Source organism: Diceros bicornis, chromosome 31 (genome assembly GCF_020826845.1).
Source record: "Diceros bicornis minor isolate mBicDic1 chromosome 31, mDicBic1.mat.cur, whole genome shotgun sequence".
Taxonomy (NCBI): Eukaryota; Metazoa; Chordata; class Mammalia; order Perissodactyla; family Rhinocerotidae; genus Diceros; species Diceros bicornis.
In genome coordinates, this window is record NC_080770.1 from 20,227,317 (window position 1) to 20,299,405 (window position 72,089).

At 40.9% G+C, this 72,089-nt stretch overlaps 2 protein-coding genes across 2 annotated transcripts; both read right to left on the minus strand.

The window, feature by feature from the left end:
- Positions 1–427: 427 nt before the first annotated feature.
- LOC131395418 (ral guanine nucleotide dissociation stimulator-like) lies at positions 428–4,892 on the minus strand. Its single transcript, XM_058527301.1, has 8 exons — positions 4,864–4,892; positions 4,304–4,373; positions 2,706–2,774; positions 2,208–2,282; positions 1,578–1,610; positions 1,113–1,234; positions 811–911; positions 428–504 (listed from the first exon to the last, which is right to left on the minus strand). The coding sequence occupies exons 2-8, from the start codon at positions 4,307–4,309 to the stop codon at positions 428–430; spliced, it is 483 nt and encodes a 160-aa protein (XP_058383284.1). The 5' UTR covers positions 4,310–4,373; positions 4,864–4,892.
- A 14,152-nt stretch (positions 4,893–19,044) lies between these two features.
- Positions 19,045–53,261, minus strand: LOC131395101 (5'-3' exoribonuclease 2-like). Its single transcript, XM_058526900.1, has 8 exons — positions 53,173–53,261; positions 52,992–53,081; positions 52,242–52,314; positions 47,602–47,685; positions 46,298–46,395; positions 45,578–45,681; positions 44,146–44,202; positions 19,045–20,512 (listed from the first exon to the last, which is right to left on the minus strand). The coding sequence occupies exons 1-8, from the start codon at positions 53,203–53,205 to the stop codon at positions 20,500–20,502; spliced, it is 552 nt and encodes a 183-aa protein (XP_058382883.1). The 5' UTR covers positions 53,206–53,261; the 3' UTR covers positions 19,045–20,499.
- Between the last annotated feature and the right edge of the window lie 18,828 nt (positions 53,262–72,089).

Here is a 72,089-nt window from a genome sequence, read left to right on the forward strand (position 1 = left end):
GAAATCCACCTGTCCTCTGAGGAAGGGGGACTTGAGAGTGTCATTCAGTAGCCAGGGAGGGGACTGGCCGTCCTCCCTTCTCCCACATACCATAAGCTCTGACCATACATGAGTTCTTAATTCAAGGCGGAATGTGAGATTCTGTGTCTCATTTACATGAGCATAAGAAGTGAAAGAACAACACCACAACACCCAGGCTGTGACAGAGACAGAACTTACTGAAACATTCAAATCTGATATTTACTCTTAAACATATACTAATGCTCCTCCTTAATGGATAAACAGTCCCTGGGGTGGAGATGTCAGGGACTTGGAGGGGGGTCGTGCCCTCTGTCTGGGGCTTTAGGGGAAACCAGGGAAAGTCTTCAGATGTCCTCTTTCACTTGGGGTGGGGGGGGAAGAGCTGACCCGGTGCACCCTGAGGGTCTCAGTGGCCCTGCTGCTCAGGAGGAGCTGAACTTGTGGTCTCCAGAGGGTTATGGCTCCTTGCCAAGGGCACGGTGGCTGAAGAGAAGAAACAGACTATTTTGGGGTGCCTCCCTGAGATTCACGGCACACCTCCCTGCCCCCCTTCACTCTTATCCAAACCCTGTGCCGAGTGCTCAGTCCATCAACAGCACCCCGTTTGTCCCTTATGGGGGAGGCATCATTTAGCATCACCCATTTAAGAGGAGGCAACCGAGTCCCAGAGAGGAGAGGGGAGCGGCCTGTCCCAGGCCTGGTCAGCACTGGAGCTGGGATCCAGGCCCATGCTTAGCCCGAAGCTGTACTGAGCGCCTGGATTCAGTCGCTGCTGCTCCTGACACTCACTCGGCCCTGAACTGGAGGATGTCCGGTTCCTCTTTCTCCTGAAGAGCCGCACTTTGCTCGCCTTCTGGTGTGCAGGCTCCAGCCGGCAGGAGAGGCAGTAGCTACAAGACAGAGTGGCCTGTGAGCTACCAGGAGCCGCATCTGAGGTGGCCCTCCCAGAGCCTGCCAGCAGCTGAGTCCCGGTGCCCTATGGGTCACCACCCAATGAGGTCTGGGGCTGATCAGGGAGCCAGGCTGCACGCTCTGCAGCCGGCCGGTCGAGAGAGTCTGGCCTGCCCTCACCCAACTCCTGTGCCCCTCACCTCTCATCAACACTGAGGGGCTCCATGGCCTGGAACCAGGCCCCAAATCGCTCCTCGGGATTCAGGTCATATTCACTTGCAGCCTGCTGGAGCAGCTGGATCTTCCTAATGACTTTGTATTTCTGGGAGGAAGGACAGGATGCAGACAGGCCCCGGGTGGGGAACCCTGCCAGGGAATGGTGGGGAGTGAGGATCTGGTCTGGGGTCTGTGCTCACATGGGAACCCTCCTTCCTTCCTACTCCATTCAGGACTTGCCTGTCCTCACAGTTGCCTTGAATTAGTTCCTCATCCAGGAAGGTGTCCTTGATGCCAGCCCCTCCCACACCCGCCAACGTGATGGGATCCCCAGCTTTGTGGCATCTAACTGTCCCAACAAATGTAAGACCCGAGGGATGAGGACACGTAACCTCTTGCCACAGGAGGTCTGTGATTTCCACTTCCCCACCCTCCCCACAGCTGCTCACCTCACGCCATTTCTGGAAGTTCACCAGATTTCCCTGGAAGGGAGACAGCCAATGTCCATCAGTAACCGCCCCCTAAGCCCATAACCAGCCCCACCCCATCCCTTCTCAGGCTGCAGGACTGTCAGTGCCCAGCAGAGGGCAGACCTTCCACAAATAGAACTTGACACTGGGCCAGGTTCTGGGCTCAAGAGCAGGAGGGACAGGGGAGCTGAGGCCAGAGACCTTGTAGCCCACCCATTTCTGATGACAGACGGGAAGACTGAGGCCTCAGGCAAGAAGGGACAGCTGGACCACAGATGTGCTTCCTGACTTGCAGGGGCTGATGGCTCTCCCCCAGGGGCAGGGCCCAAGGGGGAGGCTGAGTCCAGCTCAGACACAGCCTCCTACAGCTCTGCAGGCAGGCAGCTCTGAGCTTCCCCAGTCCTGAGAAGCTGGTGGGGGGCTTACGCGGAGCCTCCATTCACGCATCGCTAAGACGGGCCTGACTCTGACTCCCTAGCTCCCAGGGGTGGCCGTGAGGCTCTCATGAGAGGAGGTTTGCCAGGTACAGAGAGCTCAGGGCCCAGTGCAATGCTCTCGCCTCCCAAACCACCGGATCCTCTCCCTGGCCCCACCTCCAGGCTCACTCACTTGTAGATCATCCTCCATCCCAATGTCCAGCAGTTTCAGGTGATTGAGGAACGTGCCCAGGAAGGGGATGACACCCTGTGAAATCAGGGTGGGAGTGGTGATGAGTCCCAGCTCTCAGGTGCCCCCATGGATCCTCCCCCAAATCCCTTCACCCCAGCCTCCTGCCCACCACAGACTCCCACAGAGAGCAGCCTAGGACCCTCAGCAGCCTCCCCCCTGTTGCACCCTCCAGGACCACCCAACGTCCCCCGTCAGCTACCAGGGGCGGCTTTTGGCAAATCCCAGGGTGTCCGGTCCCTGCCACTCCCCCCGCAAATCCATCTTGCGCCCAGCCATTCCAGGCCTCCTCCTGGTCACTTCCAGTGCAGGCATTTCAGGCTCTGGGGCTCCAGGAGCTGGGCTGGAGGAGGAGGGACCCCTCTCTTGGGGAGCCCTCCAGCCGTGAGGGGGGAGACCCCCGCCTCTGACACCTGGACCGTTCCCCTCAGGCCCCCTCACCTGCTGCTGCTGCCTCTCCTGGGCTCCCTGGGGGTCCATCTGCAGGGTGGCCCACACAGAGTTCACCTCCTGCAGGGTCAAGGACAGGCTCAGCTCAGGGAGGCCATGCTACCTTCCCCGTGTCTCCCAGGCCCCTGATCCTGGACTCTGGACATCTGATGTCTATGGCGGCTCCCATTCCAGAGTGATCTGATTCTAGATCACTCCCAGCTCCAACACTCCCTCCTCTGTGCCCTCAGGCCTGCCCAGGCCCCTAAGCCTCTCTCCTCATCAAGAAAGTGTGAGGAGGACTCCCATGCCTCCCAGGGTCCCCTGAGGACTCAGTGTCATCTGACTGTCACCAGTGCTGTCCCCTCCCCCCTCGAGGAGGAGGAGCACAAAGCTCCTGCATATTCCTCTCCCCCTAGTACCTCATCACCTCTGTGAGGCCTGCACCACAGATCATCTCGCTCCATATCCCAGATGAGGAGACCGAGGCCCACAGAGGGGTGGTGACTTGCTGAGGGGCCCACAGAGGAGAGACCGCTCGCACTCCCAGCCAGAGGCCCTGGCCCCTGGCCTTCACTCCTCCTCCAGACACACCTCGGACCAATGTCCTGTCCTCTGGACTCTCGGGGTGTGTTGAGGCCCTCAGTCAGCCTGAGCCATGGATCGGGAGGCACAAGGTCTCTCAGGGGGCATATCCAACTGGCTTCTGCCTGTCCCGACCCCTGGGGTTTTCTGACTCCGGCTGGACCTGAGGCCATGCCAAAGGCCTCAGCTCCCTAGGATCCCCTCAGGATGGTCCCTGCACAGAACTACTCCTTCATTCACTCAGGAAGGGGACCCCCTTGTGCCACATCTGAGTGACAGTGTAGGGGGTGACCAGGGCGCTGGGTGATGGTGACATTTGCATCCTTTTTTACTTGGAACCTTCTAATGTCCTGCCAGGAAAGTCCATTAAGAATCTGTAGGTTCCCCGATAATTCTCATTGCCATCTGGGGTGTATCCTTGTCAACAAGGCACCTGGGGAGACTCTCACTGAGTTTTCAGCAGTAACCACTATCGGGATAGAGTGCAGAGTCCCAGAGAGCACACAGTGCTGTGCCAGATCCACCATTCGTTCCAAGGCTGGGCAGCCCCTGTGTCCACCTGGCCTGTGTGACCACACAGTGCCCGTCCCTGGGGCAGGCAGGGTGCCCTTCCCTGCGAGGTGCAGTACAGATAGAAGGAGCAGCAGGGACCTGGCTTCCTGAGGACAGACCGGGCTGCTTTAGGAGGAAAGGAACCCCCACCCACTCCATCCACCCGCCAGACTGGAGGAAGATGAGAGCCAGCTGATGGGCCCGCATGGAAGCTAGACACCTGCTCATTCTGCCGGTTCCTCACCTCCTGGAACAGTCCAACCAACACCACTCTATCCCATGACCAAGGCCTCCTGCCCCAAACAGTCCCCACCTGCCCCTGCAGCTCACACCACCTGCTTCCTGTCAATATGGACAAGACAGACCGTTATGTCTCAGAGAAACTTTCAGGGAAAAACTAACCAAAGCACACTCTGCCTGGTCCCTCCTCCCCCCTCACCTCCCCTCCTTCCAGATCTCAAGCCTCCACGCACCTCCATGAGCAGCTTCCTGCTCTCCCGCTGGTCCGTTTTGCACAAGGTTTTAAATTTTTGGCAGTTCCTCCTGAGGAGGGAAAAAAGGAAAGAAACACTGTGGGGTGGTTTAAGGGTAAATCCCTTTTGTTTGAAAACCCAGAATTATCCAGACAGCCTGGATGAGCATTTTCAATGTGTCCTCTGAGCCCTGAGGTCTCTGGGACCGGGGAGGGAGCTCTCCTGTTGTCACCTGGGGCCTTCGTTCTCTTATCTACTGAACAAATCTGTTTTAAACAGTCTTGATTTCAGGAGGACAGAGAGTTCTGTTGCTGCAAAGCAAACCCTTGAAAACGTTCAATTTAGTTCGAGCCAGGTTCTGGCACTTAGGGAAACTGATTCCTAAAGCAGAACCACTAGCCTAAGTTTACAGAAAGACTCCATGCCTCCCAACCAGGTCAGACCCTGTCCCCAGGGTTCACTGTCTCCCAGGAGGTCCCAGCTTACTGAAGGGCAGGGGCAGCCCTGTGGGGGGTGTCTGGTTCACCCAGGTGGTGACGCATGGAGAGAGGCCTACGCACCTGGACACCCGTCTCCACGTCTCCTTTAAACGCTGGATGGAGGGGCTCTGCAGAGCCCAGAGGATGGCACGAAGTGATGAAAGGTTCCTCAGGCCTTTGCACTCCTGGGGAGGGGAAAGCAATGAGCTGTGAGGGGAGCTTGAGCCCTGCTTCCTCTGGCTTCTGTCACCTCATGGACGTCCCCTGTCCTGGATGACACAGAAGCTCTGGAAACCTGGGAAGAGCACAGCTAGACCCTGATGAGGAACACTCCCAGGGAGGAGGATTTTAGCTCAAGCCAAGGAAGGAGCCCAGGAAGGGGTGAGCCTCCCACCATTGGGACCAGGAGTCCGGTCATTGAGACATTGGCAAGAGGGGCCTAAGGATTGTGCAAAGGCTCAGACCACAATCTTCAATCCTGAGAGCTGGAAAAGGAGAAGGGGCAGTTCCCACGACTCCAGAGAGGGGCTCCCAGGGCCTCCCACATCTTACCTTGGCCACCTGGATCCAGAGCTCCACCAACCTGGCCCTGTCCTGGGCTGTCATGGTCGGGTCCCCGAGGCAGGTGGTGATGACACATTTGACCACTCTGACAAAGTGGGTCATGGTGGCATGTATGGTGGGTGCCAGGAACTCATTGGCCCTGTTGTCCCACTGGGACCAGATGGAGTCCAGGAAGTGGCGGGGCATCACTTTCTTGAACAGATGCTGGGGAGGACAGGGAGTGTTACCCAGCCCTGCCACAGCCCAGCTCAGTGTCCACAGCCCCCAGTCCCAGGCTGGGTCAGTGGTGATAGCTGGAGCTCAGGAAGCTGAGAATGTGGCCTGAGGCTTGTGGGAGTCCCTGGGTGTTGCCTGTGTCCCCTGAGGGCACCCAGCTCAGGATGACCCAGGACCCGATACTATGGCGCGGGATAGTGACATTTGCTCCCAGCCCAGTCTCACTTCTTCCAAACACCAGAACTCGGCTCCTGCTTGACCATCTCAAGGGGCATCTTCCAACCATTCTGATTATCCTGGGGTCTGACTCCTCTTTCAGATGCACATTCCCCCAAGGCAGCAACAACCACGGGCTTTGTTTGTCGGCCACGTAGTCATGGACATATGAGGTGCCCAATAAGTGTTGAGGCTCTTGACGCCTCTCGGGCAAATGAGTATTCTACCCGAGGACCTGATAGCACTTCAGTGAGCTCCCCACCCCCACCAAAGAGCAGACCCTGCCCAACTTCCTCTCTGCTCCACCTCATCCATCTGCACAGCCACTCTGCATGGCAGATGCTCTCAGTGTCCATCTCTCCCGTCCACATGAGGACAGCAAAGGCTCGAGAGTTAAGAGGACTGCTCAGGTCACATGAGGGTAAGTCGGGAAGCAAGAGGTTGGACCGAGATCATGGGATCCTGGATCAGGAAATGGCAGGTCTGGGGCAGCTGATGGCACAGGGAAGGCCAGCCCCACCTGCCCTGAGAGCCCCGCTGCTCACCACATCCATCAGTGTCAACTGCTCTGCCACCAGCCGGGGAGGGAACTCCAAGAAGTCAGGCTTCTCCTCCCTCAGCAGCTTCTTGGTGGTCACGTCCCAGGGGCAGGCGGGCTCCGGGGCTGGATCTGGCTCTGCTGTTATCTCTCCAGGTGGAGCGAGGATTCTCCCTGGAGCCAATGGTCCAGCTGGCTCCAGCTCAGGAGCTGGCACTGGGGCTGGAGCTGAGGTTGGTGGTGGCTCTGGCCCTGGAGGGACTGATGGAGGTGACACTGGCTCCAGCTCTAGCACAGGTGGTGGAACTAGAGCTGGAGCTGGATCTAGCCGTGGAGCCGGCCCTTGTTCTGGCGCTGGAGCTGGAGGGAGCTCTGGAGATGGTACTGCAGCAGGAGAAAGAAACAGTGTCACTCAAGTAGCTGACTTCCCCTGTGCCTGTGAAAGCCAGGAAAGACCCCACTGCCTTGAAGTGAACCAAGCCTCTGAACACTCTGCAAATTGTCTTCCCAGACTGCAGTTGCCTCACCTTCCAGCTCTGCCTCAATGGGCCGTGGATGCTCCAGCTGGACCTGGAGAAGGTAGGCGTGGCCCTGCAGCCCCGAGCCAGGCAAGCTGAGATGCAGAGAGGCCAGCTTCATGCTGAAGCAGGGATAGTGCAGGAGCTCCCAGAAATCCTGCCCTGGGTCCAGGCAGGTTCCCACCAGAGAAGAGATGGCACTGGGGGAGGCAATCGGGCGACAGAGTCAGAGGCCTGGCCTTTCCCTCCACACTTCTCACCCAGGGCACCCTGGCTTGGGACTGGGCCCTATGCCTGCCCCTCTCCATCCAGGTGAGAGCCACATGGCAGCCCTGACCCCTGTGAGGCTGTCATGGCGGTGGCAGGCCTGCTTATCCAGCAGGTTGACACAGAGTCTGTTGTGACTCTCTTCCCACTGACACTCTTCTCCTGAAGGTCTGGGACACAGCCCACCCCAGCCCTCCATGCACTTGTGCAACTGGATTGAGCACTGAGACAGATTTGTGACCAGGTTGCTCACACACCTCCTGTTCTGGGCCTGGAGACGGTGGTCAGAAGAGGTAGATGTGGAGAAGGGGAGGCAGATTAAAATGGGTCTGTGGTGGGAATGGGTTTCTAGGGGAGAACTCAGCCCAGCCACCCCTCTGGTTCCCAGGGGTCCTGGCACCCATCCATAGCTCTTTGACTCCTGTCCTCCTGGAGTGGAAGCCACCGGGCCTCTGCCTTCCCATGGGAACCAAAAGATGCGTGAGATGCGGCTTCTGACAGGCTCCCCTCAGCCACAGCCTCCATCTCTCCCCCCACAGCTTGTTCTTTAGAGACAGGAGGCCGTCCTTCTGGACCCAAAGACCACTCACTTTTTTAGGTGGTCCTGCGCTCTGCCCTCCTGGCTGGAATAAGGGGAGATGCCTCCAGATGTAAAGGAGGCTATGAGGGCATCCCTTGGGATGGACGGTGGATGACAAGACCTGCGAATGATGTCTAATGTAAATGTCTGACTCTCAGACGGAAATTGAGGCCACGCATTGTGTCTCCTTCTTTCACTGAGTTGACTATCTCCAAATGTCCTGCATGCAGTAGGTGCTTAATCTACATGGTTGAATGAATGTAGTCCACCCAGAACCATCCCAGACACCTGAGTGGGCCTAGGGCCTCTCTGCTGCCCCAGAGATCCTTGATTGGCTACCCCAAGGAAAAGGACCAGGACCAGCTGGATGGAATCTCCAACTCCTTGACAGGGTGGTTTCCATGTGCTTTTCCAAACTCAGAAAGGCCGCATCTCAGAGATGGGTGAGGCAGACTACTTTTCACGGGGAAGAGAGAAATAAACACCATGAACAACCACAGCACGTCCACAGCCCTCTCTGCAGAGCCAGGCACCAGGTAAGCACCCGCCATGGCTGATCCCATTAGTTCCTGCAAGATCCCCTTGACATTTATCCTCTCCCACCCTACTTTTCAGAGGAGCAAACTGAGGCTCAGAGAGATTTGGTGACACTCCCAGGACACACAGCTGGCAGGGGACAGAGTCACCACTGTGCTGAGGAGGGAGTGGCCACTCACCTAGTAAACAGCTGGTCCAGGACCTGGTAGGATGTGTCTAAGGCCGAGTAGTTGACCATGAAGGTGGTGAAGCTAGAGATGTTCCTCCTCAGGAAAGCTGGTGCAATGGACTCTGTCAGCTTCTCCATCATGCCTGTCTGGAGGGCCCGCATCCTGCAGGCCTCATTTAAATTCACGGTGGACTCATCCACACACTGAGGGAGAGGAGGAGGTACATACACTCAATGACATCATGGTGAACCACCGAGAGGATTGAGGTGACTTTCTACCCTCCTGTGTAGCTGGTGGGAAGGAGTGGAGGTCCAGATTCATTTGGGAGTGGGACTGTGGAGCACTCTAATGAGAAAACCCTGGGGGGTTCCAGGGGATACTCAGATTTGAGTCTGCATTCTAGTAGTGCCTTGGTCATCTCAGAGTCCTGGGTATGAAGACCCCTCTGCACCCACACTCACCTCAGACCAGCCCTCTTCATTGATGGACTGGTGCACCTGTGTCCTCTCCAGGGAGATGGCGAACTGGAAACCATCTACCAGCTCCTCAGCCATCACTTGGGTGCAGCTCTGCAGTGACAGTGCCCAGAAGTCAGGCCAGGAGGCATCAGGGGCCTGCCTGGACTTTGCCACAGAGGGAAACCCCACCACAGTTCAGGCACAGAGGGGCATCTGCATAGTCTCCATCAGGGAAGGAATGTGATGACACCTCGACGGCCTGGGATTCACATGTGGGTAGAAGAGCTTGCTCTCCAGCACTCACCATCCTCTCCTGCAGCCAAGATCTTCAGTATGAACATGACACACCACCAGATCTCCACCATTTAGCTACCTGCTCCTGCTCAGGGTGGTTCCTCCTCATACTACCTTCTCTAACTCCACCTCCCACATACACACACACACACACACACACACACACAATGAGGGTCAAGGGGTGTGGGGCTGTCCGTTTGGGATCACAGTTGTGGCCTGACCTAGAGTGGCCTGCCCTGGGCTACGCTGTTACCTGATGGTTCCTCCTGCCAAAAGGCCACAGACATTCGAGGTGAGGGCTGAGCCAATGTCTAAAGCGACTTAACATGCTCTCATTCTTGGCTTTCCGGGAGCCAGAGCCTCGGAAAGTCACGGGACAACACGAGAACATCCTGCTGTGTCGAGTGTCTCCACTCAAATGAACTGGACAGGAGGCTGTGGTTACAATGTGGGTGCCTGGTAACCAGAGTTCTAAGTTCTGTTGGGGGCTGTCACCAAGGAAGTGAGGTCACTTCTTCAAGGTTCTATTACTTGGCCCCTTCCTTCAATCAGACCCACCCAAAGCCCCCGCTAGGCTGTTGGCTGCTCTCCCTCCTTGCTCATGTCATCTCCATCACTGTACACAAATATCCATCACCACCCTCCCTACAGCTCCTTGGGAGTGGAACCAGTGGCCAGCTTTGAGGAGACAGAGCTGAAGTCACAGTTCTTTTATCCTACCAGTTCTGTGTCGTGGAAAAGCCACTGTGCCTCTCAAGATCTCCCCAGTCTCCCAACCTGCACAATGGGGATGGTGCTAAAAACAGCTTTCTAGGAACATCGTCAGGTGTATATGAGATAATACCTACAACACCTGTGGGCTGGTGTCACATGTGTCTAATGCTGAACCTCCCATCTATGTCAGTTCCATCTGTGCAGCCTCCAAAAACCCCCACTCCATACTTCTTTTCACACATCATTGGCATGAATTTGGTCTGGTCACTCTTATCTGCAAGAGGGGTTAGGAATTTTATCTTTTAGTTTGTTGAATTGCCACCCAAAATAAAACTGATTCTCTGTTCTGAATATTAAGGGAGAAGGTGAACAGTGGAAAATACCCGTGCTCTCTCCCTACACTAACCTTCATGTCAAAGGGGAGGAGATGATCTTTTCAGATGAATCAAGCATGTATTTACCTACCACAGGCTTTCTTTTCTTGTTGTTTATTCATCCACAGAGAACAAGAAGTCTTGCTTCCAAACCAGAATGTATGAGACGTCCACTGCCCTCTGTTCCCAGCAGAATGACCAGAACCAATTTGTTGGCTTTTATTTGCCTGGTCCTTGTAAGGAGATCTGAGAACATTCTTTCTATGTCCTTCATAGAGTGGGTCTGGGAGGGTCTGAGGTTGTAGAGAATTGTAGGCAAATAGCAGGCTCCTGAAAAACTGAGTCAAATTTGAATCTCTGTAATTCAAAGAAGGAGAGTGATATCAGCATCATGGTGGAAGAAGACACCTCCTGTTTTTCTACTCCTGCACTAACAATGCTTTGGCATCCATCCATAGACAAAAGTGCCTTTGTGGGAGAAGTGTGATCCAGCACCATATGCCAAGGGACCCAGAGGGAGTCTCACCCAGCCATGCATCTGGTGATAGGCAGACAGACCTAGTCCCGGCTCTGGACCCTGCAGTGGCCCATGAACCAGCTCAAGCTCCTTTCAGCTGCTGCATGGAAACCCCTGAAAACACTGTCTTATATCATGACACACAGAGGAGAGGGCCTTTGTGGAAGTCCAGGTTTCACGAAGAGAAGTTCCAGCCCTCTGTTGGAGCACAAAAATATGAGTCTGGATGGGTTGAAGAGCTTGGAGGCATTGGCAGATAGGTACTCTTAGAGGGCTTTAAAGGATGTGGATCCTGTAACTGCACTGAGCACTCCATCAAGAAGTCTCCCATGACTTGTGGGGTATGCGTCACCCATGGATCTCCCCAGCTGGCCCTTAGGCACCCCCAGTGCTCTGCGTGCCTCACATACACACGCCTCCACCCTAGGGCTTCTTCCTTGTGTATGCTCCCAACAGTGGTGGTTAGAGTGAATTTTGGAGGACAGCTAGTGAGCACGTGCAGAAACTTGGTCCGAATCCGCAGGCCAGAGAGAGACCACAAACTTGAGGTTTCACACAACCTCTGGAATACAAAAGGGAGGCTGTCGGCACCCAGCCTATTACATCACAGCATCGAGAATGCATACAAGCTGGAGAATTCTGCCATTAATGAACAAATTAAAAATGCTGAGATTATACTGGTATAACACATTAAAATACAAATGTATTATTGAAACATATATTAAGTTTAAAAAAATGACATTTCAGATGTTGGAAAAATTAAGTTTGAGAAACCTTGTAGGTGGTCAGTAAACATCTGTCCCTCCCTCCCTCTCCAGAGCAGCCATATGTATATGTATAAATACACACACACACATATATATACCCCCCTTTAAGTTCTATATATAGAGAGACGCATATGTGCATGTGTGTCCACAAACACTCATACATATATATAATGCATGTACCTATGTATATCATATACATGTATGTATACATGATAGAATACTCACATGCACATGTGTATAGCTCTGCAATTTCACCTTCAATAAGGTAAATTTCCGGTTTGTATTGACTCTAAATAACTCTGCATTTTTACTTGTTAGGTCTCTTTCGGTTTGTTTTTCCCAAACTCTCTGGTTAGTCCTCTGGGTACTTCTCAATTGGATAACTTTTATGTTTTTCATTCATTGTTGTGCTTTCATTTTCTCTTTTTAATAGACATATTTGTTGAAATATGACATACAATCAGAATAGAGCAGAAATCCAAGTGTAAAGATTGATAAGTTATCAAAAAATGTACACATGTGTTAACACCACCCAGGTCAACAAACAGAACATGACCAGTTCTGTTTATAGTAGATTATACATGATGTATATAATAGATAATAACCGCAGTTACCCAGATTATTATTTCTCCTTTTTCAGGAAGTAGCACACTGAATTGCAATGCATAAAGCAAATTTGGTCATGATGTGGCCTCCTTCAAAAATATAGCTGGATTTGGAAGGTTAATTTTTTTTAGGAATACATGAGTTTAGTTCCAGAAAAAAAAAAGAGGCTTGTAAATTTCCTTTCCTGTAATGACCTTGTAAGATTTTTGTAGCAAAGTTAAGCTATGCTCATAAAACGAATCAAAAAGTTTTTCCGGGGCCAGCCGGGTGGCGCAAGGGGTTAAGTGCGCGTGCTGCACTGCGGCGGCCCGGGGTTCACCGGTTCCGATCCCGCGTGCGCACCGACGCACTGCTTGGCAAGCCATGCTGTGGCGGCGTCCCATATAAAGTGGAGGAAGATGGGCACAGATGTTAGCCCAGGGCCAGTCTTCCTTAGCAACAACAACAAAAAAAGAGGAGGATTGGCAGATGTTAGCACAAGGCTGATCTCCTCATAAAAAAAAAAAAAAAAGTTTTTCCCATTTTTCCTGTTCTGTGGAAGAGCTAGAGTCAATGTGTATTATTTCTCTCCTGAATGTTTGGTGGAATTTGCCAGCAGAGGTGTTGGCCACGATGAAATGTGGGAATGTTTTAAACTATGGATTCAGTTTCTTCTTTAGATATGGGACTATTCAGATTTCTCATTTCTTCTTGAGACAGTTTTGGTAACTTTCATTTTCCTGGCAATTTGTGAATTTCATCTAAATGTTCAAATGTATTGACATGTTATTTATAATAACACGTGTGTTGTCAGGGAAGGTCTAGCCTGACTCTCCAGGGGGCAGAAGTCAAGCTCAGCTCATGTGTCCCCGCAGCTTCAGGCACCTGGATGGTGGAGGGAGAGCTTGTTCTCATTGCAGGACGAAAGGCTGAATGCTTTTCTTCTTGCCTTCTGCTCTCCATTCACACCAGCTCAGGAGACCTTGTTCCTGGCCAAGTTGGCGTGCAGGCAACCACCCATGTAAATTCTTCCAGGCCTGGTGGATATTTGGAATTTTTTTCTCAGATGTTCTCTTGAAACCACATGGCCACATTTGTATAATATTCTCTCTTTATTTTCTATTTGAGTCAGTTTTGGTAATCACATTTTCAGTTTTTAAACTGTACAAGGCTGTGTCCCTTAGACGCCTAAGTGTTTTCAGTTTTAACTCCTTCATACTTCTCCCAGATGTTCCTGCCTATGATGATGCCCCCTTCATGGGAGCTCTGAAGCTCTTCCTAGCTCCCTGGTTGTTGATGGTGGCAGATACACGAGTTTCATGGGGCCGAAGTTTAGGCAGTGTGATTGCCAGCCTTCTGCTGCACCATTCTCAACCCACAGACACCGTGCTTCTCTGCTTGTCCAAGAGCCTTCAGTTGTAATTACTCTTCCTCCCCAGGGCTACCTCCAATCTCATGTTGCTATTATTGCTGTTCTCTGAAGCATTTGATGGTGTGTTCAAATGAACAAGCATTTTGGATCCTGAACCAAAGAACCATTTACAAAACGCACTCTGAATGTGATCTGCTTTTCCATTCATTAAATTTTCCTCATAAACTTAATCACTTTTCTCCATATGTGTGGAATTCAGTAAGGACGTTCCAGAACCCAAGTGATGTTATTTGATTTAGCTCTAAATTCTAAGGCTTCAGGAGAGCTGTTGCCACAGATAGAATGAGTTGACTGAGCATTCATCCTTAGTTAAATGGTTGTGTTGGATTTGAAGATAATCGTGGTTTGAGTCTTTTCCCTAAGGATCTCTATTCCTCTCAACAGATTTCAGTTCAAGAACTCTCAGCATGCGGGGCCGGCCCTGTGGCTTAGCGATTAAGTGCGCACACTCCTCAGCTGGCGGCCTGGGTTCAGATCCCGGGCGTGCACCAAGGTACATGCTCGTCTGGCCAGTCTGAGGCGGCGTCCCACATACAGCAACTGGAAGGATGTGCAACTATGATATACAGCTATCTACTGGGGCTTTGGGGAGGAAAACGGTCGGGGGAGGAGGAGGATTGGCAATAGATGTAAGCTCAGGGTTGGTCTTCCTCAGCAAAAAGAGGAGGATTGGTGTGGATGTTAGCTCAGGGCTGATCTTCCTCAAAAAAAAAAAAACAAACTATCACTATGTTCTGGCTTTGGTTTTTGCCATTGGGGAAATCAACAGGAACCCCCATCTTTTGCCCAACATGTCTCTGGGAGTTGATCTCTATAAAGCCCTGCCCAGTGAACAGAGGACATTGGAGAGTTCCCTCATTTGGCTCTCATGGCTGGGCAAGGACATCCCTAATTACACCTTTAGGAGAGAGAGCAAGTCTCTAGTAGTTCTTACAGGAACCACATAGGCAATTTCTGCTCAGATTGGAACACTGCTTTAACTGTACAAATTTCCATAGGTAAGGCTGGGTGGGGTGGGGAGAGATGAAACTATGTCTCCTTTCATGCCATTCTCAGCTGCCTAAAAAGGAAGAATGGAGAAGACTGTGTTTATGCATCTCTCAAGGGATATAATTTCACGGGATGAGTGTATAGAGTCTTAGTGAGGTATGCACATTTCCTTTATTTGGCAGCCCCAAACACTGTGATTTCATCCATGTCCATTGATAACAAGGTTCCAGGGACCATCTGCTCTGGGCCAGATTGGGTCCCAAGCCTGAGTCAACAAGCCATTTGCATGAACAACATTTGCAATGATGCAAATGAACTGCATCAGAGGAGGCGATGTCAGGTATAATGTGAAAGTTTCAGAAAGGGCCCATGCCAGTTAGAGCTCAGGCAAGGACATTCCAGCATCACAACCTCCAAAGTGCAAGATAGGGAGGGACAGCCTCACACCCAGGGCCCAGGGAAGCCACAGGACATTCTGTGTGTGACCATGCAGGGCTGTACACCCGTCATGTGTGCAGAAACCCACAAGCTCACGAGTGCCTGCCTGGGAGCAATAGTCATGCTGAATTTATAACATTGTAAGTCACTAACACAAAAACAATGCAGAAATAAGGTTGCATTTTTGATTTTCTAAAAATTGAACTCCTTTCCTTTTCCTTAGTTCTTTTAACCATGTTAATCCCAGGGATCCATATGTTGTGATGATCCACTTCCACACCTTCAACATTGGTTTCCTCCATTATTAATGCTGTTGTGAGAACATGGGACTATGTGGGAAATTCCTCCCTTTCCTCACCCTAAAGCAGAGGATATTAGGTGGAAGGAACCCCGGTATTCCCCATCACCCCAAACATCTATGGCCATGACAAAGGTCACACTTACACAACTCTATGGCCCTGGAGCAAAGGTGATTTTAGGGCAGTGAAACCATTGTTCTATATGATTCTGTAATGGCAGATACATATTATTCTGCATTTGTCAGAATCCATAGAATATACGACACAAAGAGTGAACCCTAATGCAAACTATGGATTTCATTAATTATAATATCTATACTGGTTCATCAGTTATAACAAATGTACCACAGTGCAGTTAATAAGTTGTAGTTAATAATGTTACAGTAACAATGTTATATAAGTTATATAGATTACTAATGAGATGTTACTAATAGGGAAACTGTGTTGGGAGGGATGAAGGGATATATAGCCACTCTCTATACTTTCCACTTAATTTTTCTGTAAACCTAAAACTGTTATAAGAAATAAAATGTATTATTTTTTAAACCATATTTTCCAATCTGGTAGCCTCTAGCTACATGTCACCACTGAGCATTTAAAATGTGGCTAGTCCAAATTGAGATGCGCTGCAAGTGTAAAACGCACTATGGGTTTCAAAGCTTTTATATAAAAATATGAATGTATAACACCTCCATTATAATTGTATATTGATTACATGGTGAGATGATAATTCTTTGGAGATGATGGGTTAAATAAAATATATTAAGATAAAAAAATGAAAGGCTTACATGACTACTGACTCGGGAATTGCCAGATGCACAACTTCACACACACACACACACACACACACACAACGCACTGGCTGAGGTGGGGGGTTCTAGGTTTTGCAACCACCACATAAACTTATGGCCTCCCACACTCAAACCCACCTCTCCTGACTTGGAGCAAGGCTATTGTTATGGGTTGAACTGTGCTCCCCAAAAGATATGTTGATGTTCTAATCCCTGGAACCTATGAATGTGGCCTTATTTGGAAATAGGGTCTTTGCAGATGTGATCAAGTTAAGGTGAGGTCGTTAGTGTGGACTCTAATCCAATATGACCGGTTTGGAGAGGAAACAGCATTTGATGACAGAGGCAGAGACTGGACTGATGCAGATGCAGCCAGGGAACACCAAGGATTAGCGGCCACCACCGCAAGCTGGGGGAGTCAAGGAAGGGCCTGCTGATACTTTGATATCAGATTTCTAGGCTTCAGAACTGGGAGAGAATGAATTTCGTTTGTTTTAAGTCACCTAGTTTGTGGTATTTTGTTACAGCAACCCTAGGAAAGTCACCCAAGTGTAAATGACAGAGCTCATGTAACACAGGAAACAAACAGAAAACAGAGGCACACAAAAGGGGTTTTTCTCTTCCTTCCAGGTTGGAGTGGTTTCCAGAAAATCTGGTTGCTGTAGCAGAGGTCCCTGGCATCACTGTGGTTTTTCTGGGGCCACAGGAGCTGGTGAAGCCACTGGAGTGTTTGAGGAGATGGAGATAATGCTATGTGGAGCTCTATTATGCTGGAAATTATGGAGATATTTGTGATTCAAGAGTCCTTAACTGGGGGAAAAGGCCATCGCAAGGTGACTGGAATCAGGTCCGACTGGTGCTTCCCCACCCATCTTTGAGAAAATTGGGACCTTATCCAATTTGTGATGAATCTAAGAAGACCTTCCGTGTAACCTTATTTATAATATGGAAAATTTTCCAAAATCTTAAGTGTCTATTGATAGGATGCTAGTTAAAGCTATAATAGCAAACTCAAAGTAAAAACTTTAGTTTAAAATTCTAGACATTAAAAATCATATCGGAGTGTATTTTTGAGCAAAATCTAAGTTTAGCTATTATATGATACCAACGTTGTGAAATAATATATTTATGTTTATATACATAAGAGGAAAATTGGCTAGAAGAGGAAGCACCAAAATATTAATAGGGAATACCTTGGAAAGATGTACTTACAGTTGACTCAGTTTTCATTTTTGTCTCTCTTTGCTTACCTGATTTTCTAGTAAAATGATCATGTAATTTTGGTAATAAGGAAAATTGTGTATTGTTTTATATAAGTAGACCATAAACTCTGAAGTTTCTAATAAAACAGGAGGGGGAAATAAGGGACCAGGTGTGTCCGAGTTTTGTCAGGAAACAGCTCCCAAAACTCTGGCTACAAGAGGAGTCCTGCTTTTCTGGAGAAAGGGCTTAAACACTTATTCCCTCTCCAAACAGAAAATTATCTAACATGTAGTTCAAGCCTGCAGATAAACTGCTGAACCTAAAAGACAGTTGTCTTCATATCACTATTATAATCTCCATCTTCTTTTAGTCTCCTAAGCTGCAACATCGCTTTATCCATCCTATGTCATCCATGCACCCCTGTTGTTGATGGTGGTGGTGGTGGTTGTGTGTGTGTGTATGTGTGATGGTGTCGAGGGTAAAGGTGAGGAGAGGGAAAAGGTCAAGGAAATAATAATGGCAAAGATTGCATCATAAAATTAAAACTTCACAGGTACTAGCCACCAGTCTTAATCTGACGTGCAACTTAAAATCCTGTCATTAAAATGTCACATTGGTGACAATCCCAACTAAATAAGAATACAGCTCTAATTATTGACTCTTTTTCTCTCTTGAGTTTCTGTCCAACTTTCGTGTTTTGCTTTTTTTTTTTTTTTTTAGCAATCCTTTAGTTTCTAAAGGATGAAACTCCTAGGAAACAATCCTTTAATAAACATCAAATCTGATTCCCAAGGGCCAATTATCCACTCTTATAATGGTCTTTCCATCATCAAAATGTGAAAGGCCATTGGCTAGAGTGGAAATCTTGGAGTTATGCCAGTGGCACACTGCATTTGCCCAACTGAACTTCTGCACCTGGTTTGAGGAAAACTAAGAGACACTACTGAACTCTGCAAGGGGCAGGATGGCAAAAAATGCCAGCTCCAGGCCGACTCCAAGACCCAGAAGGCATTTATGGATGCTAACTATTAATCAAATGATCTTCTTTCTCTCTCAGGACTCTATTGCTTTCTTTCCTTCACTGAGATTCAAAAATCTTCAACCCAATGTTTGTTGCTGGTGAAGGAAGTGGTTAGGACCTCTTGCATTTCTACAGCACTGGGTTTTCAACACAGTCCCTGTGTGTGATCTTATATTATCCTACAGCCATTTGGATGTAAGAAAGACAAACATTGTCATCAACCTGTTTCAGATGGGGAAAGAGTGGCGTGGAGATGGTAAGTGAGCTTCTTAAGTAATGAAGAGAATATCATACAGAGAATGGAGGCCAATGATATTTTATCTACAGGTAGACAATCGTGAGTTTGAACCTCTGCTCCCATAGATACCAAGAGATGACCTTGGGAGAATATAGAACCTCTCTAGGTTGCTTCTTCCTCAACTTGAAATGGGAATGATAATATTTACATGATATGGCTATTTTGAGGAAATGCAATAAAATAAATAGAACATCTGAATAACATTTTGCGGGATGCCTTATGTGTGATAAATGCTTAGTAGTGATAGGCATTATTCTAATCAAAGCTACATTTAACTAGATTCTTAATGGCAAAATGAGGTAAGGCAGATTGCTTCACTCCTTTATTAATAAATAACTTTATTACAAAATAATGCAAAATAACATTTTGTCCATTGTTTCCATTATGTAAAAATCATGAACCTTCAAGTGCTTCTGATACTCATTCTATATAACCAGAAGAGAGGAATCTCATTGTCTCTTCACTTCCTGTGGCCATAGAGGGGCATCTAAAACAGGTAAAATTTTTGCAATATTTTGCAGAACGTATATGGCTCTTTTTTCTTCTTGAATATACTTCTTTTTTTTTCCCTAAAAATAACACCTTAATCAAACGAGCATGTACAGGTTTTCATTGGAATGTAAATCTATGATATTTGCATTTGAGTATTACATTATGCACTCAAATGGAAATTTTATAGGTGTGAAGCTGGTTTAGATTCAGAAAAGATATGGATTTCTAGCTGTTAAGGAAGATAAGAGGGTGCAAAATGTTTGTATAAAATTACATGGAGTATAAAGACCAGAATCTTCCATCAGAAGTTTCTCCTGGGGAAAACCTAAAATGAGACCCAGTTACACTTCCTGTTGTGTGTGCATGATGATGCACGTGCACATTGAAGCAGTGTGCTGTAATAGCCCCCATGTAGACTTTTCCCTAGTGTGCCAGACTCTATCGGTCCTACAATCTACTAGCTGGGAGACCATGGGCAAGTGACTTCACTTCTTTGAATCTCATTTTCCTGGTGGGTAAAATGGCCTTAAGTGTTACTGTATGAAGAGGCCTGCTTCAATGATTAAGTAAGATAACACCAGTAAACTGCCTATGTCAGTGTTTGCCAGAATAAGTGCACAATAACTGTTGTTTCTATTTCCCCCAACTCAAACACTGATCATAATGTTGGAAATCAGATGACTTCTCTATTGCACAGAAGGTGGAAACTCCTGCTTAAAATGGGATTACAACAGAAATGATGGGTAAATTCCATTGCCCACAAGTTCATTAAAAAAGTGAAGCATTTTAACCACATTCAAAGAGTGAAATACTTTTAGGTACTTCTAAGGAAATGTTTTCTGTCTCATTCCATCATATTTCAAGGACTTGGCATCAATTGGCCCTAGTCATGTATTTTTCCACCACTGGTTTCTATTATTAGGCATCTTTGTCTTCAGTGGAGTTCATCAAAATATCAACACTTGTGTGCAGAGAAAACAATGTAATGGATCAGTGAGGCAGGAGCTCAAAGCAAAAGTCTACTAAGAGAAAGACTGGTTCTACACCCCAGAAATGATGGACGTGGTATTAAATTATTTACCTGAAAACTCCTCCCAACGAAATCCCCTACCAACTCCTTCATTTCATAGGTACTGAATACGGCGGAGGAGAATTCATCCGCCCTCCAACTTCAAACTGTGTGAAAACCAACATCAGCTACTACTGTGAGTGCAAACAAGGACACATCAGCAGTGATAGAGATCACGTCTTCAGGAGTCTCCAGACGCCATGCACTAGTGAGCACAGAACCCAGGGCTCACACAGGGGCTCAGTGGATACAGATCCTTTCATCCTTTCCCCAGACAGTTGGTCAAAATGAAATGTCAGATATCACACAAAATGGTATTCAAATTGTTGTATCTTCTTCAGTTGAAGATGGTATGTCTTTTCTTTCTTTTCAAAAATACCATCTGGAAGAAAAAGTGAAAATGAGGTGAATTTTCTTGTCTTTCTCAATAATAGAGTCCAAGGACAAAATGTATAGTTGTGAAGAGGGGGATAAAAGGAAGAAGACCAAAGAAAAAAAAATGGAAATAAAAAAGAAGAGAAAAGAATTAAAATATATTATACGGAGTGACTTTATTAATTGAGTACATAATCTCCCAGGTGAACAATCTGCATGCATGTTTTGGCACACATTTTTAAAAATATTTATTTACTCTACTGTTAGAGGATAAATCTCTTTCTTTATAATTTCATCTCATTTGGCTTAAATACAAAAACTTTCAATATCAGAACTAATGAAATTAAAAGTGATTTATAAAAGAAATCTCATAGAAAAATCCTGCCCCCTCAATCTTAGTCATCTGCTTCCAGAGATGATGGAGAAAGGGTGTGAGATCGGACAATGGATAAGAAGATATAAAAAGGACTTGGATCTTGGGAAAAGGAGAGGAGATGGAGGGGATTGAGAGAGAAAGCTTTATGAGGAGAGAGAAAATGAGTAATAGGTTTGGTGAGGTGATAAAGAAGGAAAAACTAGAAATAGAACTGGTGCTGAAAACAATCTGAGGTTTAAGAAGTTCAATATGAACCTGGGAATTTTGGCTGATGGAAAACCATGGCTTAAAATAGTGACAGGGTGACTCCTGACACCTCACTGCCATAAAAGAATGAAATAAAGACCAAGAAACTCTAAATCGGGTCTTATTAAAAATTATTGCGTTGTTTATCAGAGAACTCTTTTATCCTAGAAGCAGCCGAGATGCAGAGGTTCTCAAGGCTGAGCGTCATCGTCATCCCCTGGGGAGCTTGTTCACACAGATTCCTAGCCCAGGACCCAGACTTAGATTCAGTAGGGCTGGGGTGGAGCCAGGAAATTTGCATTTTTAACAAGCACCCGGGTGATGCTGATGCTGCTGGTCCAGAGTCCACATCTTGAGTAGGGCTGTCCAAGAGGATTGCTCCAAGGTTTTCCAAAAGAGTTTTAATCACTGCTGAAAGAAAACTTTTTTTTGTCTAATAACATAAGCTGGCAACACCAATCATGTTCATTGATCATCCATTGAACAAATGTTTACAAAGTGCGTACCACTTGCCCTGTGTCAGACTCAGCACACAGAAGGATTCAAGTAACAAAGATTCCAGTTGACTTGATGCAGCCCAGGGTCTAAACTGAGTTCCTATCCTCTCCTTCACTCTAACAGTTGCTGTGACATGTGAAAATGTCTCCACTCCTTGTCCCCCAAATGCAACGTGCAATAACATTACAAAGGGTTATGGATCTACCACTGACACAGGATTTATACCATGTTCTGGAAGGCAGAATTTTACAAATGACACAGAAGATTGCAATGGTAAGTCCAAATAGAGTAACAGCCTTAGAAAATCAGAAGGGAGTTAGGTGCAGCAAAATTGAAACAGTCCCTTAGAACATGGCGTGAGATTCTAGAGAAAAGCTGCCGAAGTGAGCACAGATGCCAGGAAGACAACAAGTCATAGAACTGAAATGTGACGCCAGGACCACAATTGATTTTTCTCTTTTATTGGTTGCTTTTAAAAAATAACAGTGAATGTTGAAAGTAGTCCACACCTTAGAGTCTTAACTTATTCTGCAATAACTAACTAATAGACCAGAGTTTTCAACCAAAGCCCAAGGCCATCTCTAGTTGGAAATGTTACTAAGCAAATAGAGAAGGCTGTGCACATTATCAAAAGCAAAAACCAGGAAACAAATGAGAATCATAACAGCATAACAGATGACTTTTTCCCATTTTTCCAGTCTCTGTCCTAGATGTTGATATTGTATTAATAGCTTAGTCTTCTATTCCCATTTTGATTATCTCTGTGATCCTGGAGAATTATTACCTCTTTGCACAGAAGGCTGTTACTGCTAAGAATTCTCCAAAAGAACGTACACTCAGATAGTTTTTAAGATCTTAGTTTCTTAGGAAAATCTCTTATCTCTTCAGTCCAGCCGTCCATATCAATGGCTCCCAAACCTGTATGCTGAATGAAATCACCTAGCGTTTTTCTGAAAATATCAGATTCTAAATCCCACCTCCTCTGAAATTCATTTTTACTGGGTCTGAGACTGACTTTGGGATTTATATTTTCAACAATTATCTCTCAATATTTCTGATGCTGTCAGTCCACAGAAACGTCTTGTGCACCACCGCCAATGGATAGGTGGAGCGTATACATTCAGCTGGTTTGATTATGAACTGTTTGCTCCATTTCACAGATGAGGATGAATTCCACAATAGCACTGCCTGCCCACCCCCAAATTCTTAGACCTATCCAATTGGAAGCTACCTTCGTACCTGTCAACCTGGTTTGGCTCCAAGTAATGGAAAGTCAAACTTCACACATGAAGAGGAAGAACGCACGGGTAAGTATTGATAAAGCCCAGTATCTGTGGGCCACCAGGAATGCAGATGAAGTCCACAGTGTTAGGTTTATTAATGTACTGCAGCAAAGTGCACCTCCCATTGGGAAGCTTCAGTGTTTCACTAAGAAGATGATAGAAGGGGCTTATTGAAGTGTCTGGCCTTATGCCAGGTGGCTTTGAGGAGAGCTAATGAAGCAAGGATTTATTCTGTAAATGGTGCTGTCAGGAAATGAGGGCAATTTGATGAGTGGGTATTTTGACTTTCAGGTAGGAGATGAGACTAATGAAGTTGGGTAAGAGTTGTCCTTGGTCCAGAAGCAGATGCATCCGTGTCAGCCAGGAGATTGGAATGTTTGGGAATTTGTTAGGAATGTAAATTTTCAGGCCCCACCCCAGACCTACTGAATTGAAATCTGTGTGGATGGGACCCAGCAGCATGTTTGAACAAGCCCTCCAGGCAGTGCTGATGCACACCAGAGTTTGAGAACCACTGTCTTAGGCCAACCTACAGCAATACTCTAAAAATGGGGCAGGGTCCACATCATAATAATCATGTCAAGAATTCTTGCCCCCAATGCTGGTGATAGGTTACACTGTTTTATATAATAAAACAGGGGCCATGGCTAGTGTAGGGAATAGTCTATAGAGATGGTATAAGGAGTTTGAGAGAAATATTTAAGAACTTTTGAAGGTAAACATTCTTTATTAATGCTACTCTGTCTCCCTGCGTCTCAACTTTTTTTTTTTTTTTTTTTTAGAAAACTTGATCCTATCTCACTTTTAGATACTTGATGCTACAGGAATCTGAGAAGAAAAACGGGGAGAATTTTTTTCATCTTGTAAAGTCAAATAGTTCCTGACCTTGAAGAAGGAACTCTCTCCAACATTTGTTCTTCTTTTCATTCTTAGAAATGACCCCTAATTGTTCTCAACTTGGCAAAAATAAATTTTCCAGAGACTGTGAAGTCCAGGTGAGTTTCACACCATCATCAACTTGTGGACTGGGCATGAAAAGGGGAGACAGAATATACTTAAGACTCTTGCAACATTTTTGAATATGTTGTGTGGTAGATATTTTTTCCAAACACGAACCCAAATGTACCATCCCTATTTATTCATTAGATACCCGCTAATTTAAAATGCTACTTTTCAAAATGCAATATGATAAGTAAAACGTCGTGAGACATGTATAGGAATTCTGTGTACTCTTCTGCAATTGTTTTGTGAATCAGATAGAGAAGTGACCATTAGCCCTATTGTACCCCTGGAGCTGGGCATCCCACACACACACATGGATTTAGTTCTTACACTCTCTGCTCTCTTCATTTCACCTATTTGCTTATTTCCCTATCAGGAACAAAATTTTTAGTTCATGCAGCTTTATATGTTTTAATAACTCATAGGTCAAGTCATTAAAATTTCATTTTTTTCTGAATCTCAGTTGAACATGCCTTTCTTTAATACTAAGTATGTTGAATGTCACAAAATATCACTCAAGTAGTCAATTCAGATACTAAATCTCTTATGACTGATTTTTTTTTTTTTTACATATAGACTTGTCCTGAGAAGACCTATTGGAAAATTGTACTAACTCTCTATAAATGCATAATTAGCGTTAAGTCAATGTCATGGTCACATGAACTCTCAGCCACTCAAAGTCTTGTCTGCCCAAGTTAAATACACATATTTCTATGAAGCCCAGATCTCTGTGGTATAAAGAAAATGTCCAAATCACCTTTCTTATGTGTGTTTTTCTAGGTGAATTCCACAAATTATTGGAATAACAGTAGATGGGTTTGCTCTGACTTAGGAGGCTCTCACATAGGTGTGAAAATGGGAATGGAACACTGTCTTTAAAGGTTTGAAATCCTTTCTAATATTTTAATATCTTTTCATGCTTGGTGATTCTCAAACTTGACCAAACATTAGAAAGACTTAGAGGGCTGTAAAAAATGTACTTATACTGAGTCTTGGTTGAATCAGAATCTGTGAGGGTAGAGCTCTATTTTCTGTATTATCTAACTTGCCAGATGATTCTAATGCACAAGGTGGTTGAGAACTATTACAAATGGCTCCTGGGGTTTCCTCTCAATCCTCTGGATAGCAGGCCAGATCACTGGAATCCTAGTTCATTTTCGAAGAAAAGGGGAGCACATACAGAATAATTATCCAGATCACTAATAAGACATGAGGTTCAGAGAATTTTTCATAATTAAAACTGTTTCCAAAAGAGGTCTCTGAGTGTACTGAGGATGGTATGCTTCTCTCTCCCTCCACCCCCCATCCCTTGAAAGCTCCTCAACCTAGAATCCCACAGGCTTATATGTATTTTGCCTAATTCATTAGGTAAACAGGTGAAAACAGGTGTCCTTTTCTGCCCCAATACATGAAGTCACTGATATTTCACCAGACTCTTTTACCATATTGATTAACTCTATTCATTTTACTATATTTTTAATATAGTTGTTGTTTTACTCAATTGGTTAACAATGGATCTTTACAGTAAGAGAATAAAGGACAGAAGAAAGAGAACGGGAACAGGAAAAGCAACACATACAGGAAAAATAATGACAGAAAAGATAGAATGTGGGACAGGAAGGCAGAGCAGCATTCATCCCTAGTTTTTCAAGAAGTGATCTGACAACAGCAGAACAGAGTTACTTCCTACCAGGTTTAAAGAGTTGCATTGATTTCCCAAGCATTCAGTTGCAATGCACCTATCATCTTGATATGTAGGAAGACAAGCATCCCCAAGGAAGGTGTTTGTTTAGTTCCAAATGCTTTAGAGAAAGATCTGGGCACAGAATGAGCAGTTCCAGGCATCTCTTTCCATTTCCTTAGTGACATTATCTATATTTTATGGCAGGGAATAGGTAATTCTTTTGATCTCCTCACCAACATTACCGCCCATGGAACTACCTGAAACAAAGAAGAAATGGCTGTGGTGGTAACTCTGCATCTTCAGAGCGTTCAATCGGCAGCATACAGTGTGGCTCAGAAACAAACCACAGAGGGCAGACGGAGGGTAGAGACACAGTTTATGGGTAAGCCCACACCAGTCACGCTTCCTCGCAAGGCATCTGCTTGAATGTATGTATTTCAAAATGGGTTGTGTTTGCAAAAAAAAATTCATGGACCGCAATTAAAATAATAATCTTTCAGAACCTACACAGGCCAGGATTCCTGGATCATCCACAGAGTGTTACTTATGTCCTAGAATAATGAAATCATGGGTGGAAGGATTGTCACTGGTCACTCTCAGTCTAACCACATATCTAACATTCTTTCTGGGTATTTTCCCAGTTCATATTTCAATGTGCACCCTCAGCTGCTATCCTGGGGGGACTTATAACTTATCTAGTGCATGGTTTCTTGACTTTGGCGATATTGATATTTGGGGCTGAAGCATTCTTTGTTGTGGGGGCTGCATTATAAAACAATTAGCAGCAAAATGGTATCTAGATGCCAGAACCAACTTTCTCCCCACCCCGACATCATGACAAACCAAAATATCACCAGATGGTACCCAGTTTTCCCTGAGGGGCACAAATAACACCTGGTTCAGAAGCACCGATATGGAGAAATAAGATGTGAGTACATGAAACAGTACCCTTACATGGCAGACATTATAATCAGTGTAACAGGACTTTATTTCCCAGAGGATGGAAATCTTACTTTCAGGTAGGGTTGCCAAAGAAACCGTTCAATAAGATCAGAATCAAGGATGTGGTTAAGGAGGGAGAGGAGAAGGAAATACCATAAAAAATAAACTGACCCATCATGCAGTGATTGATGGATGGATATCTGCATAAATAAGTGACGAAAGCCATATAGAAAAATGTTAGCAATTGTAGAGTCTGGGTGGTGGGTATTTGGGTGTTCAGCGTGCAATCTGCCTGACCATTTGTGATAAAATGTCAGGAACATATTTTTTTAAATAAAGGAAAACACCAGTAAAACAAAGCCGATTGCAAATGTTACTGGGCTCAAGGAGTTTGTAATCTGATTACACATGAATGTAAGATAAGTACACAAATAACAACTCCTTGACCACAAGACAAAAGCATTTTAGAACTAGGAGTAGACCATTGTACCTTATTTCCAAGGTGAAGCACATGGTTCAAAAGCTTTCACCAACTCTATCCAATTTGGTCCTCATGACAGTCCTGTAGAGTGAGCAAGGAAGGCACTGCATTTTATAGGTGATGGAATGGATTCAAGGAGGTTGAGATTTAATCACTATGTGATACGCTACTAAAGAGGAAAACTGGGGACTCATTCTCAGATCCTCCTGCTCTGGATCCAATGCTGTTTCCACCCTCTTTGCCACAAACCAGTTGCCGTTATGACCTCTCCAGCGCAAAGAAAAGGCTGTCATCTCAGGTGGCTGCAGCTGCTGTCACCTAGAATTGGGCCTCCAGATATTTCTGATGCCCAGAGACTGGCTGCTTCTCTCATGGAGCATCTTTGGCACTGATCTTGCAAGAGACCTGCAGGCAACCCATGATGCCCCAAGGCCACTCCCCCAGTTGGCATCTTAGAACCCTCCCCTCAGCCTCTGAGCTACTGGAACAGGATCCTCTCATCCTGGGAGGAGCTCTCTGGAATGGGGTTCCTTTCAACATGGGCTCCAGACTAGCTCCCATTTGCAGATCCGAATTTCCTTCCCTAGTACTCTGCACGTTTGCATCATGATTCCACTGCAGTACTCTTTATTCTGCTATTAGGCAATGGCATCTTCTGTCTCATCCAGGAAACACTTTACACTTCTCTAAGTTATTGTGAATAATGCCTCAATGACCCTGGGAGTACACATATCTCTTGAGATCCTGATTTTGTTTCCTTTGGATGTATACCCAGGAGAAGTATTGCTGGATCACATGGTAGTTCTACTTTTCATTTTTTAGGGAACCTACATACTGTTGTCTTAATGCCATATCAATTTATATTCCCCACCAACAGTGCACAACAGTTTCCTTTTCTCCACATCCTCACCAACAGTTCTTACCCTTAGGGTTCCATTTTCTTTTTTTAAATAATAGTCATCCTAAGAGGTGTGAAGTAATACCTCATTATGGTTTTAAATTGCATTTCCCTGATGATTAGCGATGTTGAGCACCTTTTCATGTACCTGTTTACTATTTGCATGTCTTCTTTTGCAAATTGTTTGTTCAGGTCCTTTGCCCATTTTATAATTCGGTTATTTGGGGTTTTTTTTGATATTGAGTTGTAGGAGTCTCTTATATATTTTGGATATTAACCCCTAGATAAATGGTTTGTAACTATTTTCTCCTATACAGCAGGTTGCCTTTTGTGGATGGTTTCCTTTGCCACACAGAACTTTTAGTTTGATATGGTCCCACTTGTTCATTTTTGCTTCTGCTGCCTGTGCTTAGGCGTTAAATCTAAAAAAATCATTGCTGAGACCAATGTCAAGGAGCTTCTCCCTATGTTTTTTTCTGGGAACTTTATGGCTTCTAGTCTTATGTTTAAGTCTTTAAACTATTTTGAATTGATTTTAGTGTATGGTTTAAGATGAGGGTCCAATTTCATTTTTTTGCATGTGGATTTCTAGTTTTCCCAGCACCATTTATTGAAGATACTATCCTTTCCCCATGTGTGTCCTTGGTGCCATTGTCAAAGATTAGTTGACCATATATCTGTGGGTTTATTTCTGGGCTCCCTATTCTGTTCCATTCGCCTATGTTTCTGTTTTTAGGCCAGTACCATACTGTTTTGGTTACTACAGCTTTGCAGTATACTTTGAAATCAAGAAGTGTGTTGCCTCCATCTTTGTTTTTCTTTCTCAAGATTACTTAGGCTATTTGTGGTCTTTTACAGTTCCATAAGAATTTTAGGGTTGTTTTTTCTGTTTCCATGAAAAATGCCATTAGAATTTTGATAGAGATTAAATTGAATCCGTAGATTGCTTTGGGTAGTACGTACGTTTTAACAATTTGATTCTTCTAAGCCATGAACCTGGGATATCTTTCCATTGATTTGTAATTCTTCACTTTTTCCAGCAATGTTTTATAGTTTTCATGTACAGGTCTTTCACCTCCTTGGGTCCCCAGAGGCTGGCCTGGCACTGGGGCAGGTCTGAAGCCTATGTTCACACGGCTAGCCTTGTGCTGGGGACCACTGGTGCAGGCCTGTAAACCAGGTCTGCAGGGGCCAGCCTGGCATTGGGGTTCACTGGGGCAGGCCTGGAGCCTAAATCAACAGAGAAGTTGGATGCTCATTTGACTCTCTTTTCCTCAAGAAGAGCTCTGGTGTGGAGGGGATCTCTCTCAGCTTTTTGGTGCAGGGGCTTGGGCAATGGGTGACCCAGGTAGAATGGAACTGTCCTTCCTACCTTCTTCAGTGCATCTTTTCCTGTTTCTGTGCTCCAGTCGGGTGCTGTAATCTCTCATCTGGAAACAAGAGCTCTGAGAAAGGTTTTTCATGCGTGGTTGGTTCCTTACATCAGTTTTCTGTGAGGGGACACTGGCTGGAACTACCTATCCCATCATCTTGTTGGTGTCCCTGCTTGATATTTCATACATTTTCGATCTGATGATCTAACTTTGTTTTTGTCCATCTGGATTCAGCCCCTGATTGCTAATAGTCTTATCTAATAAATTCTCTAATGACTGCATAATTCTGGCTCTGCTTTTTTTCTAAACTGGTCTCCTTAGAGACCTCATTAATCTGTCTGCTTCATTCCACACAGGAGCAGTGGCTTTTATTTCCTATTACTGCTTTGGATTCATCATGGATGACAGATTTATCTCTAAGGAACACCTAAATATTGGTGAGGAGCTGGGCAAACTCTATCTGAACTCCAAGGTAGTGAGTGGCACAATAGGATACATGAAGAATGGGTTCCTGGCGGCTCCTGCTAACTTCATTTTTCAACATATACAGGTGGGCACAAGACAGGAAACTTTTAGCTCTTGGAATTTTCTGGTATCCACTCCAACCAACCCTATGATGGGCCTGTTGGATGGCGATGAACATGAGTGTGGTGAGATTCTTGAAGACTATTAACTGAGTAAGCCATGCACCTGGTCTGATGCCACTTCCAAAAGATATTCTAACTACAAAAATAGAGCTACCTTCTGTTTTTTTGTTGTTGTTGTTGAGGAAGATCAGCCCTGAGCTAACATCTATACCAATCCTCCTCTTTTTGCTGAGGAAGACTGGCCCTGGGCTAATATCCGTGCCAATCTTCCTCCATTTTATGTGGGACACTGCAACAGCATGGCCTGTCAAGCGGTGCATCGGTGCACGCCCGGATCCGAACCCAGGCCGCCAGCACTGGAGCGCACGCACTTAACCAATATGCCACAGGGCTGGCCCCAGAGTTACCTTCTTAATAGGTAATAAATACGAAGAGAATTACAACCTGCAGCAATATTTGTAATTACAAATGAAAAAGGAAGTTGTTCAAATTAGTCTTTTATTGCCTATAAAAGATAGTTTTTCCATTTGAAGAATTTCCTGAAATTTTTAGAACCACTGACTCAATATTTTCTTCAAGTCTCTCATATCCTGGAATAAATTTTAAATATTGGCACTGGACTTCAGATTTTAAGAACATGTCTCTCTCTCTCTTTTTTTTTGAGGAAGATTGGCCCTAAGCTAACATCTGTTGCCAATCTTCCTCTTTTTGCTTGAGGAAGATTGTCCCTGAGCTAATGTCTGTGCCAGTCTTCCTCCACTTTGTATACGGGATGCCATCACAGCATGGCTTGAGGAGTGGTGTGTAGCTCTGCACCCGGCACCCAAACCTGCAAACCCTGGGCCACCGGAGTGGAGCACGCGAACTTAACCACGATCCACCAGGGCTGACCCAAGAACATGTTTTATGAAACAAATATAAGGGCATCTCACGTGTCAGTATATCCCACTAAGTATGGCTGCTACCTGTTTATTACTGCAAGAGCTGCTGCGTCCAGAGAGGGCATAATAGATATTTTATGCCAAAAAGAAAGAGTCCAGTGAAAACTGCTTTGATGAGAAACAGTAGGTCCATTTCTGACTCTTCCAGCAGCCTGACCTTGAGGCGAGGTGTTTTTTTTTTTTTGCTGAGGAAGATTTGCCCTGAGCTAACATCTGTTGCGAATCTTCCTCTCTGTTTTGGTTGAGGAAGATTAACCCTGAACTAACAACCGTGCCAATCTTTGGTCACTGCCACAGCATGGCTGACAAGTGGTGTAGGTCTGCACCCAGGAACCAAACCTGCAAACCTGGGCCGCCAAAGTGGAGCTGGCCAAACTTAACCAGTATGCCAGGGGGTTGGCCCCTAGGCAAGTTTTTGATGTTCTGAGATTTAGTTTCCTCATCAGGGTTGCTGTGGAAACTTAATGATATAACATAGTTGATGCACTCAGCAGTTTTTCAACAAACAATAGTTCTTCTCCCCACTGTGGATGCAAAGCTCTCCCGTTGGTCTAAAGCTGGTCAGTCACGGCTGCTGGGCTCAAACCAGGGTCAGCTAATTCTTCTAGTAAAGGACTAGACACTAATTATTTTCACCTCTGCTAACCGTATGGTCTCTGACAAAATGACTCAATGCTGCCACTGTAGTGCAACATCAGCTACATAACGAACAGGCGTGTTCCAGCAAGACTTCGCTTATGGACGCTGCAATTTGAATTTTGTTCAATTGTCAAGTGTCATGAAATATTGTTCTTTTATTTTTTCAACTATTTGAAACAGTAAAACGAATTCTTAGCTCAGAGGCACATGAAAACAGGCAGTGGTTCACATCTGCCACGGGTCATAATTTTCCATCCCTTGGGCTAGACCTGTTCAAGTTATTCATACAAAGATAAGATTGGGGCTCACAGGACACAATTATAGTCAAGGAGTAGAGATATGAGGGAGGGAGCAAATGTGGGAGGGATTATTCAATCAGCAATAGGGAGCAGCAATTATACCTGTGTTTTACCCTCAAATATACATAAATTTTTAACTCTAATAGATTTACATATATTGATAGATATATTTACATATACTGACTGAAGTGATTGTAAAATACAATATAACAAGGTTATTATTCTCTTTTCAGATGAAAAATGAAATTGAAAGGCCTCTATGCGTCTACTGGCACAAAATGGCCTAGTTCAATGAAGGCTGTCATGTCATCTTTTGTATGTGACACAAACGGTATGTTCCTGCAGTCGCCTCTCCAGTTTTGCAGTACTTATGGCATCCAGTGTGATGAAGGCATGGTCTTAAGTGTATTACTAAGCAATTAGAGTCTGATAATTACATTTTTTATAAAATAAATCTTATTCCAAATTTATATTCAGTGAAGGATTTAAATATATATTGATTTTATTTAATTAAGACAATGTATGCTTGCTGGTTTTAAAATGGGAAATATAGAAAATTACAAAGAACAAGAAAGATCTCTACAATCCAGAGACAACGAAAATTAATTTAAAAAATAAATCCTGTAATTTTATGCGTGTATTCTTTTTCAAATGTGTGACCATACTCCATATCAGTGGTTCTCAACTGGGAGCAACTTTGCCCTCTCGAGGACATTTGGCAATGGCAGGAAACATTTTTTGTTGTCACCACTTGGTGAGGGAGAGTGCTCCTGGCATCTAGTGGGTCAGAGGGTTTTGCTAAATATCCTACAATGCAGAGGACAGCCCTCCACGACAGAGAATCATCCAGCCCAGAACGTCAACAGCGCTGAGATTGAGAGACCCTGATCCATGTAGTATATATACAGCTTTGTAAATTTAACATTGTCAAGGACACTTTCTAATATCCATAAGTTGTCTGAAAACATAATTTTTTAAGTGCTGAATGGTACTCCAGATCAAGAATGTATAATAAATTAAGCAATTTTACCCTATTTACAATAATTGTAAATTTATTAAAGAATACGAAGGTCCAAAATGAGTTGATATCTCTTTTCTTTTGCTGGATTCAGTAAGCCCCTGTGCTGACTGTGATCACCTATGTGGGGCTGAGTGTCTCTCTGCTGCGTCTCCTCATGGCGGCCCTCATCTTTCTCCTATGCAGATCCATCCAGAACACCAGCACCTCCCTCCACCTGCAGCTCTCACTCTGCCTCTTCCTGGCCCACCTGCTCTTCCTCACAGGCACCAAACAAAGAAATCCCAAGGTAGAAAAACTAACCTTAGCTCATTCTTCTTTATGGAGAGCTTGCCATTGAGGAGAAAAGAGGTATATGGAGATGTGATGTGACAAGAAATACCCTGATGGCAAACTTCAAAAATGTTTCATTTGTTGCTGCCATTTGCAAAGCATTTTGTATAGGTCAAGTTGTGTGATTTACATAATTTAATTTAATTGGCTGCATTCATTGACTTTAACAAATATTTATTTAGAGCCAACTCTGGACCTAGAACTTTCCTAGGCACTAAGGATACACAGTTCCTGTCCTCATCCAATTAAAACCTAAAGAACTTGTTTTCACAGCAGGAGCAAACACACAGGGATTCAGGACCCCATAGGTGAGACTGTCAAAATTAGGAAAGACTCCCTGAAGGAACTTATGTCTAAGCTGTGTCCTTTAGTTAGTGGAAGAAGTTAGTGAGTAGAAGGAAAAAGTATTCCAGAGAGACCTGATGAAGGCCTGGATGTGAGCTGGGTCTCAACCTATATGGGTAACCTTAGGTAGCTCAGTTTACCTAGAGGAAGGATTCCCACACTTTCCCATGCATCAGACTCATCCAGAGGGCTTTTGAAAAAATGAGCCTTACACCTAGGTTTTATGATCCAGTAGGTCTGGCATAGAGTCTGAGAACCTATATTTACAACAAGCTCCCAGGTCATATTGATGCTGATGGTCCAGGGACCATACTCTGAGAGCCACTAACACGGAATATATGCTGGGATTGAGGAGGAGGCAATACCACCTTCCAGGTGTTCTGGGCATTGTGTGGTATCTTAGCCTTTAAACCTGAATAAACAGAATGTAGAGAAATGTTCAAGGCTGAAAACTGCTCTAAGGTGGTGGCAACTAAGAAGGAAATTGAATGGATTTGAGTGTGAGAGAAGATGCAGAATCTACAGCACTTACTCACTGCTGGGATGTGGAGGATGAGGTTGGGGAATTTATCAGGAGTGACACCCAGAATGCAGGTTTGGCCAATGGAATGGATGGATGATTGTCCTGTTCACAGAATACAGTGTAAGGAGCTCATTAGATCAGATCCCTTTGAGACATGTTGAGATATCCTTGGCAGATCCAAATTGAAGTGGTTAGAGGACAATTCCTCTCTATAGATCTAGTGCTCAGGCAAGAATACACCTGGAAATAATTAGCACACCAACTGGAGGTAATGGAAACCAGGGAGAGGATGAAAACTCTTGGGAATAATGACGCAGAATGAGAAGGGTATTGAGGATGAAATTCTGAAGGACAGGCAAAACAAAGCAAAAAAAAGATAGAGATAGCATAGCCAGGGAGAGAAGAGTTTTCAGTGTCAAATGTTGCAATGGCTCAAGACAATAAAGCGTGAAAAGTTTCTATGGTCAAACCCAAAAGTGGCCGTTGGTGGGTCTGGTGGAAGCTGCGGAAGAGCAGTAGTCAGGCAGAAGCCGGGCGGCGCTGGGGGAGGGCTGAGGACCGAATGGGCTGTGGAGGGAAGAGGGAAAGGAGAAGGCAGCACACTTGAAGAGGGAGGAGGAGACGGGGATGAACCTGGAGCAGAACTTGAGACCAGCGAGGTATTTGGTTTTAGTAAAATGAAAGAGACTTGATAATATCTAAATGCATTTAAGAAGGTGCCCAAGAGAAGAACCACGACTAAAAACAGACAGGGGGACCCAAGCAAGACTAAGAGGCAGGAGAGAGAACAAAAATGAGGTTTTCACTTTGGAGGGTACTGGGGAAATGGGACTACATCAAACTAAAAATCTTTTGCACTGCAAAGTGAACCACCAACAAAACAAAAAGACGACCTAACTATTGGGAGAAGATATTAGCAAACCAACCATCTGATAAGGGGTTAATCTCCAAAATATATAAAGAACTCATGCATCTCAACAATAAAAAAACTAAAAACCCATTTAAAAAATTGGCAAAAGACCTGAACAGACATTTCTCCAAAGAAGATATACAGTTGGCTAACAGGCACATGAAAAGATGTTCAGCATCATTAACTCTCAGGGAAATGCAAATCAAAACTACAATGAGATATCACCTCACGCCTGTCAGAATGGCTATAATCAACAAGACAGGAAACAACAAGTGTTGGAGAAGATGTAGCGAGAAGGGAAGTGTCATACACTGCTGGTGGGAGTGCAAACTGGTGCACCCACTATGGAAAACAGTATGGAGATTCCTCAAAATATTAAGGATAGAACTACCATATGATCCAGCTATTCCACTGCTGGGTTTATCCAAAGAACGTGAAAACACCAATGCGTAAAGATACATGCACCCCTGTGTTCATTGCAACGTTATTCACAATAGCTAAGACTTGGAAGCAACCTAAGTGCCCATCAAGGGACGAATGGATAAAGAAGATGTGGTATATATACACACTGGAATACTACTCAGCCATAAGAAATGGAGAAATCCAGCCATTTATGACAGCATGGATGGACATTGAGTGTATTATGCAAAGTGAAATAAGTCAGAGGCAGAAGGTCAAATACCGTATGATCTCATACATTAAGTAGTAGACAATAACAACAACAAACACACACATAGAGACAGGGATTGGATTGGTGGTTACCAGAGGGGAAAGGCGCAGGGAGGAGGGCGAAAGGGATAATTAGGCACATGTCTGTGGTGATGGATTGTAATTAGTATTTGGGTGGTGAACATGCGAACATGATGGAATCCATGCAGAAATAGAAGTATAATGAGGTACACCTGCAATTTATACAATGTTACCACAATAAACAAACAAAAAACAGAAAAGAAGAAGGAAATGTAGAAGAATTTCTACACAGCGTTAACACATTTTAGTCAGAGACCATAAAAAACTATACATTATTTTAGTTCTTAGGCAGTATCTTAATCGGAATAAAGGAGGCAGACAGTTAGGCTTATCTGGTAATAGAGTTTTACCAATTGAGTTTCATAAAAGAATTAAAAAGCAAGGGAGTTGCAATGAACACAGGGGTGTATGTACCTTTACAAATTGGTGTTTTCAAGTTCTTTGGATAAATACCCAACAGTGGAATAGCTGGATCATATGGTAGTTCTATCCTTGATTTTTTGAGGAATCTCCATACTGTTTTCCATAGTGGCTGCACCAGTTTGCACTCCCACCAGCAGTGTATGAGAGTTCCCTTCTCTCCACATCCTCTCCAACACATGTTGTTTCCTGTCTTGTTTATTATAGCCATTCTGACGGGCGTGAGGTGATATCTCATTGTAGTGCCCATCAAGGGACAAATGGATAAAGAAGATGTGGTATATATACACAATGGAATACTACTCGGCCATAAGAAATGATGAAATCCAGCCATTTGTGACAACGTGGATGGACATTGAGGGTATAATGCAAAGTGAAATAAGTCAGAGGGAGAAGGTCAAATACCATATGATTTCCTTCATTAGGTAGTAGATAATAACAACAGTAAACAAACACATAGGGACAGAGTTTGGATTGGTGGTTACCAGAGGGGAAGGGGGGAGGGAGGAGGGTGAAAGGGATAATTCGGTACCTGTGTGTGGTGATGGATTGTAATTAGTATTTTGGTGGCGAACATGATGTAATCTATGCAGAAATAGAAGTACAATGATGTACACCTGAAATTTTTACAATGTTATAAACCAATGTTACTGCAATAAACAAAAAATTAAAAAAAAAAAAAAGCAAGGGAGTTGAATATAATTGCAAAGACTGGCTGAAGCAGTATAAGTTGAGGTCTAGGATAGACAGGGAAGGAGATGAACAAAAGAAGGAATAGACTAGTGTGGAGAAAGCACAAGGATCAAGCCCGATGTCTTGGCAAAGTTTAAGAACAAGGATGTTTGGTGTCACTGCACGTTTAAAAACCTGGAAGGACAAGTTTAGAAAGAAGAAGGTCTGAACCTTAATGGCAAGGAGTATGGTGTGGCTGTGGAATTAGGCGTTCAAAGCGAAATGTAGATCATTGTAGGTAAGAGGTCAAGAAATTTAGAAGCCAAGGCATTGGATACTGAATTTATCCAGGACAATGGCAGAAACTGGGCAGGCACTCAAACTGTAAAAGCATAACAGGAGTCACTCAGTAATTAGGAAGTGCCAAGGATAAGAAAGGGTGAAGGATGACACAGCTGGAGCTGGATGGCAGGATTTTCTGTGCAGGAATAATAGACAGGAAATTGTGTTAATGAGTAAAAAGAGAACTGACCCACTTTTAGACCCTAAGGCGCATAGTCTACATGGAAGAGATATCTACTTAAGACAGATGCAGGGGAAGTAGCATCTCCAAAGGAGAATCAGATTTGAGGAAAATCAAGGAGCTGGAGGAGAGTTCAGTAAAGATGTGGCAGGAAATTCACAGGGCCAGGGGAACAGTTTTGAGGGAAGTGAGGCACAAAGTGGTTGGGTCTGGGCTGAGGAAACATGGAGTCATGTGGGAATGAGAGCATGGAAAATAATAAATGAAACATTTCAAACAATGATCAAGTGTGATAGGAATGAGACACACAGGGCGATTAGCTGGCCACAAGTTTTCCAGAAGAGTTGGTTTTTGTAAACCTTTGTAGTTGGGGCAGGAATCACGTCTTTCTAGAAGAAGACTTCAGACTCAATGCCAGCCCACCTAAGGAGGCAGACAACGGGGATTATTTTAGTTCTTAAACCTCTAACACACTGAATACTTTCCTTGCCCTGTGTCAATATTTTATAGTTACAAATATAAATTGTGAAACTTATTTGTAAATTTAATGTTTCTAAGTTTATATCTCTCTTCAGTAGTTCAAATGTGATGCTACAGTGGGAATAAAATTACATCCTAGATTTATTTGCCAACAAATCTAAACAAAAGAAGGACATTCAAAGAAGGCTAAGCAAACTTCTCCCACTAAATGTGTCCTGAGACAGCCCTGAGGAGTACAAGGTGGTGTGCTCTTTGTGCCCATCAAGCACTCCAGTGACTCTCCCCTCCCCTCCAGGTGCTGTGCTCCATCATCGCAAGGGTGTTGCACTAGCTCTACTTGGCCTCCTTTGCCTGGATGCTCCTTGAAGGACAGCAGCTCCTCCTCACCGTTAGGAACCTCAAAGTGGCCAAGTACACCAGCACAAAAAGACTCAAGAAGAGGCTTCTGTATCCTTTTGGCTATGGGACCCCAGCTGTGATTGTGGCTGTGTCTGCAGGGCTCAACCCCCATGGATATGGCACACCTACACAGTGAGTGGGGTGCTGAACTCCTGCTTATGGGGAAATGTGTGTACACCTCTCTCCATGGGAAATCAAGAGACAACAACAGAAAACTATTTAAGACAATCATCATTACAATTATTAATATTGACATCCATAATATGAATAGCAGTGGTGCCAGCAGTTCTCACTTGCCGTTTCGTATGTCCAGGCTCCCTGCTAAACACTTTGTATATAATATTCCATTTGACACTCAGTATCCGCATTTGAAATAGGGTTTATTCCTGTGTCCCCACTTAACAGGTGAGGAAACCGAGACTCAAAGTGGTTGTGATTAATTCTTAGTCAGTGAATTAGGTAAGTATCAGATTTGCCTACTTCTGGAAGCTGTTCTCATTCAACTAAATTTTGCTGCATCCCTAAATCATTGTATTCACAACACGAAGCAACTTACTCATCTTCTTGGGCTTTTCCTCCTATCATCAATATCAGACTGTCAGGGGCCGGCCCGTGGCTTAGCGGTTAAGTGCGCGTGCTCTGCTACAGGCGGCCGGGTTCAGATCTGGGCGCACCGACGCACCGCTTCTCAGGCCATGCTGAGGCCACATCCCACATACAGCAACTAGAGGGATGTGCAACTATGATGTATAACTATCTACTGGGGCTTTGGGGGAAAAAAAAAGGAGGAGGATTGGCCGTAGATGTTAGCTCAGAACCGGTTTTCCTCAGCAAAAAGAGGAGGATTAGCATGGATGTTAGCTCAGGGCTGATCTTCCTCACACATACAAAAATATATATATATCAGAGAGTCAGGAGGAAATGGTTTGGCATTTAAAGTGCAAGCAGGTGAGTTCCCTGAATTACCACTCAAATGTACACTATCATATAGATGGAATCATTAATTTCTGGGGTGTTATCGAGTAGTAGAGGTTATCTAAACTCTCATTCAGCCCCACCTCTCACACACATTTTATACATGAAAAAGCAGCACGAGTAGTGGTTGAAAATGTCATCCTATTGAAATTCAGAGAAAGAAAACTCCTGTCTCCATATAAACAGAAATTAAATAAATTTCTCTAGATTAGTTACAGTGTTAGGAGGCCAATTCACTGATGTCAAGAAAGGTGCCTCATCTTAAATCCTATCCACTCATGAGAATGGCATCAGCATTCTGAATACATAATGCTTTCTAAATGTTTTAAAACTTAAAATTATTTTTTCTGATAAATGAGAATTTTTGTGTTGTTTTTACTCTCATGTACACTGTTAAATATATAGTGTTATGTGATAGTCTTTAGAAGCACTTGAAGTCCTCATCATTACTCTAAACATTCTTCCCAGTCTGAGGTTCTCCTCTGAATTAGCAAAAATCTGTGGATTCCTACTTCTATCTAACTATGTTGGTATACATTCTATTCTATTCTATTCTATTCAGAGCCTTTAATTATATTTGGGATTGCTTGTCTCCATTCTTGTGCACTCTAGCTAATCTCCACCTTAGTTCTCGCTGCAATTCTAATATATTTTGCATTCAGAATTTTCTTAAAATTTCCCTGTGCTGTTCAAATTCAATAACCAACAAATGGTCTAAACCAAGTTTACATCAAGTCAAACTGCCTATGACAATCTATCCAGGTCCTTCATAACCCAGCCTCACTCCACTTATTCCCAGAATTTTTCATGATACCTTACTGAATCCTCAGGCGACTACCTACCAGACATCATCCAACCACATTCTTGTCCATCATGAACCTCGTGTGGCCACTGTAGTTAAACACTGAATGCATCTCTAATTATGAATTATTTTTATGGGAAACATACTGCATACGTTTTAGTATCCCTTAAGCATCTTACATTTATCCGAGGCAGTACTGAACAGTTCATATATATTTACTGATTCTTCTTTGATCAGTTGCTGGCTCAACCTAAAAGGAGTCTGTCTTCATAAATACACCCAGGACAAAATAAATAAAAATTTAAAACCTAAGCATGGTTGAAAATAAGGAAACTGAACAGTGCTTTTATTTGTATCACAAGTAGCACTTTAAACACTATTAGTAAGAAAATACTGTAGCAAGTCTCAATAGAAAAGGAATAGAATGTACGACACCTTTTTCTGATTCAATTCACTTTAAGAATTATCCTTAGAAATGCTATTTTAAGTACCATTATTGTTTGAGAGTACTAGCACACTTCACAAAGAAAGCAGAAAATTCCAAATATCAAGTTTCACTTTTACTCTACCTTTCCCAGATACATTCCACGATTAAAGCTACATCAGCAACACCAAGGCAAGCTGTTCCGGCAGGGAAAATTTCACAATTCATAGACTTGAAGTTTTAAAACACCTAAAGAGTTTTATAGGACTTAAGATGTATTTTTCGACATTTTATCAGAAGAGGTTAACTAGTTCAGCGTCCTATGAAGTATTACACGCATTGAAAGTTCAACTCTCCCAAGTGTTTTCAATCATCGAGTCTGCTACTGACTTCATGTACTCCACCTCCTTCAGGCTTCTGATTCTGAGTTATCTGCTTGGCAACCATGAGCCTTACAAACACTGCAGTAATGGTTATATTAAAAAATCTATCTTCATACACATTACATTTTTTAAAAATCTCCTTGAAGAGATGAAACATTCTATCCTTTGCCTGATTCATCCAAAGGTGAATACAGAAAGTTTGAAAATACTCCTCTGAAGAAATAAGTTTAGGCTCTTAGAAGACTTTAGCAAACACTGGTTCCAACACTATGAACAAATGAGCTTTTACATGGATTTAAAACTATGCTAGGTGCTATGAGAGAAAAAGAAAAACCTAACAATGCTACTGACGAAAATAACAAATATAAAGATGACACAAATTATAGATTACCTTTTAGAAGATAAGAAAAGCAATGAAGGCTACAAAGGGGAAGAACATTCCAAACAATGGGAGGAAGGCATAGAGGTCAATGGGATACCGAAGGGATCCACCTGGGTAGCAAGGAACAAGTGTCCTTGAAGAACTGTGGGGATTCAGACACAGAGCTATGGCTCTGCCAAATTATAAAAGGCCTTCCTTGAAAAAGCAAACGAGTGTAATTCCACCAGCACTACAGAGCAACCAAAGATTTCCGAGGGCCAGTAGTGTTTAAGAAAGATAAGCCAATAGACTCAGGGGGAAGGTGGACTCAAATAAAGCAGCTGCGAGGTCACTACAGTCATTCAGGAGAAGAAAACACAACACAGGCTCACTGGGAAGAGCCACATCTGAAAAATAAGTTGAAAGAAAAAAATATTCCACAACAGTGGTGTAGATAAAGGGAGTAATGTAGAGCGAGAAGCCAAAGCATATAATGGGCTCCCAAGTCTGGGCAACTGGGGAAACAGGAGGCCCAGGGACACAAAGGAGAGATTGGCAAGGAGAACTGGGGACGGGCACAGGACAAAGACGTCAGTCTGGAGTAGTGAGTTTGAGGTAGAACAAAGGGGTGTATGTGTGTGCGCGTGTGTGTACTCCTCCAGATGAACAGAAAATTGTGCTTGCTGCACTGGGAAGATAACTTTTCTGTAATTTTAAAATCATATGCAGGTTTTATATATTAAAAGTTAACAAAGAATTATTCTAAAAATATTATGTCTAAGCAAATTACAATGGTGAAGAGCAGGGTGAGGAAAAGTAAGGGAGATAGCTCAGTTCTATTCAAAGTGGAGTTACTAACACATTGAATGATTTATGGAATCAGAATTAGAGAAAAAAAGATCTCCTAGGTTACAGCCGACTCTATGCTCTAAGGATCCTTCTTTGAACTTAAGACACTTCAATAACGTCTATAATATACTTTCTCAACACTACAGATAAGACTTAATGTAATGGGAAGAACCCACCTAAATTCAACCTGAGGAAACAACTTCTCAAATATGGAATGGAAGACCATATGCAAACAGAGAAGGGAAAAAAATGCCAGGAGTCAAAATAGAGAGAAATAACTGGCAATTGGCACTGGAGGCTGCATTCTCAGATTTTCGTTTATAAAGCAAACACAACACTGGGATGTACAAGCCTCTAAACAAACACACAAAAAACTGCAGTAAACTGGATCTCAGCCTCAACATTACCCCTCAGAGAAAACACTGAAAATCCCTCATAAAGTAAAAGTTAACTTTGGTCTTTCACAAATCTCGGAAATTAACTCAGATCAATTTTATTATGAAGTTATTTTCAATGTATACCTCAATACGCACCTAGATCTGGGATTTGTTTTATAAATTTAACTATCTTGTGAACACAGTGGACGCCAAATAATACCAAAGGCCCCTTCAGGCTCAGGAAAAAAACCAACAACAATAACATCATACAAACAAAAACTCCAGGATCTGTCCATTTTGTAACTCTTCCCTTGGGCAAGTCTCTCTAACTAATTAGAAAGTTAAGTAGAATTAACCATTTCCCAAGGGCTGGGGAGGAAGGCCCTCGAAAACATGCAGAAGAATTGAGGAGCACAAGCAAACAAGTGACAATCCAAAGAGGGAAGCAGTGGCATTCACTGGGCCGCAGCACCACTGCCAGCCGCAGACCCCAAGCATTAACAGGCAGCGTCCACACTGGACCTGTCAGAGCCAGACTGTCCGTGACGGGCGCAGGAGCACAGCCTGCAATTCTGAACTCCACCCTCAACAAAAGAGCCCAAACGCAAAGAGCCAGGACAAACTGTGCGTCCAGATAAACACAACTGTGTGTGAAGATAAACACAACTGTGTGTGAAGATAAACACAACTGTGTGTGAAGATAAACACAACTGTACGTCCAGATAAACACAACTGTGTGTGAAGATAAACACAACTGTGTGTGAAGATAAACACAACTGTGCGTCCAGATAAACACAACTGTGTGTGAAGATAAACACAACTGTGTGTGAAGATAAACACAACTGTGTGTGAAGATAAACACAACTGTGTGTGAAGATAAACAACAGCAACTCATCTAGGAAGATCTTCCGACTTCCCCAGTTTTCTTGAAATAAAAGACTTCCTAGAATCGCAGTTGCTATCTACATCCATTAAAGACAGGAAAATAAATATGCCTATACTTCACAATGAGAAATCTAAGTAGAATCTAAACTATTTCTTGAGAGTGAAAGCAATAATGAGTGGGAAGGGAGGATTCAGAAACAGCCTTCCCAAGCAGGCTTTTATGAAACACTTGAATTACTAGAATGTGTTTGCCTTAGTCTTGCCTAAAGATCGAAGAAAATGACAACATAAACTCTGCCATCAAGATTAGTAATTATATACAATAATTACACAAATGAGTAGGTAAGTTTGTTGATTTTTATTCTAAAGTCATATTATATTTTACATTATTTTTGCTCAATAAAAAATGCTATTACCATTGAAGAAATGAACTATAAATAAGTTATTCAGATAGCAGAAATTAGCCCTTTAAGTTTATAATAATTATTGATAAAAATTTCCACAAATTCATTCTATCTCAACTTAACCAAGATCAAGTATATAACAGTCTGATTTTTAAACTCTGCAGGGCCACAACTATAACATAATTAAAACAACCTGTTATAATACAGTGCCGCTGTGTGGGCCTCTGGGGTGTAGAGGTCTGTTTGCTCCTATATAGCAAACTATCCCTAGAAACTCCTACTTCCTACCTCCCACTTTCCTAATCCCGGAAGAATTGGAAGTTGTCAGGGGAAACCAGAAAGCTGAGAAACAAGCTTGTTAAATCAGTAACCTTAACCATACACATAATTTAAAGTCAAGAGGCTCTGCTCTGAGGTCTGCAATACAGGGACTCTCCAATCTCAAAGCACTGGTGGAATAATCGCTGCCATTTCCTTGTGAATCGGAGGTCTTCTTAAACTTATTTGCAAGCTCAGAGCTGTGTTTTGGGCGACTGTCACGTATTTTGGAAAACTGACCTGACTGCAGCATTCTGTGTCAGATCCCGTAACATGGAAACAGGAGAACACGCTATTCTAAAGAGAAAGAAGAGAAGAATTATCTATTCGTAAATTGTAACCTTTTTGCTAAGTGGAAGGAAGATGTTGCTTTAGGAAAGAGAAATCATTAAAATGCACCAACAAAATATGATCATTTATATCTTTAAAAAAGGACCCCATCTTCCTTGTTTGTAAGCTCATTAACAGAAAACTATTATGGGCAAAGGGCTTATACCAGAATTTGTCAAGAATACCAACAAACCATGAGGAGGGGTTGGGGGAACAGACAAGTGAATAGAAAAAGAGAATAGGTACTTCATAAATGAGGAAAACCAAACGGTTAATAAATATACCATATGGTATTCAATTTCATTAGGAATCAGAGAAACACAACTGTAAACCACAAGGTGCCAATAGGCATCCACTAGATTGACAAAAACTAAGGCAGTGACAATTTCAAGGGTTTGCAAGAATGTACAGCAACGAGATCTCTCACAAACAGTCACTGAAATTATAAAATAGCGTAATCACTTTGGAAAACCACCCGACATTATCCAGAAAAGATGAAGATACATCTTTCATTAGCAAAATTCTATTCCTCGATATATACCCTTGAGCAGCAGTTCTCAAACTCTGATCTCAGAACCCCCTTACACTCTTAAAAACTGAGGACCTCAAAGAGCTTTTGTTTATGTTGGTTATGTCAATCAGTATTTACCTATTAAAAATTAAGGTTAATTTTAATTGAAAATTAAGAAATTAATTAAGAAATCTGAAAATCTTTTAAAAATACTAATTTAAAGATAACAGTAATAGATTACACAACATACACAGATATTTAGTCAACATAACATTTTTTATGAAAAACTATTTTACAAAGTAAAACAAAAATAAATGAGAAGTGTCATTGTTTTACATTTTTGAAAATTTTTTTAATATCTGGCTTGATATCTATCTTAAGAGATGGATTCTCTTATCTGCTTCTGATTCAGTCCCTTGAGATATCACATTACATTTAGCCTCCGGAAAACTCCACTGTACACTCAAGAAAGAAAGAGAGCAACAAAAGGAAATAAGATCATAACATCTTAGTATTATTATGGAAATAGTTTTGACCTTGTGGATCTCCCTAGGGACCTCATGGGTTCCCTCCACTTGGCATCAAAGCCCAGCTCTTTAACATAGTAGCTCTGTCAGACATGTCACAGCTCAGACATGTCACAGCTCTGACAGAGCTACTATGCTGAAGAGCTGGGCTTTGACGCCAAGTCTTTTTTAGCCCAGCAGATTTCTGTTGTTGTTATTTTGTTTCCTCACTATTACTAGAAAATAAAACATTTAGGCAACAAGGAAAAAGATGCTAACTAAACTTCCTCCTAGTTGACCCAATTATACACAAATGAATGCTTACTGATCTGGAAGAATGACTTCTTCATCCAAAGAAAACTTTCCTTGAATCCCATGACATAGTTCAGGTGGTACACCCACTGGCTGTGGAAAAATGCATTCCTGATTATATATCCAAAAGAATGGAAATCAGGGACTCAAACATATACTTGGACACCGATGTTCACAGTAGCATTATTCTTAATAGCCAGAAAGTGGAAACAACCCAACTTCTCATCAACAGATGAATGGATAAACAAAACGGCATATGTACACAAAATGGAGTATTATTCAGCCATAAAAGGAATGAAATTCTGACACATGCTACAACATGGATATACCCTGAATACATTATGCTAAGTGAAATAAGCCAGACACAAGAGAACAAATATTGCATGATTCTACTTATATGAGGTACCAAGAAGAGGCAAATTCATAGGGACAGCAAATAGAAGAGAGATTACTAGAGGCTGGGAGGAGCGGAGAATGGAGAAGTATTGTTTAATATTGTTTAATGGGTATACAGTTTCTATCTGGGAAGATGAAAAAGTTCTGGAAATGGTTAGCAGTGATGGTTGCACAACATCGTGAATGGACTTAATGCCACAGAATTTTATATACTTAAAAACAGTTAAAATGGTAAATTTTTTTCTACTTTACCAAAAATTTTTAAATGCATTCTCAATTAATTAACCAAATAATTATACTAACTGAAAACACTTCACGATGGCAAAAAAGACCATACCTCTGTGGCACCTGTCTGATACAGCTCTAAAATGAAGTCGTGCAGTGGGTGATGTTTCCCCACAAATAAGACATCGCCTCCAAGACTATTTCTTCTAGCTGGGGGAAAGTAAGAACAGAATAAAGATCTAACAATTATACCTACAAAAGCAACTTTTATGAGAGTAAAATAGGAAGCACCTAAATTTTAAAAACTTAATTATAAAGTTTACAAAAAATAATACACCTAAACGTGTGATGCATCTCTGTAGAAGAAACAAAGCTTTGACAATAAAGATTCGAAGATCAATGACTATCAGAAAAAATTATCCCTAAAAGATACCTGAATATAGTCTTGCAAGATAAGGGACAAAGTTTTCTTATTTATACAGAACTTAATTTCTTACTATAAGAAACATATAGACATTCTCTGAGGAAATACAAATAAATTGCATCATCTAATGACAAAGATTATTCTATGGATGGTTCATAATTATTTCTATAGGTTTATTATACTAGTATTAAATAAATTTTCCAACAAAGCCCAGCTTTACAATTTCCCAATACTTTTAACTGTCAGTATTAATGACAAAATGCCACTTTTTGTGTAAAATAACATTTCAAGTTACCAATGTGAGGGCAAATGCTTTTGTTTCAACCTAACCTTTCAAGCAAAGTTATTGTTATTTGATGGGGATGAAGGGAAGAAGGGAGATGGAGGAAATTAATAACACCCTCCCAACATGCAAAAATACTTTCGTGTATGCATATTATACAAGAATCAAAGTCTTGGGCCTGCCGGGTGCTGTAGTGGTTAAATTAGCACACTCCACTTTGGTGGCCCAGGGTTTCACAGTTTCGGATCCTGGGCGCAGACCTATGCACCACTTATCAAGCCATGCTGTGGCAGGTGTCCCACGTATAAAGTAGAGGAAGATGGGCACGAATGTTAGCCCAGGGCCAATCGTGCTCAGCAAAAAGAGGAGGACTGGCAACAGATGTTAGCTCAGGGTTAATCTTCCTCACCAAAAAAAAAAAAAAAAAAAAAAAAGAATCAAAAAGTCAGAAGATATTCTTGAAGTATTGCTTTTTAATAAATTTAACAAACACTTGTAAGTTAAAAAATTTTATTTAATTACTATGCAACTTATGGATAATAAAGTTTAAGAAGCAAAGTCAACTTTTGTCATAAAGAAATAAAATCAATGATTTATGCCCCCTTTATGGGAAATTTGACAAATGAAAAAAAAGGTCTAATTTTACAAGGAAATGTAAAGTCTCTATTACACAGACTCAATGTCGACCAAGTGGAAGTATGATTCTTACTCTCTTCTGGAGTGAGGTCTGGGTATACCTCTTCTAGGGCAGCTCGCAGCCTTCGTTCATCCACGAACGGCAACAGAGCAACACCTGGGGAGACAAATGCACACCAAGCGGCACAGCTATTAGGATCACCTAAATTTCAACTACCGTTGGTCCATATAAACATTTCTAGTAGAATTTCGCTGCTGATATAAAAACATTTTGGAACTGAACTCTATTTAGCCAAATTTCAGATAGAAGTACTTCCCCGTGGTGGTAGAAGAAAAAATTCTATTTGTTTTCCATCTTTAAAAGGGTTCATATGGAAAACCATGTTTGCTGAATCTTTACTCTCTGATGACAAAATTTTTAAATTAAATGAACAAGTGGCCACCTGGACACCGGTCTATGTGTCTATGTTCTCACCTTACTTATTTACTAGGATGTCTTCGGGCAAGCCAGTAATCTCCTAAGGGCTTGAGCATATCCCTTTATCTTTCTAGGACTTGGTTTCTTCTTTTGTAAAAAGAGATCATTCAACCAAAATACTCAGAAGATCTGTTCAACTGGAATATGTGGAACGTCTCTTTCAGCTCTAAAATTGCATAGTATTCTGTTTACATTTTAAAACCTAATAATTAGGGCCAGCCCCGTGGCTTAGTGGTTAAGTGCATGCGCTGTGCTGCTGGCGGCCCGGGTTCGGATCCCGGGCGTGCACCGACGCACCGCCTCTCCGGCCATGCTGAGGCCGCATCCCACACACAGCAACTAAAAGGCTGTGCAACTATGACATACAACTATCTACTGGGGCCTTGTGGAAAAATAAATAAATAAATAAAATTATTTAAAAAAAAACCTAATAATTAATTTATATACAAAAAATTTTTAGACTTGTTTAAATAACTTTGTCCCCGGGAGGGCATGTAGAATAGTGGCTGTTCATTTTTAGGCTGAAAACTGTCCTCTGGAGTGTGCTGGAATTAAGGTCATTCTTTGGACCTACACACATAATTTTCAAAGAATCACACTGGAATACAATTATCTATTACTACAAAAACATGCAAAGTTATTGAAGCATATATATATTCTGCTGTATATTATTATATATATTATAAATAGTATTTTGCCTAAATAAAAATTTTAAGATAAATAACGAGAAATGCTGACTAGAGCTAAATAATTTTGAAACCACTGCCACTCAAAACTGCTGTATTGGTGACTGTCCCCCTTAAAATGATGAGAAATGAAAGGTTTCCAAAGTTGTCTTTAAATTATTTAGCTACCATATTTTCAAAATTAGGAAACATGTTCAATTTGACTACCTAGTAGGGGAATATATAGATTTTTTAAAGTTAAAAAGAAACTAGGTTCTAGTGTGAATTCTGAAGGTCCAAAAAGTGATTTCAAGGATTATTAACATCCATCATCTGAGTAAGGCTATTTATCAATTAGCGGTAAACACTTACGTAGAAAAGACCTAGGCAGTGGTCAAGTTTTATTTAGTCATACACTTAACAAAATCTGTATCATGCAAAACTACATTATCTAGCTTTTGTTTTCTACATACTAGATTTAGGATTTAAACATATCATCAGAAAGACTTTCCTTCAATATCAACTCCAGAATCTAACTCCAAACAGTCAGCAACCTGCAGTGCTAATGACAGTAATAAGGTTATTAAGCTTATGCTTAAGCTTAAGGAAGACAAACCAGTCTTCCTGGCCAGGGGAGGAACGACTGTCTCACATCCAGATGTGATAATGGTCGTGCCTGAGGGTGAGCTGACAGTAAAAATGACAACAGCAGCTACTTTTTCCTACTTTTTTCCCACTGATTTACTACGTTACAAGCATTAGCTCATTCAATCCTCTCAACAACACAGAGGCAGCCCAAGTAGTGGTAATACTTAGGTAAACACAGTGGTCATACTCTCCAGGTTCAGATCTCAGTGCTGCCACTGTGTGACTTGGATCAAATTACTTCAATTCTCTGTTTATGTAGAAAATACAGTGTTTGAAATGACTATGCTACATTCCTTTAATACATACTAAGCAAATATTATGAAAACACAACATTGCAAGAACATATGTTCAATAAATGTTGAAAAAGTACCCAGATATATTTTATCTTCTATCATTTTAAGATGTACTCAACTTGGGCCGGCCCCGTGGCTTAGTGGTTAAGTGCGCGCGCTCCGCTACTGGCGGCCCGGGGTTCGGATCCCGGGCGTGCACCGACGCACTGCTTCTCTGGCCATGCTGAGGTCGCGTCCCACATACAGCCACTAGAATGATGTGCAACTATGACATACAACTATCTACTGGGGCTTTGGGGGAAAAATAAATAAATTAAAAAAGAAAAATTAAAAAAAAAAAATAAGATGTACTCAACTTAGACAAGAACTTACTTATTATCATGACTTCCGATAAGTTTTAAAGACATATGCAGAAATGACTATCTCCTAATAGTACTAAATTTTACCTCAAGAAAGATGTGTTCTTGCTACAGTCTAATAAATAAAAATATTTATATAACACATAAAAATATAGAAATATTAAAGGTCTGAGTTTAAACCCATCCTAAAATTCATCTGGAATCTCAAGAGACCCCAAATAGCCAAAACAATCTTAAAAAATAAAAATAAAGTTGGAGGACTCCCACCTCCTGATTTCAAAACTTACTACAAAGATACAGTAATTAAAACAGTTCGGTACTGACTGGCACAAGAACAGACATATTGACCAAATGAATAGAGAGCCCAAAAATAAACCCTCACATACATGGTCAAATGACTTTCAACAAGGGTGCCAAGACCATTCAATGGGGTAAGGGCAGTCTTTTCAACAAATGGTGCTGGGAAAATGGACATCCACACACAAAAGAATGAAATTAGACCCTTACTTTATACCATATACAAAAATGAACTCAAGATGGATCAAAGACCTAAATGTAAGCTAAAACTATAAAACTCTTAGAAGAAAACAGGGAGGAAGCTTCATGACATTGGATTTGGCAATGATTTCTTGGATATGACATCAAAAGCACAGGCAACCACCACCAAACAGCCCAACAAAAATTAGACTTCATCAAAATTAAAAACTTTTGTGCATCAAAGGACACTATCAACAAAGTGAAAAGACAACCCACACAATGGGAGAAAATACATGCAAATCATATATCTGATAAGAGATTAGTGTCCAGAATATATAAAGTATTCCTACAATACAACAAAAACCCAATTCAAAAATGGGCAAGGGACTTAATAGATATTTCTCCAAAGAAGAGACAGAAACAGCCAATAAGCACATGAAAAAAACGTTCAACATCACTAATCATTAGGAAAACGGAAAGCAAAAACACAGTGATCACCACTGCACACCCATTAGGATGGCTACTATCAAAAAACAGAAAATAACAAATCTTGGCAAGGATGTGGAGAAACTCTAACTGTTGTGCATTGCCTTCCTTTTCCTCTGGATGATTTATACTACATTGATATACTCAGCAAGTCATCTGCATGCTTATATATTTACTTATTTATTTAAAAAATCCAGGCAAGGATTTATTTAACAAACACTTACATAAATATATTTACTTATTTATGTATTTATACTATTACTTTACTGCCTCCCATTCTCCTATGTCTCTTCTCCTTCCAGTTTAATCAAAACATCCTCCACAAAACACGTTCAAAAACAACCTAAGGCCCCAATCCACTTACATATAACAAAATATGACCACAACACTTACACAACCCCAATCAATAGGTTGTGATTCTCATTATCATTCCATTAAAGTAATATGAAATTTCTGTTATACATAACCAAAAGTCAACCCTAAAATCTCATAAGATAATGATTTTCAATTTATAAATTATTATTTATCCCCCTTTGTGCCACAATTCTCTTTGAGTCATTTTACTGGTCATCTGCATCACAGGGAATAATAAAGGGAAAAGAGTGAAAACATGATTTTACCAAACTGCCTATTATCCTAGAAAAATATATGGTGGAAGAAAAGGTTAAAATAATTTGCTGAAAGGGGCTTAGGTGTGAAATAATCGTTGGCTCACTGTGTGAGAGACTTCTCCACTGTGTTTTACATTCAGTCATCATCACACATTTGGTGAGCGATAAACAGTACCTTAAATTTAGTACTAATTTTATATTGTCTTTCTTACAAAATCTGTGAACAGAAGGAATGAGAAAATAGATATGTAAATAATAAATAAACTTTAAGTAATGATTAATGCCAAGTATTTAAACTAAATTTCTAATACTTTTTTCAAAAGTTTCCATGGAGTATAAGTGAATCTCCACATGGACACTTCATGTTTCTACAACTCTCAGCAACCTCACAAGGTGTCAATGAGCTACTGATGGAAGGAGCATGTCCCACATCCCATTAATTAATCACAAAGGAGACAAAAGATATAAGCATTAATCTATTTCAACTCAATTTACTGTTTATCAAAATGCTACTATTAAAATTACTGTTAATCATTGCTAATCCCAGGTTAGATGAAAAAATATCAAAATTTCACATATAATCTTTAAAATACTTATCTTTTACAGAAATTCTTTCATCCCATAAATCATGTCTGCTTACAGTTTACCAAAAGGAGAAAATTATTTTAACAAAAAGGAATAATGTCTAAATTTTACCTTGCCAGGCATATTTCTTCCCATTTAAATCAATAGCAAAATCTTCAGGGTAGAAGTCAATTATACTAGAATCCTGTATCAGGGAGAAAAGCAAAGATTCAAAACAAAAGTCACATATTTCTGTTATAAAGAATTTGATACAACTTTCATTCGAGTTATCAGGCCTGATAAGAAAATGAAGTTTCATTCCTTTTAAAAAATGTTATTAAGATATCAGGTCACTAATCCCAGGCCTAGTAAAAACAAAATTAACAATTTTATTTTAAAAGATGAAAATAAAAAGGCCTTACTATAAAAGAATTTTAGAACTGACGACTGTGGGCCCAAGACAGTGAAGAGTTTATTAACTCTAATAATTCCTACTTCTCAGCTGGGTGTCACTCTTTCTAGCTAGGACACAAAACACATGCAGCGGTGACTGCAGGTAAACCAGCCTTCATGCTCTGGTACCCACCACACATGGCTGGAACCAATAAAAATAATGACTTACAGGTATGCTGAGAACAAAGTGACTGTTACAAGAATTTCTCCCAAACACATATCAATTTTATTTACTGGGTAGGGTACTGATGACCAAGGAAAGCAGGGAAAAAAAAGTAGTAAAAAATATACAGAAGAATCCAAATACTTTTACTTTGTTTCTGGACTTCACTATTGTAACTATAAGATGCAAAAGCAATTGTGACTAGTGCTAGCAAAATGTACGACAAAAATCCAGTTATCAACACACTCAAAAACTAAGACACTCACAGGATCACTCATGAGCTTCCGCCATGATGGAGGTAGGAAGTTACCACTTGCAGCTGGAAAAACTCCCATAAGTTGTTCCAGTGGTTTAAACTGCAAGAAAGAAAAAAAATTTAAGATAAGACACAATTTTTATCTAAGCCAAAATTCTACAAATGTTGTGGCTCTAAATACTCAAGCTTACCGGTTTAGTACCCTTCTCAAAATCAGAAGGCATGTCTGCAATACCTTCAAAGTCTGAAGCAAATGGTGCATAATGAAATGGATAATACCACTTCCAGGAAGCGCAGCCCTAAAATCAGTAAAAACAAACAAAAAACAACAACAAAAACAAATCTATGTTAACGATGGACACGGTAAAGACAAAAAAATTAAACTATCAACCTATAATATTCTACTGATAAAACATATGACTTTTGGTATATATTCCATATATTAATTTTTTTCCATGAGTCCTAAAAGATGTTTGGATTAAATCTAAACTTTTACTTCGTATCAACGGCTCCTTGATTTAAAAAATACTGCAAAGCATCTTTAATAATCAGTAGTTAATACCAAACTTTATATTAACAAACACAATTTGGTGAAGACTTTTATCCTTCAAATGTGTTTGGTGACATTTCTTTCCAACTCGAGAGCTGCTATCATCACATAAAATGAAGAACAACTGCAGCTGACACTCACTGAGTGTACAGGTGGGTAAGGGACATCACTAGAAGAGTGACTGAGCATAAAAGAGCCAAAAGTTTCATTTTACAATTCCCTATTATATTTTCATGTGACAGCTTTCTCTTTACTTTAAAAATATTTAAGTAAACCAATCAAAAAGAAAAAACAGTAAGTTATACTCAAAGAAAAGAGAAGGCTTCCTGAAATGAGTTTTGACTCTGTGCCTAGTGAATTACAATCCTGAGGGTCAGAGCCGGCCCAGTGGCACAGCAGTCAAGTTCACATGTTCCACTTCAGCGGCCCAGGCTTCGCCGGTTTGAATCCTGGGCTCGGACCTACTCATCGCTCATCAAGCCATGCTGAGGCGGTGTCCCACATAGAAGAACCAGAAGGATTTACAACTAGGATATACAACTAGGTACTGGGAGCTTTGGGGAGAAAAATGTTGAGGGTCGGAGTAAAACACGAAATGAGAATATTTTACAATTGATACTTAGTGTATTAAATTACTTTCTACTTTCCAACAAACTTCACCTATTCCCAAGTCACATCAAATTTGCTTCACTCCCCAAGCACAAAACCAGGTATTATCAGTGCTACAATCCCCTATATGTCCGCCTAATCTCTCACCAATCTGACATCTCATTTATCAAAAGCTTTAAGTCAGATACAGATTACGCCAATGAGAATGCACTTCATGTAACATCACTACACTATATGGAGGAAATGGTATCATTCAAATTCCTTTCAAATTCTTACCAGTTATTTTCCAGGCTTTTGTCCTTTGTTCAGTCATTTAGCGACTGTGTATTAGTTACTCTGTTATTTTTTATTCCAATTAAACAAAACAATAAACTTTAATAATTTTAAAGACCAAGTATTCTCAACCACAGTATTTAATGCTGAAATTCTTTAGCATAACAAAAATTAGCTTCGTTTATATATTAACACCTAAGGAGCTTCAAAGGCTTTACAAACAAATCTTATTTAAAGTAATGAATTTCTTTATAGGAAGCTTGAAAATATGAGTCTGGGTTCAATTTCAGAATATAGCTCAACATCACACACTATTATAGAAATAACTATTTTCTTAAAATGATTAACTAGAGATTTAGAGGAAAATATTCATTTTGTACCTGGTAATAATATCGAAGAACCCAGCAGAGCCCTTCAATGTAAGACTGTACAACTTTACGACGGAATTTGTCATCAGCTGCATCAACATCAAATTTGTTCTTGTAGTACCGCTGCTTCCAACCAGCTTTCCAAAGCCTAAAAATCAGGCAAAGCCAGTTCATGTTGAATTAATACACTTTCAGTAACTAGCTAGCAATTTATCATCCAAATCAATTTACACTTAATATCCAGGTAAAATGTAAATGAGTTAAACAGTAATATTAACATAGCTTCATTTAATTATTTCTAAAAAGTCCACTTTCACAGGATTTATCATCAACTTAAAGATAGTTAAACGTTAAAAACTCAAACACTGATTCTAGAAAGATCATTACAAAACTACAGTAAAAAAAAAAAAGAGAATAACCATTTATTAAAGTAGATACACAACACATGTTTGCTCAGATTTTCATACTGTTTTACATGTTTTTTTGATTGTAGAACAATTCTAAAACTAGATTTTAAGAGGCAAATACTGAAGATATTTTATATAGTTCAAGTTCCTCAGTTTGTTAAAGTATATCTAAATTACACAAAGAAAGTCAACTAAATTACTTTTTTAAAAAAGAATAATCTAGAAGCCAGGCAGAAATTATGTATATACCTACTCTCCCTATCCTTGGGCCTTCTCCCTCATTCAGCAAAGCGTTGCTGGCATAAGTGAAGGACACGGACACACACACACACGTTCTGGTAAAACTTAGAAGGAGGTCATCAATTCACTAAATTTTCATTAATCACTGAAAATACAATGTGAAAAACCACATTTTCACTCAAAGTATATTTTTTTATTTTTTTAAGTACTCATTTCTCAATCTCTGAAAGATTTAAAGATGCCAAAGAATACTAAAAAAAAATCAAGAACGATCAAGAACATCAGGATGATTCTCCATTAAGGGCTCTTCTCTACCATGTGCCAGATCTTACTAATTAATTGCAGTCATGTTTCAGAATACACCATATCAATTTTTTTTATTTACTTTTTTTTTTGAGGACAATCAGCCCTGAGCTAACATCCAATGCCAATCCTCCCCCTTTTTGCTGTGGAAGATTGGCCCTAGGCTAACATCCACGCCCATCTTCCTTTACTTTACAGGGGATGCCGCCACAGCATGGGTTGACAAGCGGTTGAACCTGCGAACCCCAGGCTGCCGAAGCGGAGTGCGCACACTTAACTGCTGTGCCACCGTGCCGGCCCCTACACCATGCCGATTTTAACTTTGCCCCCACGCAAAAGATTTACAGAACATCAATTAGGAGAAATATCTTCTATCCATAATGTTGAATATCACTATTTTACAGAAACTATTAATGAAATAAATGCTAAGAACTCCAAGCATTTCTTGATAGAAGCAATTCTACTTTGATTATCTGCAGCACCAAAATTAAACAATAAAGTACTAAAAAAATCAAGTTAACTATTAAGCTGATATTGATCATGATGGCTACATGGTAAAACAAAAAATATACTCCAAGAGTTGCAGAAGCAGAGGATAAAAACTCAGATCAGGTAAATGCTCAATCACAAGTCACCACAGATCTCTGAATCTGACATCAAAAGATGTTGGGAAAATACAGAACCAGACATCACACTTCTGAAGTTTCTAATCATAAATACAAACACATCATCCACATCCTATAAAAGAAGCATGAGCTGTGAACCACTACTGTTTAACTTTGAAATAAATCATTTTGCAAAATTCTAAATGAGTTACAATTATTGAGGTTGTTGGCCCTTTGCACTTGAGCCCAGGGTTCAAATCCAGATTTAATCACACAAGAAGCTGTTAATCTTATTATATAATGATCTCAAACTTCTGTATAAATTAAAGAATCCAATTTTCCTATTATAAATTTGAAGTATATAGCTAACGGGAAACATCTCTGTCATGAAATATAGTTGTGCATATGCAAGTTCGTGGTTTTTAAAAATACATTTCTCTCTTAACCGAAAGCCTTTTGCATATTTCATTTTAAAGAAGAAACTTTTCAATTGAGATGATTAAAACAAACTATATCAAGTAACCAAATGTAACTGAACTTTCTGGGTTAAGCAGCTTGAAAATTTAATCTCATAACAGTAACATTCAGATCACATACAGCTAAACACCTCATGTCTAGCTGATCTAGTGCCTGGTCTCAGAGGGAAAAGTGGCTTGGAGGACAAAACCAGCATGCATACTAATCTAGATACTTAGGATTAACAGCTATAGCTTACACATCTCACTGGAATTTACTGACTATCCTAACCCTCCACATTAATTACTGGTGGATAAAAAGATCACAGGCAAGCATCTGAAGGCACTGCTGCTCTAAGCTAAACAGCATTAATTAGACTGCATCTATTTCAGGAATTTGCTAACAAAGTGCTACCACAAATGGCTTCACCTGACATTATCCTCCGGTTCAGGTTCACTGTCACTGTCTTCTGCTTTTCGCTTAATTCCTCCTATCGGAGATGGGGAGCCATCAGAAGTGAAACTCGTATTAGGAGATACTGAAGGACTCTGTAGACAATTATGACATTACAGAGGAAGGATTTAATTATTCATTTCACATAAGAAGTTACATCCAACTACTGTTACCACCATGCTTCACAGTAATACATTTTTTTTAAAGCTATTAAATAGATATGGTAAATATATTTAGAAAGTGTAAAGACTGATCTTGGCCTACTCCACCTCTCCAAAAAAGAATAATATAGTACCAAGCCTCCTACGCTTAAACTCAAAAGAATTTGAACATTAGGGTAAAAACTGCTTCAGAAGAAATAAGAAAAACTTAATTTCATAGATTTTTTTTTTTAATTATAGGACTTGAACATTTTTTTTCTTTGGTGGTTCCCTCGTGTTATGAATTTGTGATCACTTGCCACCAATTAACTAACAAAGCTGTAAGGGGAAAAATATATATATATGTATATAAATTAATACATAAAATACTCAATGCTGGTGAGAATAAAGTTAGATGTAAGTGGTTCAACCTAGTACAACCATTCTAGAAAGCAACAGTTTAATGAGACTCCGCCAGATATCTGTTAAACTATTTTATACATGTTGTTTTAAAATTCATTGTACAAATAAAATCTATTAGTCATCTTAGAAAAATGCAGCTTTTATTATTATTTCAAAGACTTGGATACCACTTTAAATTTACCATTATCTTCCCTTTGTACCTCACTCAATGAACATAGTAGCACCCTAAAGTATTTTAATATTTAACTAAAAAATTAGGGGCAGCTTGGTGGCATAGTGGTTAAGTTCACACACTCCGCTTCAGCGGCCCGGGGTTCACAGGTTCAGATCCCGGGCGCACACCTACACATCACTCAGCAAGTCATGCTGTGGTGGCATCCTACATACAAAATAGAGGAGGATGGGCATGGATGTTAGCTTAGGGCCAAACTTCCTCGGCAAAAAGAGAAAGATTGACAACAGACGTTAGCTCAGAGCCAATCTTTCTCACACACACACACACACACACACACACACACACAAATTAAAATGTTCTGCAACTTTAATGTTAAATGACCAAAAACCTAAGTGGCAGAAAATGTTTTCATGGTAAAGTTTTTCTTCTGTTATTCACAGTATATTAGATATTTCAAGTAAATTATTTTTAAATCGAGAACTCAGGAGCCTATTTCAATGATACTGTAACTAAAACCTCAGCATGAAGGTAGTTCACACCAAAGGCCAAGAAAAGTTACAACAAAGCAAAACTATATTTCACATAGAGCTCACAACACTTTCCTTTAATAAATGTATAATATCAACTTTATTCATGATACTGTATGGCTAATACTATCAAAAAAAAAAAAAGAAAAGAAAACAGGGGCCAGCCCTGCGGCCTAGTGGTTAAGTTTGGGGCCCTCTGTTTCAGCGGCCCGGGTTCAGTTCCCAGGCACAGACCTAAAACACTCGTTGGCAGCCACCTATATACAAAATAGAGGAAGATGGGCACAGATGTTAGCTTAGGGCAAATCTTCCTCAAGCAAAAAGAGGAAGATTGGCAACAGATGACAGCTTAGGGCCAATCTTCCTCACCAAAAAAAAACAAACAAAAAAAAAAACCACAAACAATACAAATAAATCCAGGAAGGCACTGTTGTACTTGGAAAATGAGATGGGTATTTTCAGTCGGACACATCTGAGTCGGAAATACCAAGTCCAACCTTGAACAGCTGTATGGCCTTGGGCAATTTATTTAACCTCTGTCAGCCTCAACTTCAAGCAGGGATGATAATGTTCTATCTCTTTACAGGTTATAGCAAGGAGTAAATGAAACAACATATGTAAACCATCCAAGCTGCCTGCCTGGCGCATGGCGGTTAACCATTCAGGAAGTCGTCCCTATTAGATTTTAAACAACACTAATCCATTTGGATTAAATTAGGAGAGTGATATTCCTATCAATCATCTAAGCACAGAGAAGTTGTAAACAAAGCAATCTTTCCCAAATTCACAAACAAGATATAAATTATCTTTAGACAACAAAAATAATATACCTTCAAGGGAAAAAAAGAAGAAAAGAAGTTGTTTGCTCTTTAATGCTAAAGATCTGCTGCTCTTTTCTGCTCTATCTCTACTAACAAAAGTATCCAGAAATATTCTTTCCTAAACATACCAGAGTCATACCAATTCATTCAAATTTCTTTTTAAAAAGCTGTTTTTGCAATCAAAGTTTATTAAACTGAGAATGGTCGCAAATATAATGAAACTACACTTCAGAATGCAAAATTTAAAAACATATTTATGAGGAAACAGAAGCTATCTAATAAAATATTAACAATGTTGACCATCAGTAGATACCAGTCAAGTACTGGAGCCCAGCACACCCAAAGAGCTCAGAAAAAATAACACAGCAAAAATCCATAACTGTAAAGGCTTCCTTTAAATAAACTGGTAATTTAGCTTCATGATTTCCTTAAATTCAACACATTCTAGACGAAAACTCCTCTATGCAAAGATTCCAGTAGAAATAACTGTGTCAAGGAGAATTAAGACAGGATCAAATAAGCAACCTAATCACCAATCTCCCCATTCCTATTCCCATGGCAGACATTATTAATCAATATAGTCTAATCCTGTGGAGCCTGAATATTGGAATCTTTCTCAAAGCAATCATAGCTGGCAAAGTTTAAACCTACCTGCCTCCCTGAGATGAAGAAAAAAGCATTTTAGCATCAACGTGGTGTTAGCAATACTAGTCACTCTCAGTTCATTCTGTGAGGACGGTAGTCACTATAATCTTAAATGATGGACATCAGCTTTTTCCATTCTACACAAGCATCTCATTGCAAAACCTTTCACTGACTCTCCATATGCCACTCTGTTAATGGTGTAAGGAATAAGACAAGAAAGCAAAAACAGAACAAAAAACACAACAGAAACCCCAGCCGCTTCTCTCAGAAGATGCAAAATCTGTTTCCAAATTCCAAATCTAAGGTCCTAAAATTCTAAGTGTGAATTTACGGGACTATAAATTCAACCAGTCTCATGATATGGCAAAAATTTCACATATAGGGTTGCCTTGTGATAAAGGATTTGATGCTCAAATCCTTAGCTCAAATCCTATCCCTAATAGGATAACTATTAGAATAATGAAATTTAAATATCCCAACTTATGTAATCTCCTTGGATATATCATAGCAAAAGTTTACACAGGATACTGTACCTTATATAACATCTTTCCTCCCTCTACAACACTCTCTCTTTCTCTCGTGCCTACTAGCCTGAAACAAGCAACAGCTTTGATTACCTTTTGTCTGTGTACATTAGTTCACGGTCTGTTCCCTTACCCCTGCTGCTGCCCTGCCGGGTGCTCTGAGCCCATGGTCTGCTGCCATTACAGGAAGCTACTGAACAGAGCACAGCCTTGCTGGCTGAGATGATTTGCTTCTGCAGTCTGGATTACAACGTTGAAATAAGGAGGAATACCATGAGGCAAATCCATTCAGTTCCTGAGTTTATAAATAGGGAGCAACCGAGCCAGCCCTGATGGCCTAGCGGTTAAAAGTCGGCGCGCTCAGTGCTGGCCCCGTGGCTTAGCGGTTAAGTGCGTGCGCTCCGCTACTAGCGGCCCGGGTTCGGATCCCAGGCGCGCACTGACGCACCGCTTGTCCGGCCGTGCTGAGGCCGCGTCCCACATACAGCCACTAGAAGGATGTGCAACTATGACATACAACTATCCACCGGGGCTTTGGGGGGGAAAAAAAAAGGAGGAGGATTGGCAATAGATGTTAGCTCAGAGCCGGTCTTCCTCAGCAAAAAGAGGAGGATTAGCACGGATGTCAGCTCAGGGCTGATCTTCCTCACAAAAAGATAAATAAATAAAACTGTTTAAAAAAAAAAAAAGAAGATATTTAAAGAATTAAAGATGGTACAAACATGCAAATAGTGAGTGTGAATAAAAATACACTCCACAGGTTTTGAAATAAACCCCCAAAATGAATCTCACACCAACTTACTCTTCCAATCTTATAATAAGGCTTCCGGCTCCTCAAACGTAAAGCTGAAGCCACTCCTGTCAGTGACAGCTAAGCGTACGCATTTTTGTGTGAGCCTGCACAGTATTTAACAGCAGCATTAGAAAACCATGAATCACGCCTGAGGTTCCACTGTAACACTGAGTTCTCACTACTGGAAGTCAGATGCCAAACTACAGCATTTGGTTTTAGATTTCCCTTAAAGCAGCTTGGAACTCAAGAACTGCAAAACATGGGTGATATTTTGGGGAGAAATGGTCAAAAGGCTAAGGAAAATTTCAAATTGCAGTATTTTGGTTAAAAATTCAGGCCATAAATTCCGATACAGTTGCCAAATAGAAAATTTTAACATCTTTAGTGATTAGTATTTTTTCAAGTAGTATGTATCTTAGGTCCTCATTTTTATACCGTGTTAGTCAACAAGGACTATTCATTATCACTCACATTTACAAAGCACTTAAAATGTGATAGGCACAGTTCTAAGGGACTCTACTCATGGATTATTCCCCTCTCTCCTCACAAGAACCCTGTGAGGTACAGAGTGGCCCACTTAGAAATGAGAACACAAATGCTGAGCGGGGTTAAGTGGCTTCTCCAAGGCCACACTACTGCCAAGGGACCCAGCAGTCTGAATCAGCGCTGGGATCTTAACCAGGATGTTAGACTGACTGATTATAATTTCACTAGATCCAACATGAATTTATTGAACATTTCTAATGTGCATCAAGGACTACAGCCAGTGCTACAGTGGACACAAAATACGTAAAACGTGTGAAATTGATCCTTGCTCTCTAAGACACAAGATAACACTGGAGAGATCAACTTCCAGCATGACAGCGTGAGTCGCTCTGCTCACCTGCTTCTCGGGGAAACTAGTGAATTTTTTTTTTTTTACATAACACCATTTAAAGCCCTTGGAAACGGTCCTAGGGCAAGACAGCAATCTAGTCACAAAAACCTAAGAAAATTCAGCATTGACAATACAACAGAGCATGGAAAAGTTTCAACCTAAAGACACTCTCAAGAACAGTGCAAGTTATGGTGAAAAGCAAGTGGGAAGAGCATCCTGGATCTAATGAAGATACAGCCCAGACTATAGGCCAGCTAGTTAGTAGGAGAGAACCAGGGAATGAGACAGCTGGGAAGAGCCCTCTTGGGGTTCGTACAAGTACCAAACATTAACCTCAGAAACTAATCCCCGGCAGGAGCCACAATTTGACTGGATTAGTCTGTAGAGGAATTCATGCCCCAGGGCACTGCTGAAAACAACACAGCAATGGGCCACAATTAGTGGAGGTTAACTGCTGGGTGTAATGAAGGCAAGAGTGGGAGAGAGTCCTACCTGTACCCGTCATCCTAGGGTGGCTTTGGGCATGCCCCAAACTGCACCACCCAGAGAAGCAATATCAGAGGTCTAACACAGTGAGGAAGAAATACATCTCACTAAAATAATCCAGCTGGTATATAAACAAATAACAGTAACAAGCCCTGAAAGAGTCTGGGGGTGGGGGGCCAATACCCAGAGTTGCTACAATATGTTATCTAAAATGTCCTATTTATAGCAAAAAACTACCAGGCATGGAGAAAAACAGAAAAGTATGACCCATACACTGGGTAAAAGGCAGGCAACAGAAACTGCCTGTGAGAGCATCCAGATGTTAGATTTAACAGAACAGAGTTTAAAGCAGCTATTATAAGTATGTTCATACAACTAAAGGGATGTACGTTAAAGAAGTAAAAGAAGTTATGATGACAATTTATATCAAATAGAGAATATCAACAAAGATAAAAATTACAAAAAAGAACCAAAGGGAAATTCTGGAGTTGAAAACTACAATAACTGAAATCAAAAATTCAACTAGACGGGCTTGACAGTACATTTGCATTGGCGAAAGAATTAGCAAACTTAGATACATTAATAGAATTTATGCAAGCTGAAGAGAAGAGAGAAATAAGAATGAAGAAAAATAAACAGAGCCTGAGAGAAACATGGGACCAATTGAATGCACGAACATACACAGAACTGGAGTACTGAAAGGAGAGGAGAGAAAGGAGCAGAAAAAATATTCACGGAAATAATAACCCCAAACTTATTAAAAAACAGTAACTTATACATGCAGGAAGCTCTAAGAACTCCAAGTAAGATAAACACAGAGAGACCCACAAACAGACACATCAGAGTAAAAAATGCTGAAGGTAAAAGACAAGGAGAAAAATCTTTAAAAGAATCAAGAGGAAAAATGATGAGTCACTTACAAGGAAACCCAATAAGACTGACAGCTGGCTTCCAGCAGAAACAATGGAGGCCAGAAGGCAGTGGGACAGCACATAGAAAGTGCTGAGGGAAAAAACTGTTAACTAAGAATTCTATATTCAGGAAAGGTACTGTTCAAAAATGAAGAAAAAATAAAGACTTTGCCAGATAAAAATTGAGAGAATTCATTGCTAGTAGACCTGATTTACAGGAAATACTAAAGAAAGTTCTTCAGGCTGAAAACAAGTGACCCCAGTAAAGGTAATTATACATATTTTTTAACCTTTCTACTCTTAACTGATTTAAAAACCAATTGTATAAAATAATATCACACAACGTATCATGGCTTAAAACGCACAATTTAATGTAAGTGTAATATATTTCCTATAACAGCCCAAAAGGAGGTGGATGGAAGCAAAGTTGCAATCAGCTAAGGAAATGACTGCAGATGGTAAAATAATAATTATAACAATGCAAGGTTGAGTTTGTAACATTAACAGATATAATACATCTAACAACAATACCAAAAAAAAAAGGGAAAATGGGAATCAAGCTGCACAGCAGTAAAGGGTCTGCATATTCCCCAAACTCAGCTGGTACAAATCTAAAGCTGATGAGACGCACACAGTAAACCCCAGAGCAATGACTTAAAAAAATTCAAAAAAAAAACTAAAAAAAGATCACTAATGAAATTAAAATGCTACATTAGAAAATACATATAGAAAACAAAAACTAAAATGGCAGATGTGAATCCAACTCTATCAGTAACATTAAATGTGAATAGATTGAACAATCAAAAGGGAAAGATTGTTAGATTGGATTTAAAGAAAACATGATCCAACTATATGTTGTCTACAGGAGACACACGACAGTCACAGAGACAAAAACACTGAAAGTAAATGGATGGGGAAAAAGATCACGCAAACAGCAACCACAAGAAAGCTGGAGTGGCTGTACTAACATCAGACAACACAGACTTTAAAACAAGAATACTAGAGATAGTGACATTTTATAATGATGAAATGGTCGATAGTTCAAGACATAACAATTAAAAACATATATGCATCTATTAATGGAGCATTGAAATACATGAAACTTTTAATAGAAATGAAAACAGACAATTCAACAATAGTTGGAGACTTCAATACCCCACTTTCAATAACGTATAGAACAATTAGACAGAAGATCAACAAGGAAATAGATGACTTGAACAACACTACAAACCAACCAGATATAACAGACTTCTACAGAGCACTCCATCCAACAACAGAATAGACATTCTCAAGTACATAGGGAACATTCTCCAGAACAGATCAAATGTTGGGCTATAGAAGAAACCCCAATAAATTTAAAAGCATAAAAATAATACAAAGTATGTTCTCCAACCATAATAAAATAAAATTAGAAATCAATAGTAGGAATAAATTTGGCAAATTCATAAATATGTGGGAATTAAACAACACATTCATGAATAACCAATGAGTCAAAGAAGAAATCTAAAGGGAAATCAGAAAATGCTGGTTCTTTGAAGAGATCAACACAATTGACAAACCTCTGTCCAGTCTGACCAAGAAAAAGAGAGAAGATTCAAATTACTTGAATCAAAAACAAAAGAGAGAAAACAACACTAAGATATCACCTCACGCCCATTAGAATGGCTATAATCACCAAGCCAAAAAACAACAAACACTGGAGAGGATGTGGAGAAACAGGAACCCTCATACACAGCTGGTGGGAATGCAAATTGGTGCAGCCTCTATGGAAAACGGTATGGAGATTCCTCAAAGAATTAAAAATAGAGATGCCCTATGATCCAGCTATCCCACTACTGGGAATCTATCCAACGAACCTGAAATCAACAATCCAAAGGGCCTTATGCACCCCTATGTTCGTTGCAGCATTATTCACCATAGCCAAGAAGTGGAACCAACCTAAGTGTCCCTCGACGGATGACTGGATCAAGAAAATGTGGTATATATATACAATGGAATACTACTCAGCCATAAAAAAAGACAAAATCGTCCCATTTGCAACAACATGGATGGGCCTGGAGGGTATTATGTTAAATGAAGTAAGCCAGAAAGAGAAAGACAAACACTGTATGATCTCACTCATATGTGGAATATAAACCAACACATGGACAGAGAAAACTGTATTGTGGTTACCAGGGGCAATGGGGGTGGGGGGTGGGGGGTGGGCACAAGGGGTGAAGGGAGACATATATACGGTGATGGACAAACAAAAATGTACAACCCAAAATTTCACAATGTTAAAAACTATTAAAACATCAATTAAAAAAAAGACAAAACTGAAGGAAAAAAAAAAAAGAGAGAGCACAAGATTACCAACCTTACAGAAACAAAAAGGATTATAAACAAATACTATGAACAATAGTACACAAATTAGATAACTTAGATGAAATACACAAATTACTAGAAAAACACAAACTACAAAAATGACTCAAGATAATCTGAATAAACCTATAATAAGTGAAGAGATTGAATCAGTAATCCAAACTATGCACAAAGAAAAGCCCAGGCCTAAATGGTTTCACCGCTGAAATCTACCAAACAATCAAGGAAGAATTAATACCAACTCTTCCAAAAAAAAAAGAAGAGGAAGAAACACTTTCCAACACATTTTATGGGGCTAATATTACCCCGATACCAAAATCAGACAAAGATGTCACAAGAAAGCAAAACTACAGGGGCCAGCCTGGTGGCGTAGAGATTAAGTTTGCACGCTCCACTGTGGCGGCCCAGGGTTCACAGGTTTGGATCCCGGGTATGGACTGATGTACCGCTTGTCAAGCCATGCTATGGCGGTGTCCCATATAAAAAAAAATAAATAGAGGAAGATGGGCACGGATGTTACCCCAGGGCCAATCTTCCTCCGCAAGAAGAGGAAGATTGGCAACGGATGTTAGCTCAGGGCTAATCTTCCTCACCAAAAAAAAAAAAGAAAACAAAACTACAGACTAATATCTCTTATGAACATGGATGTAAAAGTCCTCAACACAATACTAGCAAACTGAATCTAGCAATATATAAAAAGAATTATACACCATGACCAAGTGGGATTTATCCTAGGGATGCAAAGTTGGTTTAACATCCAAAAATAATTAATGTAATACATCATACAAATAGAATGAAAAACAAAAAAATCACAAGACCATCTCAGCAGATGTAGGAAAAAGCATTTGACAAAATCCAACACGCTTTCATGATTTAAAAAAAACTCAATAAACTAGGAACACAAGGGAAGTTCCTCAATATAAAGGGCATCTACAAAAAATCTCCAGTTAACATCATACTTAATGGTGACATACTGGATGGTTTCCCTTTAAGATTAGGAACAAGACAAAGATTTCCACTCTTGCCATTTCTATTCTAAATTGTAGCGGAGGTTCTAACCAGGGCAATTAGGCAAGAAAAAGAAATAAAAGGCATCTATATCGGAAAGGAGGAGGTAAAACTATCTCTATTTGCATGAAGTGATCCTGTATACAGAAAATCCTAAGGAATCTACCAAAAAACTATTAGAAGTAATAAATGAGTTCAGCAAGGGTGCAGGATACAAGATCAATATACAAAACCCAATTTAATTTCTATACATTTGCATTGAAAAACCCAAAAGTAAAATGAAGAAAACAATTCCATTCACAATAGTATCCAAAACCAGAAATAAATTAACCAAAGAAATGCAAAACTTATACTCTGAAGTTGATTCTAAATTCATACGGAATCCTAAGGCAACAAGCTACAACTAACAAAACAATTCTGAAAAAGAAGAATAAATAGTGTAAGACTCATACTTCCCAATTTCAAAAGTTACTACAAAGCAACAGTTGTCAAGACACTGTGGTACTGGTACAAGGACAAATATACAGATCAATGGAACAGAACTGAAAGACCAGAAATAAACCTATACACCTATGGTCAACTGATTTTTCACAAGGGTGCCAATGGTGCTGTGACAATTGAATAGCTATATGCAAAAGAATGAAGTTAGACCCTAACCTTATCCCATAAGCAAAAGTTTACTCAAAATGGATCATACACTTAAACTTAAGAGCTAAAACTGTAAAACACTTAGAAGAAAACACAGGCATAAATCTTCATGACCTTGTATTTGGCAATGGACTCTTAGATCTGACACCAAAAGCAGAAGCAACTAAATAAATGAATAAATAAGTTAAACTTCATCATCAAAATTAAGAACTTTTATGCTTCAAAAGACACTATCAAGAAAGTGGAAAGACAATCTAGAATGGGAAAAAATATCTGCAAATCATATATCTAATAAGGAACTTGTATTCGGAACGCATATTAAAAAGCCCTTGGGGCCAGCCTGGTGGTGTAGTGGTTAAGTTCGCACGCTCCACTTTGGCGGCCCAGGGTTCATGGGTTCTGATCCCAGGCACAGACCAACGTACCGCCTATCAAGTCATGCTATGGCTGCGTCCATATAAAGTAGAGGAAGACGGGCATGGATGTTAGCCCAGGGCCAATCTTCCTCAGCAAGAAGAGAAGGATTGGCAACAGAAGTTAGCTCAGGGCTGATCTTCCCCACCTCCTCCCCCAAAAAAACTTCTTACAATTCAGTAATAAAAAGACAACCCAATTTAAAAATAGGCAAAGAATCTGAACAGATAGTTCTCCAAAGAAGATATACAAATGGCCAATAAGCACATGAAAAGATGCTCAGTATCATTAGTCATAAGGGAAACGCAAATCAAAGCCACAATAAGATACCACTTCATACCCACTAGAATGGCTAAAATTAAAAAGTTAGATAACAAGCGTTAGTGAGAATGTGGAGAAACTGGAACCCTCAAACACTGCTACAGGAATGTAAAATGTTGCAGCCACTTTGGAAAATAGTCTGGCAGTTTCTCAAATAATTAAACATAGAGCTACCATGTAACCCAGCAATTCTACTCCTAGGTATATATCCAACAAATGGAAACATGTCCACACAGAAACTTGTACATGAATGTAACAGCATCACTCATAATAGTCAAAAGGTGGAAACAACCCAAATGTCCATTGACACACAAACAGATAAACAAAATGTGGTATATCCACACAATGAAACATTATTTGGTCATAAAAAAGAATGAGATACTGACATATGCTACAACATAAATGTACCTTGAAAATATAATGCTAAGTGAAAGAAGTCAGCCAAAAAAAAAACCATATACTATATGATTCTATTCATAGGAAAGTCAGAATAGGGAAATCTATAGAGACAAACAGTAGCTTAGTGGTTGCTTAGGGATGGGGTAAACAGGGGCAGGGGATGAAGGGATGGTAGCTGAAGGGTTCAGGCTTCTTTTTGAGGTGATGAAAATATTCTAAAATTTACTGTGGTGATGGTTACACACATCTGTGAATATACAAAAAAACCACTGAATTATAAACTTTAAATGGGTGAATTGTATGGTATGTGAATCATATCTCAATAAAGCTGCCTAAAAAAAGTAGTAGCCAGCTCCAAAAAAAAAACATCATAGTGAAGAAAACAGAATGCAGGGTCAGGGAGCAACATCGTTTTTGTTCATTATTAATCCTTCCTGCCCTTAAAGCCATGCCTGCATGTTTGCAAAAAAAAAAAAAAAAAAAGGACTAAATGAAGTAGACGAGTGACAGGAAAAAAGCAGGGTAAGAAACCTGGATTTCACCACATGAAAAGAGCACAATTCTACACTATGCAATGTCACCAAAAATTAGACATAAAAATATCCTCACTTATACCTGGACATACAAACTACTAAAAACTAACTTACCAAATAAATTTCTGAAACATCAAATGAGTCTGTGTAAGGCATTGTTTGAAGAACTTAACTTGTATTAATTGATTTAACCCACACAACCACCCTATGTGGTACATATATAGCTGATCTTCATTATTTACAAGTTCCATATTTGTGAATTCACCTACTCACTAAAATTTTTTTGGAATCTCAAATCAGTATTTGCAGCATTCTCATGGTCATTCGCAAACATGAGCAGAGTAGTGAAAAATTTCAGTCTATCAACACACACGTTCCAGTTGAGGTCAAACAAGGTGACACTCTGCCTTATTTCAGCTCTCATACAGAAACGACCAGAGGATAGAGATGGTAGGGAGCAGTGTGGTGTAATGCAAGAAGCTCCAGTTCTTTAGAGTTTAGGAGAGTTTAAGTCATTTTCCTAAGATCAGAAAGCTAACGAATGGAGGACTGTATGAGCAAAGGACACAAAGTGAAGAAATTGATGGTTGAATGAATTAATAGTTAAAAGGCTAAAAAAAGAGATAAAACGAGATCATAAGAAATACTTAAACCAAAAGAAGAAGAAATGGAGAACGGAAACAAAAAACAGATGAGACAGAAAACAAACAGTAAGATGACAGATTTAAATCTAACCAAATCTAATCACATTCAATGTAAATGTTCTAAATGCCCCAATTACAAGGCAGAGATTGTGAAAACAGTGTGGCAGTTCCTCAAAAAGGTAAACATGGAATTACCATATGATGTAGCAATTCCACTCATAGGTATATATCCAAAGAAATGAAAGCAGGAATCGCTCACAGGTATACACCCAAAGCATTGATGTGGCATACAGATACTTGTCCACCAATGATCGTAGCAGCATTATTCACAATAGTCAAACGGTAAAAATAACCCAAGTGTCCAAACAAAATGTGATAAACACATACAATGGGATATTATTCAACCTTAAAAATGAATGAAACTCTGATATATGCTAAACATGGATGAAACTAGAAAACATGCTAAGTGAAATAAGCCAGACACAAAATGCCAAATACTATACGATTCCACTCATCTTAGGTACCTAGAATAGGCAAATTCATAAGACAGAAGGTAGGGGAGAAGGGAGAATGGGGAATTATTGTGTAATGGGTATAGAGTTTCTGTTTAGGATGATGAAAAAGTTACAGAAATGAAGAGTCACAATGGTTTCACAATATTGTAAATGTACTTAATGTCACTGAATTCTAAACCTTATAATGGTTAAAATGGCAATTTTTATGTTACGTATATTTTGCCACAATAAAAAAAAAAGGGCAGAGATCATCAAACTATAAAAAAGCAAGACCCAAGTGTATGTTGCCTACAAAAACAAACACTTTAAATATAAAGACACAAACGGCTAAAAGTAAAAGGATGGAAATAGACCATGCTAGCACTAGTCAAAAGATCTGGCTACATTAATATGGGACAAAGTAGACTTCAGAGCAAAGAATATTACCAGGGATAAAGAGGACCACTTTATAATGATAAAGGAGTACATTCATCAAGAAGACATAACAATCCTAAGCATTTATGTACCTAATAAAAGAGCTTCAAAATGCAAGGAGCAAAAAACAATGGAACTAAAAGAAGAAACAGACAAATCCAAAAAATCACAATAGGAGATTTCCACACCCCTACCAATAATTGACAGAACAAGGAGACAGAAAATCAGTAAATGTTGTTCAAGTCTTTCATATCCTATCAACAAACGTGATAACAGTTATAGAACACTCCACCCAATAACAGCAGCACATATATCTTTTTAAAGTCAAAATGAAACATGTACCAAGACCATATCCTGGGACATACAACAAATCAGATAAGCTTTTAAAAGATTCAAATTATGCAAAGCATGTTCTCTGACAGGGGAACTAAATTAGAAATCAATAACAGAAAAAAAGTCTGGAAAAATCCCCCAAATATTTGAAAATTAAATAACACTCTTCTAAATAAGCAATGGGCCAAAGAAGAAGTCAAAGAGCATATCAGAAAATATCTGTTACTGAACGAAAATGAAAACATAACATGTCATTATTTGTGGCATATAGTTGCAACAGTATCTAGAAGGCTGTTTATGGCACTCAACACCTTTATTAGAGAAAATGCAATGTACCAAAGCAATGACCTAAGTTTCCAGCTTAAGAAATGAGGACAAGAAACGCAAGCTAAACACAAAGTGAGCATAAGAAACAAATAAGAGCAGAAGTTGATGAAAAAGAAAACAGAAAAACAACAGAGAAAAATCAATGAAACCAAAAGCTAGTTCTTTGAGATCAGTCTAGCCAGACTATTAATGGAACAAAAGAGAAAAGACAAAATTAGTATCAGAAATAAGAGAGGTGACATCACCACATTTTCTATCAATAGTAAAAGGATAATAAGGAATACTATGAACAACTTTTGTCAACACATTTGACTACTCAGATGAAATGGACAAAATCTGTGAAAGTTAAAAATTACAACAGCTCATTCAAAAAGAAATAGATAATCTGAATAGCTCTATATCTACTAAAGAAATTGAATTTGTAGACAAAAACCTTCCCCCAAAACTTCAGACCCAGAAAGCTTCACTGGTGAATTCTACCGAATATTTAAGCAAGAAATAACACCAATTCTAGACACACCCTTCCAGAAAACTGGGGAGGGTATATACCAAGCAGCTCAATCTGAGGCCAAGGTTACTCAAAAACTAAAACTAGACAAAGACAT

Bases quoted from the DNA above. Each gene is read 5' to 3' on its own strand.
- LOC131395418 (XM_058527301.1), bottom strand. The intron at 2,283-2,705 runs GTGAGGGGGCCT...CTGATTTCACAG, and splicing joins AGGAGAGGCAGCAGCAGCAG to GGTGTCATCCCCTTCCTGGG. The intron at 1,235-1,577 runs GTGAGCAGCTGT...CCTTCCTCCCAG, and splicing joins ACTTCCAGAAATGGCGTGAG to AAATACAAAGTCATTAGGAA.
- LOC131395101 (XM_058526900.1), bottom strand. From the start codon at position 53,205: ATGCCTTCTGATTTTGAGAAGGGTACTAAACCG. The intron at 52,315-52,991 runs GTGAGTGTCTTA...TCCCTGATACAG, and splicing joins GGAAGCTCATGAGTGATCCT to GATTCTAGTATAATTGACTT. The intron at 47,686-52,241 runs GTAAAATTTAGA...TTGTCTCCCCAG, and splicing joins GAAGAAATATGCCTGGCAAG to GTGTTGCTCTGTTGCCGTTC.